Source organism: Mesoplodon mirus, assembly GCF_964341445.2.
Source record: "Mesoplodon mirus genome assembly, chromosome: 15".
NCBI lineage: Eukaryota > Metazoa > Chordata > Mammalia > Artiodactyla > Ziphiidae > Mesoplodon > Mesoplodon mirus.
The window spans coordinates 27601863-27672651 of NC_138991.1; the positions used below are offsets into that span (position 1 = coordinate 27601863).

The following is a 70789-nucleotide window of genomic DNA, read 5'->3' on the forward strand; positions in this document are numbered from 1 at the left end:
ATGTTTCCCAAATATGGAAACTGCATCAGTGGGGTGATGTTGGGAGTGGACCAAAGATGATGTGGGTGAACAGCAACAAGGTATTAAATAAAAAATTCACCATGAGAAACTCATTCACTGTCTCCCAGATTTTCCAATAGGCCAAGGAGAAGTTCTCCAAGGATGCTGGTACCACCTTTCTAACACCTGTGGATCACTTGTGTGCTCTCACTCTCTCTTTCTCTCTCTCTCTCTCATCTGGACATAGCTGGACCCAGAACTTCTACAGGCAATGGTATTCAGCTAGAATTTGAGAACATTGTTTTGTTTCCATTTTACTCATTTTTGTCACTTTTTATTTGTGGTAAGGGATTCTGATTTTTTATTTATGTTTAGATAATGCTGGTGGGAATGCTAACTGGCCCTGGAGAAACTTTGGAGAAGTGTTGGCATTTTCTGATAAAGTGATTTTCTGGGACCAGGCTGGTGCTGGGGGCCTGGTGTCACAAGGGAACTTGTGACAGTGATGGAAACATTCTCTGTTTTGATTGAGGTGGTGGTTACATGGGTGTGTATATTTGTCAAAATGTGTTGCACTGTACACTTTAAATGGATGCATTTTATTGTGTGTAAATTATACCTCAATAAAGTTGATTTAAAAACACATATATTGAATATATTTAAATTTCAGTCGGCCTCCCAAGGCTGACTGAAGATATTATGTACATAATATATATATTTAAGATATTAAGCACAGAAGCCCTGTGGGCGTGGCCAAGTCATGAAAGTTGTCCATCACACAGCACAGTTTGGGAAACATGGAGTCAGTGAATAAATGGATAGATAGAAGACAGAATAGTGAATGAATGGGTAAATGAGCAAGTGAATGAATATCTACCCCATTTATGATAATGAGCCCATTCTCCACAGCCCCAACATGTCAGGTGGTCTTGATCAGGGGTTGTCCTTTCTCAGCTTGCCTAGCCCCCGTGATGGAGAGCTCACTGCCTGATGACATAGCCCTTTCCAATGTCTTAACATTAGGACTATGTGAAAGACCTTTCCTCATATTCAGTTGGTCTTCCTGGTAACCCCCTGCTCTCTGTGGCTCCACAGACACATCTGCTCTCCTATCTGGGGACCACCCAAATGCCCCCTACCCCAGTCTGCTCTTCTCTCAGCTCTACACCCCAGATGCTTAGCTGCTCTGCCCACTAGGTTCCGCTTGCACAGAGCTTACATCATAGAAGGGCAGTAGGACAAAGAACATGTACACAGGCAAATAAAATAATTACAAACTATGAAGGAAAAAAGCAGGGTGAGAATATTGGGGAAACTCTGGGGGAGATGAGGGAGCAAGGGAAGGCCCTGTAAGGATTTGATATTTGAGCTGAGTCCTAAAGGATGTGAAGAAGCCAGAAGAACCAGAGGAAGGGCATTCCGGGCAGAGGCAAGAGCAAGTGCAAATGCCCTGAGGTCAGAAAGCAATTGGAAACTGTGAGGCAGCCAGCCTGGCTGGAGTGGGATAGGGGGTGGGTGGCGGGGTGGGAAGGGCAGGTCATTCAGGGCATTGATGGTGAGAGCCTGGAATTGTTTTCTAAATTTGATCCTAAAATACTTTTAAGCAAAGGATGTTATAATATGACTTACATTTTAGTAGACAATAAATACATACTGAATCAGAAGTAACTGAAGACCCTTCCAGTTCCAGCAGTTCGGTACTTCCATAGTGATAATGATATGCCTTCAAAGGACAATGAGTGGCCTCCAGAATGGGTCTGGCTAGGTTTGAATCTTGGTTCTGCCTCATCCTTGCTGTGTGACTGTGGGCAAGGGGCCTCATCCCTCTGAGCCTCAGTTTCCTCATCTGCAAAGTGGGGATAATAGGTGTACCCACCTCATGTGGTTGTTGTGAGGATGAAATGCCTTTACATTTGGGAAGCATTTAAATAACATCGTAAGTGCTCTCATTTGTTAAATAAAACAAAAAAAGGTGAGGACACAGAGAGCACGATGATTAATCCTTTTTCAATCTCTTCTGGTCCTGGAGAGAGTCCTGGATTGGTGGAGGTGGGGTGGGTCTCTCAAACAGTTGCTACTGAGAGCTAGAGGAAGAGAGAGAGGGAGAGAGAGAGAGAGGGAGAGAGATTGCACAGCCTCAGTCAGATATGGACAAAGTTAGTAACAGTGTTATATTTACACTGTTTACATTGACAGTCACATTTATTTATGTCACGGGCTACTGATTTTCCATTTAGTCCAGCTATCTCAAGTTTCCTTAAAAAATATTTGTTTGTTTAAGTAAAACAAAAGCAAATAGATTTAACGGTTCAAAAACAGTGGTCCCTGAAGGTGATACTAAGCACTCCTGTCCCAAGTGGCCCAAATTGTGAAGGAGGCTCTTGACAGAATTTTAAGAAACATTTTTCTAACTTCATCTCCTCTTTGTGCCCTTGAGGAACTGGAGGCCCTACTGTGTGTCCTGTGCTTGGCCGAGTCCCCCAGGACACCAGCAGCAGAGTGGGATTCACCCCGGGGACTGTGTCTACATTCTGGCCTGCAGTGAAGTTTCTGGAAAGGGCTGGTGGACATTCAAATCTGGGGGTCACCAGAGTCCTCCCTCTCACTCTCATCCCTCAGATCCAGTTCCATCCGTTGGAAAATTCTGGGGCTCCATCTTCAAATTACATCCAGATTCTGATCACTTCTCTCCACCCTGATCCGATCCACCAACCATCACCTGGGGCCCTGGTGACAGAGCAGCCTCCGCTTCACCCCCTTCCCATCCCTGCTCCACTCAGCAGCCAGAGCCACCCGGTCCCTCCTCTGCTCCAAGCCTTACATGGCTCCCAGCCAAAGTCCCAGGCTGACAGTGCCCACCTCTCCCACCTCATCAGCTGCCCAGCCCAGCCTTGTCCCATCCAGGCTGCCCCCACCACACTGGCTGCCTTGCTGTTTCTTGGATCCTCCAAGCAGGCTCCCACCTCAGGGCTTTTGCACGTGCTGTTCCTCCTGCTTGAAACACGCTTCCCTCTGACATCCACAGGGCTTCTTTCCTCTCTGTTCAGGTCGATGCCCCCTCCTCAGAGAGGTCCCATACCTTAATGATGTTGATGTTTCCCATCTCATTCTTTCTTCTTCCCCTGCTTTTCCCTCACAGCCCTTATCACTATCGGATACTGCAGTTTACACTTTACGTATATTTCGTGTGTTTTTCTTGCTCTTCTCCCCTGAGTGGACTTCAAGAGAATGAGAGTTTCCATCTGTTTTGTACTCTGATGTTCCCAGCACCTGGAGCAGTGACTGGTGCCCAGTAGGTGCATATGGGAGAATGAACGTCCAGGGAGTGTGTGAAGGGTGGGGGGCAGCCACTCCCAGCCCCCTCCGTGGCCCCTTGGTCCCCTCTCTGGGCATGGCGTCCCTCTCTCCCTGCTCTCACCCCTTCAACCCTCAAGGGCAGCACAGGACAGCGAAGCTTCTCTGTCAGGGGAAAGGTTTTCAGATGCAGGCAGACCCTCCTTCAACTCCTCCTCCCCCTACAAGCCCAACAGGAGCCAGCAGTTGCGGTGCCCTCCACGGAGAGTCCTCAAAAGACGGGGGGGACTTGGGGCGGACACATACTGGGTGCTCCTGGGCAAGCCAGGGACCGGCTCCCAGCCCTGTGTCCTCAGCTGGAAGGAGGTAAGACCAATGAGCAGTGAACAGCTCTTGGGGAGCCTATTTTACAGACAAGGAAACTGAGGCTCAAGAGGTGAATTTGTCTCCAGGACAACTGGAGCCAGCGTTCCCTTCTCTGTAAAAGGGGTATGATAACTCCTCCCTCCTAAGTTTGCTGTGAGGATCAAACGAGTTCAATAAAGCCTTTAAGCCTTTAGTAGGGTCTGGCACACAGTAGGTGCTCAAGAAATGTTGGCTACTATTGCTGTCGTTCTGTGAGGTGAACGTGCTCACCAAGGTCCCATGGCCAGCAGGTGGCAAAGCCAAGATTCCAACGGAGGTCTGTCGAAAGTGATTCCCCCTCACAACCACAAAATAATAACAATAATAGTAACGCCATCACCAGCATTTTCCACCCCATGCTGTAGCTCTAAGATCGTCAGGTGGCGCACCTGCCCCGCGCCCACACCCGGGGCCACTGGCGCCGGTGCCTCCTGCCCCCCATCCCCCGCTGCCTCCCGGGGGACAGGTCGGCGGCCCGCACAACCTCCCGCTGGGGGCGCCCCCAGATCCCGCCGTCCGGGGAGCCCCCGCGGGGGAGGAGAGCCCAGCTCCGGGGCTCTGGAAGGAGCCGCGCGGCCTGGAAGACATTACACGGCTGTCGGCCGGGGGGCGTCGCGCGGAGTTCCGGAGGGGGTCCCGGCGGCAGCGCGCCGGGGGAGGGGACGGCCCCACCACAAAGCGCGCTTTGTTCTGCGCTCCCCCTGGGAGCTGGAACCAATGGATTGGCGGCAGCTGAGGTCATCTGTCAGGCAGCGCCGGGGGGTCAGGCCCGGGGAAGGGGCCGCCGGGGAGGGCGGGGCGGATGGGCCGGCGGGGGGTCCGTGTGTGCGGCCGATTAACCCGGCTGCGCTCGCCAGGCCTCCGTGGCAGGTCGCTGCTACGCTTCGGGCCTCAGTTTACCCATCTGTCCAACAGGGAAGATAATTTCCTCCCCGTCCACCTGTCGGGACGACTGCATCCGGTATGGAAGTGGTGATGACGGTATGACGATGATGGTGGTGGTGGTGGCCTTTCTGTAATGAGCACTCCCTATGTTCCTGCTCGACAGAAGATCTGGAGTCGGGATGCGAACCCCAGAGGCTGCCTGGGAACATGGAAGCAAATGTGGCTTGTCTTGGAGGCAGGGAGAGACGCCTTGCAGCCCCTATCCGGACCAAGGCTGTCACGGCCTCTCCCTGGTTCCCAGCTTTGACCCTGGATGCCAGACTTGGCCTACCTTTTGCCAGGGCTGACAGGTGGAGCTGCCCAGACCTAGCCCAGGGAGCCTCTGGAGCTCATCCTTGGGGGCCCCCTGGTCGAGGGTAGAGTAGGGCTGCACGCCCCCACCCTCTCCAAGACAGGTGTTTTTTCTGACTGGAGACAGATCAGGGTCTGACCACTTTACCCTCCTAAAACTAGATCCCATTTATTAATTCATTCACATCCCCATCTGCGTGTGCCTCAGCATTCCTGTCCATACAATGAGACAATTAGGATTCTAACCATTTGACACAGGGCCCCCTGGGGGATGAGGCCATCGAATCCCCATAAATTGCCCGAAAGACTTGTGTGTGTGTGTCTTTCTGGAGAAAGGGCTCACAGATTTCTTTCAGATTCTCAACTGTGTTCATGACCCAAAACAGGTTAAGAAGCACCGGCTGGAGTGCAGGGATGGAAAGCTGCCCCCCAAACTCTGGGAAAGGCACTTGGAACAGCCAATCTGGAGAGCAATTTGCCAGCACCTATGCACCGGCTAGGTGGTCCCACTCCTATGTACACGATTGAGTGAGCACAGAGTTGATGGCAGAAGGTGTTCACAGCAGCAAATAACAGTAACCCCCCAAATGGCCGTTAACAGGAGAATGAATAGTACATGGTTATATACAGACCCTGGCATGCCATGCAGCAATTCAAAGAATGAGCTACACCTATGTGGAATTTATTCATTTCACATAGTTATTGAATAACTGCTATGTGTCAGGTGGTTCTTGGCACTGGGCCTACGGTCATAAGACAGATCAAGTCCTGCCTCAAGAACTTACGTTCTAGTGGACGAGACAGTCATAAACAGAAACAGAAGATAATTGCAGGGAGTGCGATAAATGCCATGAAAAAAATAAAACAGTGCATGATAAAATGATGGGGGAGGGGGCTGTTTTAGACAGTATGGTCAGGAAGGCCCCTCTGAGGAAGCAACCAGAAGGAGGGATACTCTGGGAGAAGAGCAAAGGCACTAATGGGGTGGATGGCTAAGGTGCATCGCCAGGGAAGAAATGTGATCTGCAAAAGAAAGTAAAAAAAGAAAACATTCCTTACTTATACGCACACACACACAGCTACTAAGTTAGAAAAAGGTCTGGAAGGGTATACGCCAAATTCATGAAGATAATTGCCAAGAGTAGGGAGGCACTAGGACTCATGGTGGGCTTCTGCTTGCTTCTCATATTTTATTTTGTTAATATTTATTTAGCAGTTTGCTATCTTAATGTTTAAAAGGTGAATATATGCACATATAACTTGTGAAAATGAAACATTAAAAAAGTCTACCATGGTGAAACGGTTGGTCCCAGGGCAGTAAGGGAAATAAGGGGTCCCTACACACTGCCTTTCACTGGATGCAAGTTCCCTGGGGCAGTAGTTTGTTTTGGGAGGGGACACACTTTTGGATCGGGGGACCGCAGAAGAGGCATGTAGCTCAGCCTGGAGGATCTGGGAGCTTCTTGGAGGAGGTGCCGCCTTTGCTGAGCTTGAGACCATTTGACATAGCACACCCAGTGTAGAGACCCTAGTCTCCTAAGACAGGCCTGGAGAGGCCATGATGTGGACAAGGCCACAGAGCAAGATCGCACAGGTAAGTAAACCTGAAACTGCAAACTCCCAGCCGGGTCTCCTTCTCCTACCTGAACCCCTGGCTCCTCTGGGCCGCTGATGGGCATCCCTCACAGCCAGACACCCTCCATCCATCCCCTTCCCACAGCAGTTGCTCTGCGGGCTGGAGGCCCAGCCTAGCTCGGGCAGGCCAGAAAGCAGCACCACCTGCTGGCCTAAGTGGGAAATGCAGCTCTCAGCCTCCACGGAGAGCAACCAGCAGGTTTCACCCTTCAAAACCCAGCTCCTCTTCCTTAAGAACGACAATCCCTCCCGCTCCAAGTCTGTTGTGCAGCCTCCTCCCAGTGCCTAGCAGTATGCCTAGCACTGCCTGCTTGGGCCTTATCTGTATGAAGGGAAAGTCCTTTCAAGAAGGGGTAACCACTGTGCTACTCTACCTCAGTGGGTGCAGGTGTCTTACATGAAACAGTGGCACCTCATGACAGAGGCTTATAAAGCATGCCCTCAGCTTCCTCACCCTTACTACAAACCTCAGGGGTAAAGTCCATTAGACAGCTTGGAAAAAGCGCCAGGGAAGGGCCTGTCCAATTTCATATGGAATTGGTGCACAAGCTGGTTCCAGAACATGGATCTCCTGGGAGCCAGCTCTTTCTTCTCCATTGGAGGTGAAGGGAATGTCACCATATTCGAAACTAATTGATGCCATCCAGGTCAGTGGTTCTCACCTTGTGGTCCCTGAACAGCAGCATCAGCATCACCTGGGAATTTGGCAGGAAAGCACATTCTCAGGCTCCATCCCAGACCTTCTGAATCAGCAACTCTGGGGGTGGGGCCCAGCCATCTGTGCTTAGCAAACCCGTCTGAGAACCTGAGCCATTGGTCTAAAGCAATTATGCCTCCCTTTTTATTAAATAAACTTTTATTTGCGAATGATTTTCAATGTACAGAAAAGTTGCAAATATATAGTACAGATAGTTCCCATATACTCTGCACTCAGCCTACCCCAATGTCAACATTCGTAAAATTATCTAAAATCCAGACCTCATTCAGATTTCCAGTTTTCCCATTAAGGTCCTTTTGTTGTTGTTTTTCCAAGATCCAATCCAGGATATCACACAGCATTTATGACTACATACATTTTAAATTCCATTGGTCACCTCAGTCATCTTTCCCTGGGACAGAGAATGGGTGGGAAAGCTGTTGTCTTCATTACTGAGCAGGAGAAACTGAAGCTTGAAAACAGCAAGTGACCTAGTTCCCTTAGCAGGGCAGTGAGAGCAAGGCCCGCCTCACTCTGCACCCTTCCTCTATCTCTTCCCTTCCCCCCAGGACTCTAGGATTTCAGAAGTCCCTTTGGAACGTCCCACCTGGCCTACCCATTCCCCCTAACCCACCAATACAGGTGATGAGAGATGCCCCTCCTAGAGTGGGCCCAGCCCTGGGAGAGACCACCCACTGCCCCAGCACTTCCTTCCCTCTGCAGGGCCAAGACAGTGTCTAGTGTCTTAGTGACCTCAGCCTGGATAGAGCAAGGCTCCGTACAAGAGAGAGAGGAACAGTGAGAAAGAAACGCTGTTATTTGCTTATCCAAAGTCATCTGTGATAGGTGGAAAAAAACGCCACGAATCCTTTGTAGCTTCTCCAAGAGGTATAGGCTGTTTCCCCAGCCCTTGAATCTAAGCCAAACTTTTGATTTGCTCTGACCAGAAGGACTTAGCAGAAGTGACGTTGTACCAATTCTGACCTAAAACTCAAAAAACCCTTGGAGCTTCTCCTCTCTCTCCCCCTTCCTCTTCCCCTCCCTCCACACACACACACCTCCCTCCCTCTCCCTCTCTCTTTGAGCCCTGATGATATCATGAAAATAAGCCTGAACTAGCCTGCTGGAGAGGATACATGGAGGAGAACCAAGTCACCCAGCCAATAGCCTACCTACTGCCAGACAAGTGAGTCAGGCTATCCGAGACCATCCAGCCCCATCTGGGGTGACAGCTGATTGCATACAACCCCATGAGTGACCCTAAGCAAGATCAGCAGAACTGCCCAGATGAGCCCAGCCCAAATTGCCAATCCAAAGAATTTTAGGTAAATATACAACTTGTTTTTAGCTGCCAAGTTCTGGAATGGTTTGTTGCACAGCAACGGCTAACTGATACACAATTCCTCACTTCTCTCTTGTTAATGGGATTCCAATATTATTTAGGAGGCAGTGTGCCAGTTCTAGGAGATGGTATATGATTGATTTACTAAACTGTTTGACAGCTGTGTTCCTGCCGTATTAGCTTTCTTTGCAGCTAGGGGTGGCGACTGTACCTGGTTTGGGCCAAGGAGACCTAAGTAGAAATACACAGGGGAAGACAGCAGGAAACAGGCCTCTGAAAAAGGCCTGACTTTATGATAGAAGTTGACAGGTCCAGCTGGCTGGGCCCTTCTTCCTCCCCAACTCCGTTCTTCCTTGAACACAGTCATGATTGCTGGAGGTACAGCAGCCATCCTGTGACCAAGAAGTGACATGCAACGTGGGAAAGGCTGAAAGGATCACAGAGACGTGTGCCATAACTTTGCTGAGTTATTAAACCAATACCATTAGCCAACTGTCTCCAGAATTCATGCTATGTGGAAAAACAAACTCCTCTGTGTTTAAGCCACTGGAACCTAGGCTTTCCTTTACTTGCAGATGAATGTATTCACATGATATGATATATAGAGACAGAAATGCAAAAGGATCCTTGTCCTTGGGAATCTGGAGCCAGCAGCATGTGGCTCTCCAAACCCATCTCCTTTCTCATTTCACCCTCTCAATAATCCCTCAAGAGCAAACACACGACCCATTTTCCCTGAGGTGGGAAGTGGGGCTCCCACACTGTTCAGTCATGAGTCCAAGGTCTCGCAGCTAAGAAAGAGGGTGCTTCGAGTTAGACCTGCCCCCCAGGCACAAAGAGAATGCATCCCTGCTACACCTTTGCATGGCTCAGTCCACTGGAGGCCAGGTGTGTCTTCTGGGTTCGTGGCAGTGGTGGTTGGCGCCAAGGAGGCTGTTACTGCAAGTCCGGCGTGGAAGCGCCCAGGTACACCCTTAGGTCTGAGAGGGTGGACTGCACAAGCTTGGCAGGGATGGTCTCTCGCTGCAGCTGCTGGTAGGCCGCATAGCGGTGGCAGCCCCCAAAGGAGTAGAAGTAGTCACCACCCTGAGCCCCTTTGATCCAGAGGACGTCGATGGGGGGCACGCTGTCTGGATCCTCCTGGAGAGAAGAGGGCGCAAGGTGAATAAGCGTGGCACAGTGCTGGACAGTTTGCAAAGCAGACTTTATTAACCTGGGCTGAGCTCCTCCAGGTGCTCAAGCTGGCTCGTGCTGGCTTGTGAGAGGCAACTGTTACAGAGGCAACTGTCAGTTGGTTGACATCACCTTGGTAGCTGGTACTCTCAGCCACGGTGAGAGTATTTACACCAGGGGAATGGGCAGATGCTACAAATCAGGGCTCCCCCACCCAGGCTGTTAACCATTTATCAGACCACATGTATATTACCTGTCACTGTTCTAGACTCTGGGAATAAGGTACAGACACAGCCCCTGCCTTCATGGGACTTTGGTCTAGTGGGGCTGATGGAATGGAGAAGTGAATGTTAGAGTGATAAATGCTATGAAGACAATAATGCAGGTTGACATGACAGGGATGGGGATCCACAAGGCCTCTCAGAGGTGACAGTGGAGCAGAGACCTGAACACAGAGAAGTCCCCTGGGGAAGACAGAGAGGTGGAGTCATTTAAAGAAAGAGCCTGACTGCCAGGTTCAAATCTCAGGTCTGCCACTTAAATGCTCTGTGACCTTTGGCAATTCATATTTGTGCCTCAGTTGCCCGATCTATCAAATGGGGATGAAGATGACACACCCACCTCATAGAACTGTTGGGTTGAGTTAATAGACATAAACTGCTTCAGACAACACTTGGCACATGGAACGTGCTCAGTAATACACACTGTGTATTACCCATGGGAAGGGCATTCCAGGCAGAGTGAACAGCAAATGCAAAAGGTCTGAGGCCAGAACAAGCTCACTGTATTGCAGGCATGGCAAGGAGGCCAGTGTGATCAGAGTGGACTCGGGGGATTGAGAAGTAGAAGAGGTCAGAAAGGTAGCAGGGGGTAGGCCCTGGAGCGTTTTATTTATCTTATTTTTTTCTTCTAGTTTTATTGAGATATAGTCAACATACAGCACTGTGTAAGCTTCAGGTGTACAACATAATGATTTGACTTACAAACATCATGAAGTGATGACTACAGTAAGTTTAGTGAACACCCATCATCTCATATAGACACAAAATTAAAGAAATGGAAAAAAAATGTTTTCCTTGTGATGAAAATGCTTAGGATTTTACTCTCTCAGCAACTTTCATATATAATGTACAGCGGTGTTCATTATGTCTGTCATGTTGTACATTACATCCCTAATACTTATAACAGAAGTTAGTACCTTTTGACCACCTTCATACACTTCTCCCTCTCCTTACCCCCCTCCCCACCCAGTCAATCACAAAGCTGGTCTCTTTTCCTAAGAGTTTGTTTATTTGTTTTTGAAATATAATTGACCTACAATACTATGTTAGTTCCTGGTACACAACACAGTGATTGGATATTTCTATACATTTCAAAACAATCACCATGATTCAGTCTCGTTAATCCTCTGTCACTACAAAAAGATACTACATAGTTATTGATATATTCCCCACACTGTACATTTCATACCCATGACTCATTTACTTTATAACTGAACGTTTATACCTCTTAGGCCCTGGAGTGTTTTTTGGGGGTTTTTTTTGCGTTACTCGGGACTCTCACTGTTGTGGCCTCTCCCGTTGCGGAGCACAGGCTCTGGACCCGCAGGCTCAGCGGCCATGGCTCACGGGCCCAGCCGCTCCGTGGCATGTGGGATCCTCCCGGACCGGGGCACGAACCTGTGTCCCCTGCATCGGTAGGCAGACTCTCAACCACTGCGCCACCAGGGAAGCCCCCTGGAGTGTTTTAAACAGGGGAGGGTGACATGATCTGAAGAACAAAGTTGTTCTGGGAAAGCAGGCTTGGTGAAGTGGACAAAGGCAAAAGCAGGGAAGATAGAGGCGAGGCCTCAGCAGGTATTCACCAGAAGTGGCTGTCCTGGGTGAGGGCATGGAGGGGTCACGGAGAGGTAGACAGGTTTGGGACATGTTTAGGGGGAAGATCCCGGGGGAGGGGTGAAGGTGAGGAGAAGAGAAAGAGGAGAATATAAGTTGACTTCCTGTTACGGGCCTGAGCATCTAGATGGAGAATGGGTAGTCCTCTACATAGGGAAAGCCTGGGGCAGGGAGGGATGGGGTAGCGGGGAGACCGAATTAAGTGTGAGCTGCTAGAAGACCTCCCACCACTGGCTCTCGGGTGGTCTCTTATTAGGCTGCTTTGATGGATTCATTCTTCCATTGATCCTAGAAATGATTATTAAGCAGTAAGACCCAGCAGTTATAAGCTGGGGCCCTTGAACCAGGCACACCTGAATTTGAATCTCAGCTCCTACAAAGAGCAGTGGGGCGGGGGGGTGGGGGGAGTGTGGGCGGGGGTGGTAAGCAAGTGGCCTTGACACTGGGCATTGTTCCTCATCTGCAAAATGGGAACAGACACCCTACAGGCTGCTGATGAAGTCAGGGAGCTGATGCAAGTGAGGCACGGAGCACAGCTTGCCCGGCAGTGGAGCAGCAAAGAGAGGCAGCTGTGCCAGGCAGGCCTTGTGCTGGGCACCAGGGGTGTGACGATGGGTGGGCAGAATAATGGCCCCCAAAGATGTCCATGTCCTAATCCCTGGAGCCTGTGAATATGTTACTCACGTGGCATAGGAACTTTGCAGATGGAATTAAGTTAAGGATCTTGAGATGGGGAGGTTATCCTGGGTTATCCAGACAGGCCAAATGTAATCACCAGAGACCTTAAAGGTGGAAGAGAGAGGAACAAGAGGAGGTCTGATGTTGCTGGCTTTGAAGACGGAGGAGAGAGGTCATGAGCCAAAAATGTGGGTGGCCTCTAGAAGCTGGGAAAGACAAGGAAATGGATTCTCCCCTAGAGCCTCTGGAAAAGAATGCAGCCCCGCTGATACCTTGATTTTAGCCTAGCAAGACCCATTTTGGACTTCTGAACTACAGAACTATAAAATAATAAAATCTGTCTTTGTTTTACGCCACTAAGTTTCTGGTGTTTGTTACAGTAGCCACTGAAAACTAACACATATGGTAACCAAAGAGAGGCCTGGTTTTTGCCTCACAGAGCATATCGTTCTGGCTTGGAAGACAGGTGACTGAGGCCATTACAAGCCAGTAGGATCAGAGGTATGCTGGTGGGCATGCAGGTGGCTGGGGGCCCACAGGAGGCCCCTAACCCAGCAGGGGCTGTCAGGGAAGACACTGACACTGACAGGAAGAGCAAGAAGGAGTTAGAAACAGTAAAGAGATGAAAGAGTTTTATTGGCAGGGGAAAAGTTTGTGCAAAGGCCCAAGAGTGGGAGAGTGCATCCCTGGCCAGATCCATCACAAACAGCCAGGCACCATGCTAGTGTTATGGAAACAGTCAAGACAGGACAAAATCCCTGCTCCTGTGGAGTTCACATGAGAGGGAGAGGAGAGATAATAAAACACAAACAAATGTATAACGTAACTCAGGTGGACATAAGTGCTTCAAGGAGAAATACCTCAGGTTAGGGGGAGAGCTATAGAGGCCTGGGCTGACGGGAGGCAGGCACCTGACCCAAACGAGGGAGCAAGCCCTGTGGCTACCTGGGAAGCAGTTCCAGGCAGTGGGAACAGCAGTGTAAACTCTATAGGACTGAAAGACAATCGGGCTAGCAGTAGAGGTGTTTGGTAGGTCACACATGGCCACCTTCCAAGGGTCTGGGGGAGGGGGACAAGATGCCATGCAGGCCTAACCTGACACACACATCCCCTCCTTCCCCCGAATTTTCTGCCAGGATCACCCCAGCCTTCTTGAGCACTTCTGTGATGCAGCTGACTCCGTCCTCCCCAGTTCCAGTTCAAACAAGGCCCTCCCAGCAGACAGGACACCCCCAATCCCACTGCCACTGCCTGAAGTGACCACATAGGTTATCTCAGGATAAGGTGGTGGCCATGCATCTGGGCACTGGGGACAGGCTGTGCCACTTTCTAAAGTGCCTGACCTTGGACAAGTTGCTTGAATCCTCTTGTGTCTCATTTCCTCGTCTGTAAGAAGAACAACAGAAGTAGTATCTACCTCATAGGGTTGGCATGAAGAAGCTCAGTTACTTAAAACAGCTCCTGGCCACTTCAAGTACTATATAGGAATCAGGATCGTTGTTTTAATCATCTCCTCCAATCTCCCTGCTCAATGACTAAATAGAGGCCCAGAGAGGCCCAGCCACTTGCTCAAGGTCACACAGCAAATACCGTGCTCCGGCTGAGACTGAACCAGTCCCGTCTCGCGTCCAGCGCGACCTCCCTCCTTTGAAGCCCTCCCAGCGGCCGGCTTCCCCGGGGCCTCACCCGAATCGTGTCCACGAGGCTCTGCACCTTGGCTGGGTCCAGCACAGACGGCAGCGGCCGGATGAGCACGCTGAGAGGCACGTTGTGCACCGCAGTGATACAGCCCGAGTGGATGCTGCCGCCCGGCGCGCCGCCGCTCTGCCCAGCTCCCTCGGGCGCCCCCCGGCCAGCTCCGGCTCTGCCCAGGGCTCCTCCCGCGCGAAGACCCATCACGCAGCGGCCGCCGCCTGCGCGGTCTCGGGACGCGCCGCCTCCTCTCAGGTCTTTAACCCCGGCCGGGCCGTACCATTCCGCGCGGGCGGCGAGGGGTGCAGCCGCACAGCGCCTCTCTCCCCTGGCCCCACAGTGGTCTGGCCCACCCCCGAGCGCCCCTGCGGGACCTTCGCTCGGCTCTCCCGGCGTTGCGGGACGCGTGCGGAACTCCGGCTCTCCGCTGGGGGGCGCCTCGCCGTCTCCCCTCTGCCGCGCGGCGTCCCGGGAGTGGAAGCGCCGGGGGAGGCTGACTCAGGGTGAGTCTGCAGGTCGTGGGGCGGGAGGGGCGCGGGTGGCGCACAGTTCGGGGTTGACTCAGGGTCACGGGTGGCGGGGGCGGGGACACGGGTTGGAGGGGAATGGACCTGCCCAGCGAGGGTGAGTCGGCAAAACCTGGCTCTTGGCTGCCCAGCCTTTGGATCCCTAGTGGTAATTGTCGTGGAGGTGGTGGTAATACCAATGACATTTGAAATACTACGAATCTGCTGAACCTGGTGCTGTGTCAGACACTGTTCTAAACACTTTGCATGTACATTAACTTATTTAAACCTCAAAACAACCCTACAAGCTAGGTATGATTATTATTCCCATTTTACAGATGAGGAAACTGAGGCACAATGAGTTTTTTTTTTTTAAGTGATTTGCCCAAGGTCATGGAGCTAGTAAGTGGCTGAACCAGGGTTCAAATCCAGGCAGTCAGGCTCCAGAGTGCTCTCTCAACCCACCGCTGGTTGCCTCGGTTCAACAAAAGTAACTGTAACAAGGAGCCTTTTGGAATCATGTTGACAGTGTGTGGGCCCTGCCCTGGAGTTCCACAATAATAGTCTCGTTGCATCCTCACAGCGCCACTAGGAAGTAGGTGTGATTGTTGAAGCGCTTGTCCAAGATAGGGCCGCTGAAAATGAAAGTCAGATTATCTGAGCTCAGAGTCCCAGGCCACTAAACACCTGCTTACAGATGAGGACACCAAAGCTGCAAGGGGTGGTGGTGATGACTTAGGTCCAAACATGCTGATTGCCATCCCCACTCTTCTGTTTAAAACTCTCCATCCCCTTGAGCCCAGGTTCAGCACCCAGTGTCCTCTGGAGCCAGAGGGAGGTAGGCTCCTGGTTTAAATCTCAGGTGTTTATCAGCATCTATGGCAACATTACAGCTTTGGCACAGATTGACCTGGGTTCAGATCCCATCTGGCCACTCACTAGCTGTGTGGTCTCAGGCAAGTTCCTTAACCTCTCTGAGCATCAGCCTTCTGTAAAATGGTTGTGAGGAGATTGTGAGGACACTCAGAGATAATGGCTGATAGAGGGCAGGGTTGGGGGTAAATCAGTGCTTACATAGTGGTAATCAAGGAAGGTGACTGGGGTACTTCCCTGGCCTTCCAGTGGTAAAGACTCTGCGGTTCCAATGCAAGGGGCGTGCGTTCGATCCCTGGTCAGGGAACTAAGATCCTACATGCTGCGCGGTGAGGCCAAAAAAAAAAAAAAAAGGAAGGTGACTGGTTTCATGACAGACACCCAGAGTGCTGAAGAAGAGGCCGTGTTGACTGAGAGCACCAGGAAAGTTTCCCTGGAGGGGTGGTATTCACACTGGAAAATGGCTTGGTCCTGGAGAGTGAGAGGGAAGAAGCAGGTGTTGGTTTAGGGTGTAGGATATGGAATCACTTGAATGGCATGGATTTAAATCCTGGCTGCATCACCAACTAGCTGGGTGACGTGTGTGTGTGTGTGTGTGTGTGTGTGTGTGTGGTGGGGTACGCAATTTCTTTGTGCCTCGGTTTCTTCTCTCAATTGCCAGGGAGAGTAAATGAGAATAACGCATAAAGTGTTTAGAAAGGTACCTGGCATATAAAACATGCTGAATAAAAGGTAGATAGGAGGGATATTCCAGCTAAACAGCTTGAGCAAAAGCGTGGAGGTGGCACAGCCCCAGACCTGGCTGAAGACAGGCAAGTCTGGTTTGGTGGTTCTTCTCACCCTGGTTGTCACATGCATGGGGAATGCATACTCGCCTTCTCAGCTGGAGAAAAACCAGAGAAGTTATCCCTGGGGGCGGGCTGGGTGGCTGTTGCACTGGCCAGTTGTGGACACTTTCTGAAGCCTCTGCAAAATAGGGTAATGCTGCCCATCACTCAAAGTTGTTGAGTGTGGTTTGGGAAGAAGCACATAATAAGTGCTCTGTGCATTGTGCAATACTCCATTTTGCTGTTGAAGATCATTCACGTTGGGTTTTTGTTTTGTTTTGTTTTTTTGCGGTACGTGGGCCTCTCACTGTTGTGGCCTCTCCCGTTGTGGAGCACAGGCTCCGGACGCGCAGGCTCAGCGGCCATGGCTCACGGGCCCAGCTGCTCCGCAGCATGTGGGATCTTCCCGGACCAGGGCACGAACCCATGTCCCCTGCATCGGCAGGCGGACTCTCAACCACTGCGCCACCAGGGAAGCCCCATGTTGGGTTTTTAATCTCTTGCAAACCTTGGAATGCTGAGGCCATTATGAATTTGACTTGAACCTTTCTCTTTCTGCAGTTCCACGATATAATCCCTCTGAGCATCTAAACCATACTTTGTTTCAGGATATAGAGCTAACACCCACACCTCAGTCCCAGAATTATTGAGAATTAGAGAATTTCATGAAGAGGGAAATTGTCCCTCTTAGAACCACTTCCTAATTTCAGAAAGCAAGAAGAGGCAGGGGGAACAGCTTCTAGGATGGAAAAATGGAGATTTGTCCTGAATCTCTCATCATGGTATGCCCAGTGAGACCCCCACTCCTGGCAACAAATTCTGTATGTTGAGAGACCGATGATTCAACTCAAAATGGCTTAAGCATTAAGAAGACTTGTATTTTCACATAATTAAGATGTCTGGAGGTAGACATATCCAAGATTGGCGAAGAGGTAGTTGAACAATGTCAGGTTCTTTCCAGCTTTTTGTACCATTATCCTTCATATTCTGGTTTTTATCCTCAGCCTTACCCCTCATGGTCCCAAGATGGTAGCTGTAGCTCCAAGCATCACATACAACAGCTTTCAAAGGTGGAAGTTAGGACATCGACATCACTTTGTGCCTCTTTTAAAGAGTGAAGAAAGCTTTAGTAACCATCCCCTACATCCCCATCCCCCTGCCCAGGAGCCTTTTCCTCATGTCTCATTGGCAAGATTATATCACATTTCCATGCTTAAACCAATCCCTGGCAAGGGGAGTGGAATTACCCTGATTGGCTTAGCTTAATTGGCATTCACCTCTGTGCTCAAGAGGGTTTACCCTCCCCTGAAGTTCATGGCCTCTGATCCCTGAACAGAACTGGCAAGGCCTGGTGCTACAACCTAGTTTTCCTGTATGGTTCTTGGGCAGACCCCATGGAGGGGGAGAATTGAGGGGAAAGAGGACCTGCCCAATCAGCGGTTCTATTATATCAGCCCATTTGTCCCTAAACCAATGAGATGGAGACTTAAGCCTCGTGTTGGGATTAAGATGAGGTACCTTCCACTGGGACTAATGTAAGCCTGGGACTGGAAGCTGGAGAAATTCTGGGATCTACACAATATCCTTTTGTTTTAGTTTGGATTCTCCTAAAGGTAGACCCTGAGACTAGGACTTGTGTGCAGGTAGTTATATTTGGGAGCTGCTCTAGTTATTATCACTGTAACATAAACTGATCCAAAATGTAGTGACATAAAACAACCATTTTATTATCCTCACAGATTCTGTGGGTCAGTTATTCAGACAGGGCACAGTGGGGACTGGTTGTCTCTTCTCTGAAATGTCTGGGCCATCAGCTGGGAGGTGACTCAAAAGCTGGGGGTGACTTGATGGCTGGGGCTGGAATCATCTGGGGGTGTGTTCACTTATACATGCATTGGACCATCCTGCCTATCAGCCAGAACACCTCCATGGGGCCTTTCCATGTGCCGTGGGCTTGCTCATAGCATGGCAGCTGGCTTCCAAGAATGAGTGTCACAAGAGAACCTGGCAGAAGCTTCATGGCCTTTTCCAGTCTAGTCTTGGAAGTCATATTGGCATCATTTCTGTGGCATTCTGTTTGTGGGAGCTGTCACAACACCACCACTCCCCCCCACCAGGCTCAAGGGAAGGTACAGAGATTCCATCTCTTGATGGGAGGGGTAGCACGGTTCTAAAAGAGCTTGTTTCCACAAGGGAGATATTGTTGTAACCATCTTTGGAAGACAGTCTGCTGTAGGGGGTGATCCCAGGAAGGACTGGGGAAGCGAGAAATGCCAATACAGGGGATTCTGATGAGCAGGTTAACATGGTGGTTAAGTGGGGCTTACTCTTGCTGGAGACTCTGAGAGGAAGCATCATGCATCACAATCATCCCTCTGACCGACAGGGGGGCTGTGTATCTTTATCCACTGACTCCTGTCCCTCACTGGTTGAGGGTGGCCTCAGGATGTTAAGCCTTTGCCATTTATGGGCTGCTCTATACTCGGACTGAGCAAGCACCTGAGGACCCGGAGGAAGCTTCCTGCTTCAGAGATGGCCCAAGGGAATAAGGGACAGGACATCGATAAATGCCTTTTCTGTCCAAACCAGCCAGAGTCCATGTTTGTGGTTTGCAACCAAAGGCCCTAGTTACCTGCTCTCCCCGTTCTGCTCCTGGGCTCCCTACTCTTCCCCTTCCCTTTCATTTTTGACAAAGAATCTTATACATCAGGTAATCAGGTATGCAGAGGACTTTCCTGAGTGTTTGGAAAGAGGAAAGGATTTCTGTGCCACAAAAGGAACATTAAATCTTATATTTCTCTACCCCTAAAATGCTCTTGTCCATTTCTATGGCTTGGCTTACAGAATTCTGCCATGTTGCTTGGTCCCATTCTCACTTTCTGTTTTCTCCTCCATCTCCTCTTTGTCCCCTCTACCAATCACTAAGTTCCTGTTCTTATTTTATGCAGAAAGTTTGCCTTTTTCTTCTGCAGCTTTGGTACCTGCTGAGCATCTCCTTGGGGCCTTGAGGTGGCTTCACACTTTAACTGCTTCTCCTCATAATCACAAGATGACTGCCAGTGCCAACTGGGGCAGCCTCCTTCTTTGTTCCTGTCAGTCAGCTCAGGCTGCTATAACAAAATACCTTAGACTGGCTGGCTTAAACAACAAACATTTATTTATCACAATTCTACAGGCTGGAAGTCTGAGATCAAGGTGCTGGCAGATTTGGTATCTGGAGAGAGCCCACTTCATGGTTCATAGATGGCCATCTTCTTGCTGTGTTCTCACACAGTGAAAGGGGTGAGAGAGCTCTCTGGGGTCTCTTCTTATAAGGGCACTGATCCTATTCATGAGAGCTCCATCCTTATGACCTAATCACCTCCCCAAAGTCCTACCTCCAAATGCCATCACGTTGGATATTAGTCTTCAACCTATGAATTTTAGGGGGACATAAACATTCAGTCTATAGCAGTTCACATCCAGGAGAAGAGAGAGAGAACCTCTCCCATAGCGAGATGCTTTTCTCTTTGGTCTGATTGAGCTAGCTCGAATCACATGACTACCCGGGATTAATAATATTCTCCAGGAACATATCATGTTCCGAGCTGCTTAAGTATGGGTGCTGGAACCTGTCTCCCACTGGGATGACTGTGATTGGTTTGGAGGAGACCAATCAGCCACACCCCTGGGGTCAGCCTCCTTTGAGGCCCCAGATGGGTTAAGTGATGGGTGGATGTCTGAACAAATGTGAGCTTTGTCAATGAGGAAAGGGCAGAGCAAAGACCTGGGTGTCAGTGGCACAACCCCTTGGCCCACCTTTGATTTCAACTGAAGTTGTGGTGGGAAGGTCCATGCAAACCCAGACTCACCTAGCACTGCTGGCTTCCCAGCTCAAACTTGCAGTGTCTTCCATATTTTCCATCCCTGTGGGAGTCTCCCAGAGGTGTTGGCTGTTGGGGACAGGAGCTGGTGAATAAAAGCCAGTCTTCCATTGTCATAGGTGGAGAATTGTGAGAAGCATGCCAGACCATTTGGACCTTTCTGGACCCTTCTCAGAGAATAACAGTACCCAGCCCCATTGCTGCAGCAACAACCCCCCTGACACACCCTCTGTCTCATTCTTCTTGCCCCCTCACTCCTGCTTCTTGGAATCACCTCCGAAATAAACCACTTGCACTCAAGCCGTTGCTTCTGGGGAGCCAAAACTAAGGCAAAAGGGGAATTTCATGGGTCATCCCCAATAGTTCTGCACCTTGCCTGGGTTAAAATTATGGGCTTCCCTGGTGGCGCAGTGGTTGAGAGTCCACCTGCTGATGCAGGGGACACAGGTTCGTGCCCTGGTCCGCGAAGATCCCACATGCCGCGGAGTGGCTAGGCCCGTGAGCCATGGCTGCTGAGCCTGCGTGTCGGGAGCCTGTGCTCCGCAATGTGAGAGGCCGCAACAGTGAGAGGCCCGCATACCACAAAAAAAATAAATAAATACACACATCTTATTAGACATGTGACCTTGGGCCAGGCACCTGTCTGTGCCTTGGTTTCTTAACCTTCAAGATGGCCATCATAATGGCACCTAATTTGTGGAGTTGTTGAGAGAATGAAAAGAGGTGATGTAGGTAAAGTCCTTAGAACAGTGCCCAACACACTGTAAGTGCTCAATAAATATGAGCTGTTGGATTACATTTTAAATTAATAATAGATCTCGAAGGTCTCTCTGTGTTTGCACTTCTAGACTAGTCTCAATATATTTGCCCAGACCCTTGCTTGCAGGTGAAGAAAGCCAACGTGAATTAGCTTAATGAAAATGGAACACTTGGTTATGCCCTTGACTGTGGGGTGAAGCTGGGCCTCAGGGAAAAGTGGGTTCAGAGACTTTTTTCTGTCTCTTGGTGGAGGGACTACTTCCACATAACAGGAACGAGGCTGTCAACAGGGATTATATTTGACTTTTAGTAAGAGAAGCCTGACAAGAGAGGCTTAAAACGCCCTAATGTGTTTCCTCTCATGAAAGAGAAGCTGGAAGTAGGAAGTCCAGGGCTGGGGTGACTGCTCCACCACCACTAGGGGCACAGGCCCTTTCTGTCAACTCCATCATTTTAGAGTAAGGTGTTATTCTCAGCGTCACCTCCTGGTTCAAGACTGCTGCTGAAGTGCCAGCCTGGAAGAAGGTGGAGAAATGGAAAGGCAAAGATATGACCCCCTCCTTTTTAGGGTGCTGTCTCAGAAGTTCCACATAACACTTTTCCTTGAATGTCATTGACCAGAATTTGGTCACATGGCCACCACTGGCTGCAAGGTCAGCTGGGATATGTAGTCTTCATTCAATGTGGCAATGTGCTTAGCTAACAATGGAGTTCTCTTACTAAGGAGGGAGAGAATGTATGCTGATAAGTAGCTAGCAATCTGAGCCACAGCTCTCAAGTTACAGGTCTTATGACTCAGAGAGGGAGAGAGGAAATTTCCAAGTTCTAGTCAGATGCTCACATCTGAACCAATCATCTGTGGCTATGAGGGACAAAGACTGTTTTTTTTAGGCATAAGCCACCGTTATTGATTATGACTTAAATGTGTGTAGTTCATTAAAAGATAATTACTGGTTATCTGCTATTGGCTAGGTACTGCACTAGACCCAGGAAATTTAATGATAAGCAAAAAGACACTGTCAGTCCCTTTCTCATGAAGCTTTAATCTAATGGGGGAGACAGAGAATAACCAAATAATCACACTGATTAAAGGGAAAGTGTGCATTGATGGTAAGTGCTGTGAACCAAGATCATGTGGTCCTTGGGGAAGTGATCATCCAGCTGAGAGATGAAGGATGAAAAGGCAATAACTAGTCAACAGTGGTGGTAATGGCAGTGCAAATGGAGTATGTTACTGGTGGTGAGAACAGCTCATGCAAAGCCCCTGTGGTAGGAGGGAGCAAAATTGCTAAACAGAGGTGGCTGGAACTCAAAGAGCAAAGGGGCTCATGGCTGAAGGTTCAGCTGGAGTGACAGAAAGAGTCAGATCAGGTAGGTCTTTGAAAGCTGGTTCCTCTCCCCCCTCCCCCCCCACACAGTGGGAAGTCATTGAAGCATTCAGACAGGGAAGAGGAATGGGAGTGACATGATCAGATCTGCATTTTTAAAAAGATCCCTGTGGCCACTGTGGAGAGAGGGAGGGAGGTGGTGGAGGTAGAATGGATCCAGAGAGATCAGTGAGAAGGCTGGTCCAGTTGTCCAGGTAAGAGATGATGGTAGCTATGGACTAGGGTGGAGACTGAGAAGACAAAGAGGAAAAACAAACAGAACCTGATGGATTGGATGGAAGGGTAGGGGAGACAGACGCAGGAGAGAACCAAATCATGGCTTCATACTTGGGCTGGCCTGTGGTACTTTTGGGATATCCATGTGGCAGTGGTTTGCAGGCAGATTTGCAGCTCAGAGAGGAGGTCTGAAATGAAAATGTAAATGTAAATTACATTACATTTATCACAAATGTAAATTTGCGAGTCATCTGCATGTGGGTGAAAACTGGAGCCATGGGTGTCATGAGATTGCCTCATGAGAATACACAGTGAGAAGAGGAGTCTGGGAGAGAACCCTGAGGAGCACAAACCACGACAGAAGGAGGAACAGGAAGTGGGTTCCTTCCTTGGGCATAGGAAGGTGAGGCTGCAAAGATGCTGGATGGAGCAGCCAGACAGGGCAGAGGAGAGCTGGAGTTGCATCCTGGAGGGCTTCCTTTGAGAGGACTGTGAAAAGCAGACTGGACGATATGCTAATTGAGGTGCTCTGGGCTGCAGGTAACAGGGACATGGGCTTTCGCATCTCCGCTCTGCTGTCTAGGCTGTGTGGGCTTCGTGCTAGGGCTGGTTCCCTTTAAGGTCACAAGATGACATATTAGATGTTTATAAAATGTTGATCTAGAGTGGGTTCTGTTCCCTGGACCTGAAACAAATGTAATTGATACAACGGCCAATCAGGGGCAGTGTGTAGCTACGGAGAACTGCGGGTGGATGGCTAGGGAAGGCATCAGGTGCCTGGGCCCCTCAAACCTGCTTTGGAAACTTTGTAGGGGGTTTCCACACTGCTGTCATTGCTGGAGACACCTGGCACATAGCTCAGGATGCAGCCAGCCTGTCCAGAGGTGTGTGAAAGGAAAGATGGACAGGTTCTAAAAGTGCAAGGAATTCCCTGGCCGTCCAGTGGTTAGGACTCTGTGCTCTCGCTGTCGAGGGTCTGGGTTCGATCCCTGGTCTGGAACTAAGATCCCACAAGCCGTGCCGCTTGGCCAAAAAAAAAAAAAAAAAAAGCTGAGTGCACTGCCTACAAAAGGAAGAAAACCGAAAGGTGGCCCAAGGGGAGATGGAGTTCCAGCCTACACCCCCAAGCCCCCAGCCTGGCATCAGGCCCTCAAAGCACACAGCCCCCTACCCCCACCCCGTGAGTCTGTGCTGCGGGTTGGAGTTAAGTGGCATGGTGCTAGTAGTCCCCAGGGAAGTTTTTAGTAAGGCAAAGGCAGAATTTGTATTTTGGAAGATCACCAAGCCAGCTGGCAGGGAGGATGGACTGACTGTCCGCTGTCTTCCTGAACAGTTTTGGTGGCAGGTAGCTCACAGGCTCTAGGGGCAGCTCGTTGTTTTGGGACAGTGTTGCCTGCTGAGCCAAAGTCAACCTTTTTGCAGGCATGTACTTGCTGCTTGTATGACCACTAGGGCTGGCCAGAACCCCCACACCCAGAGCAGCAGAGGGTGAAGTGGGGAAGGATATAGGGGTTGTAAACTGGCTGTCAAGGGACAAATCTGACCCACGGTTGTATTTGTTTGGCAGGTGCAGTTAATTTGAATTGCATTTCTTTAAGGTGAGACATGCTGTTTCCTGTCAGTCACAGGCACAACCATCCCCTAATGTCTTAGGGCAACCTGCTTCATTCCCTTATGTTATTAATCTGGGTCTTGAACCCTTTCAGTTTGCAACCCCAGTATTTGAGGACTGTTTAGGACTGAGGATGCCTGGGACCTTGTGGATGTCAAGGGACCCCTGGAACTGTGTGACTGCTGGTGGCAGCTACAGGCTGGTCAGACTACAGGGAGGGAAACTGAGTGGAAAAAAATCTGGCTGCCTCTCAGATGCCCCCCACCCCAAACCCGTCCCCATCACAAGGTCTAGAGGCACTGGTGAGTGGCCAAAGTCCCTTTAATATCCCTGAATTGCCTTACAAGTAATACTGCTGGAGGTGAGGAAGGGATGGGGGTCTGGGGTAGGAGATGAGGGAGGAAGAGCGCCAAGCGCTCATACAAAATATGGCCAAAAGGCTTAGCATGCATGGAAAATTATTGCTGTCGGAAGTTCCTATTTACAGGATCAACACCCTCCGTAATTGATTCTGCAACCCCTCTCCCTTTCCGCATCCCTGCCGCCTCGCTTCCCCGGGTGGGCCTGGAGAGGAGAAGCCCTAGAGAAGTGCCCCTGCTCCAGGGGCCCCTCCAGCCTCCACCCTCCACCCTCCTTTGCGGCTCAGGGGAGAGGGGGAGGGTCCGAGAGTCCGGGACTCCTGCCCCGAGCTGAGCGCCTAGAGATGGGGCAGAGGCGTGTGCTTAAAGCAGAGGGGGCCAGGGTCCGCAAGCGTGGAGGTGTGTGCTTCGGTCCTCGCCCGGGCATGCAGAAGCGCGGCGGGGGAGGTAGTGGCGGCCAATGGGGGGCAGCTGGCAGCCCCGGCCCCTCTGCCCGGGAGAGTTGCATAGACGTGGCCGGGAGGGAGCGCTCCTCCCGTGGAGCGGAGCGGGCCGGAGGCCCCAGCGGGTCCGGGGCTCAGTCGGTCCCTGGAACCTGGGGTCCCTCGAGAAGAGGAATAAATAGGAAACATATCGAGGAGGCTCCTCCCTCCGGTCTCCCTGGAGTGGGAATAGAAGGCTCAGGAGGATGGGGACCTGCCCCATGACTGGGCCTCCTGATGTCCCCCATCCCTCAGTTGAGGGTCATCAGGCTATCCCTCCCATTCTCGCGCCCCCTTCCCCAGCAAGTTCAGGCTCTGATGAGGGTGGGGCTTCTCCCTCACTCCCTGAAATGGGGTGTGTTGGGGTGGCGGACAGCCCTCTATGGCCTTTGCTGTCCCTCTCCTTGCTTGGCTCCCTGACCTCCCAGTCCAGCTGGGAAAGCCAGACCATCCCTGGTGAGGCCAAGAGATTAAATAGAATAATAAATAGATAAATCAATAAATACACAAATAAATAAACTGGAGAGGCCCAGCCGGATGGGGAGAAGGGCATTTGTGAGGTGCCCCAGACCTCACCCCAACGATTAAGGGGGGGTACCTGTAGTCCTGTGGGTGGGGAAAGTGCTCAGAGAATCTGGGGAGAGGCTGTCCTGGGGTGAGAGAGGGGCTACATTAGGGGGCAGGGCCCTGAACTGCCCCTCAAGTCTGCCCCAGGTCAGGTGAACTCAGAGGGGTGAGAGCTGCTAGTGGAATGAGGGGTCTGGAGAGAGTAGGGGTGGGAATGGGTGAGAAGGCCCCCCGAGGATGAAGAAGGTGGGGTGGTGGTGGTGTGTGAATGGCTGGACCTAAGGCCAAGGTGAGGAGGGGATCAGGGACAGAGTGGGGACTCCAAGAGGAGTGAAGATTAGATCCCTCAGGCCTGTGTCCTGTTGTGGATGGGGCATCCATTGCAGGCGTGAGAGTCAAAGGGGGGTTTAGGCCTTACACTGGGGGCTCCAGTAGAGAACCGGTCTGAGACTCAGCTCAGAAATGAGAGGAAAGGTCTGCAAGTTAGAAGGGGAGAGGTGCAGAGTCTGGGGGGTGGGGGAGAAAATTCCGGCTCTAGGGCCCGGGAAAGTTGCAGACCTGGTGCCTGAGTTGGGAGCCTTGAGGGCGTGGACAAGGGGTCAAGGTCCGAATCTCGGTAGCCGGTAAGGAGGATGTGGGTCGGGATGTACTGGGGAAGGCAGTGCCGGAAGCGAGTTCTGGGTTAGGGGCTGGAGAGAAAAGTTCCGATCTGGGAGCAGGGTCCCCACGAGGGGCGTGGGCAGGGGAACACAGCTGGGGGACGCTGAGGGCGCAGGTGGGGGGCCCCGGGAACAGCGGGAGGCTCAGCTGGCGAGGCCGGCGGGGGGCGGCGGGGGCGGCTCGGCCCCCTTGACGCAGGCGGCCTCGCAGTGCTTGTGGAGGTAGGACTTGAGCGCGAAGGTCTTGTCGCACTGGCGGCAGCGGTAGTGCTTGAAGGCCGAGTGCGTCTGCATGTGCGCGCGCAGGTTGGAGCGGTCGGCGAAGGCCTTGCCGCAGTGCGCGCAGCCGAACGGCTTCTCGCCCGTGTGAGAGCGCATGTGGCCCTGCAGCAGCCAGGGCCGCGAGAAGGCCTTGCCGCACACGCCGCACTTGTGGCGCAGGTTGTGCGTGAGCACGTGCATGGCCAGCGCAGGCATGGACACGTACGCCTTGCCGCACGTCGGGCACTTGCGCGCCAGCTGGCTGTCCAGGCTGCGGTGCGTCTGCTTGTGGCGGCTCAGGTTCGACGACGTAGCGTACGTCTTGCCGCACTCGGCGCACGCGTGCCGGTGCCCGCCGCCCGCCGGCGCCCCCGCGCGTCCCGCGCGTACCCCGGCGCTTCCGGGATCCCCCGCGCCCGCGGCATCCCCGCCGCCCCCGCCGCCCCCGCCGCGCCGCCGCCGCGAGCGCCCGTCCGAGATAAAGAAGGCGTCCATGGAGTAGCTGTCGGTCACGGCCGCCTCCCCGCGGAAGTAGCGCGCCGACAGGCTGGACTGCGGGCTCTCGGGGTCGCTGTACTCCTCCGGCGCCGCCGGCGGGTACGCGGGCTCGGCCGGCGCCAGGTCCAGGCCCGGCTTCTGGTCCGCATCGTAGCTGCTGGGGGGCAGGCAGTGCGGGGCGTAACCTGGAGGGGGCGAGACGGAAGCGGGGAAGGTGAGGCGCCCGGGAGGCGTCCCCGTGGCCGCTGTAGGGAAGTGACGGCTGCTTGTACAATAGCAGTCGCTGTCCTGCACCTGTGCTCTGGGGGTCAGGCTGCCCGAGTTCGGATCCTTCCTCCGTGGGCCGCAATAAAAATCACCCCACCCCACCCTCGTGGAGCGCGGTGAGGTCAGGTTCTACTGGCTTTGTGTTGACTGTGAAGTGCTCACAGCCACGCAAGGAAGGTATTATTATTGCACCCACTTTACAGGTAGAGAAACTGAGGCGTATAGTCTAAGCCCACAGCTAGTAATTGATGGAGCCAGGATCCAAACCTTGGCAGCCTGACGCTAAAGTCCAGGCTTTCTTTATTCCAGCAACATTCTGCCAGTTCCAGTCCTAGGACTTAACTGAATCACAGTTTCCTCATCTGCAAAATGGAGCTTATGATCGGACACTCCTTCTCAGGGTCTTTGGAAGGACTGAGTAAAGTGATGAGAAGAATGATGCATTAAGCACTTCCTGTGCGCCAAGCTCTGCCGCCATGCTTTACACATGTTAACTCATTTAATCATCACAGACCCTATGAAGTAGATCCTGTCATAATCTCCATTTTACATATAAGGAAATTGAGAGAGAACACACAGTAATTGCTATATAAATGTTAGCTATTATAATTATGCTTTTTACTTGCTTGAAAAAGCGACTTCACTGAAGATTATTTAATTGTCTGCCTCCCCCACCAGGCTGTGAGCTTCCCGGGTGGGATCTGTGTGCCTGGCTCAAAGGAGGCGTGCAAGGAATGTGTGTTGTATGAAAGAATCATAATCCTGTTAGACCCACCTCCCAGAGTTGCTGGGGGCTTTAAAAGAGGTCACGTATGTGGCATGTAATAGATGATCCAAGAAGGGAACTTCCTTGTACTTGCTCCCAAGCCTGTTTTGCTCCCTGCTCCACTAGAAGCCTTCTGGAGTCCCTCTGTGAGATTCATTCCCCCCACCCCCGCCTCGCTCCTCTCTAGAGTTGGACCAGAAATCCTTTCCATTTTGGGATCCAGTGACTGGTGGTGGGTGGGCCAGGGCTCTCCCAGGGCATTCAACAGGGGCTTTCCAAGGGCAGGGGCCACCCTGATTTGTCTCTGCTTCCCTGGGCCTTGTGTGGTCCCAGCACCCTCCTTGAAGGCCCTGGGGCCTGGGCTCCCAGGAGAGTTTCTGTTATAAGCAGGGAACTGGATTCAGAGCTTTCGTCCCCTTAAACAGCCTGCCTGATTCAGCCTTCGTGCTTTTGCCTCTCATATGGCATTTTGGGATGGTCACAGGGTGAAGTCTGTGTGCAGACTGTCCCCCAACCTGGAAAGCAATGGTGTACCCGTTCTTTCCCTCTTGTCCCTTCAGCTGCCCACACAGGGTCCTCTGAACACAGAAATGATTGGGGATTGCGGGGGTGGAGGACTCAGTGGGGAGGGGCACTGTAGTCAGATACAGAGAGGGCACCGGTGGTGGCAGTTTTATAATGGGGGGTGCTCAGCCTCTCAGCACCCCATCTTCCCCTCCTTTGGTCTGGAGGTACCCCTACCTCCCACTCCAGGAATCAGGCCTGGTACTAAAGCCCCAAAATGTTCAGGGAGTATTGTTTCAGACTGAGTTGAATACCTGTTGGGCATACCCAGACTCCCTCTTTCTCCTTCTGTATTTCTTCCTGTTGTAATTACTGATGATAATGATAGTACTAGCTGATATTTACTGAGCACTTACTAAGTGCCAGGCTCTGTGCTAAGTGCTTCACTCCCATCACCTCGTTGAATCATCGCAAAAATACCTGCGTTACAGATAAGGAAACCAAGGTTCAGAGTGGTAGTGGTACTTGCTCAAGTGGTAGTGGCGGAACAAGAGTTGGAACCCACTGCAGTGCTCCCCTTGTTTTCCACATGCTGGGAGGTCCCTGAGGAAGGGGCCATGGCTGGGTTGTTCACCTCCTATCCCCAGTGGCCCAGCTAGTGGACACTTGATAAGTATTTGTGAAATGGGTGGTGAATGAGAGAGAAAGATTTGCCAGGCCAGCCTCAATCCCCGGCCCAGCAGGGTCTGCCACAGACCGTTCTGTCTACTTGGTCTTGGGACAGCTTGATTCCCGACACTGATTGTAGCTGGGTGACCTGGAGCAAGTCGTGCATCTTTCTGCATCTCTGCTCCTTTCTCTGAGTATGGGGATAGTATAGAATGCATTTGGAGGGGGTCACTGATCATGTGGCCAGTGCCTTGCATGTGCTGTTATTAAGGAAGGATGGCATATTGGTTAAGAGCACAATTTTGGCACCAGACTACCTGGATTGAGTTCCAGTTTACTATTCCCAGTTGTGTGATCTTGGACAAACTGACCTCTCTGTGCCTCTGTTTCCTCAGCTGTGAAATGGGGGAAAATAAAAGCACCTAACTCATACAGTTTGCAGTACAGAGTCCGTGAATAAGCAAACGATAAGTGAAAAGTGAACAAATAATAACGAACACTCCTGGAGCACTTATATGTCAGATACTATTTAAAAGCTCTACACACGAATGCATCCCACCCTCATGACTCTGAGGTTGGTACCATCTTACAGATGAGGAAACTGAGGCATAAGGTAGTTAGGTAACATGCCCAAGGTTGCACAGCTAGTAACTTAGAGACAGGATTCCAACCCAGTGCCTGGCACATGTTGGCTGTTATTACGAATAATAATAGTAACAATCTCCCCAGATGGGTTTCTGTGCTGCAGTTTTCTTGGCATCTGCACAGACACATTTTGCAGCTCCAACCTGGGCCACTGTTTCCTCACCCAAGATGTGTAATTTCTGGCTCATGGTCTGGTGAGAAAAATTCTGGTGACCCACGTTGGTAGGAGCTCAGTGGACCGGGCAGTCCTCGCTGCAGCAGGGCCCTCTTTCCGTGGTGCCCTCTGGTGGTGGCCTGCAGTACTGCAGCACCTTTCTCTTGTCGCTTGGGATCTCTATATATTGTAGAACTAGGGGCGCCTCAAACAAAGGCTCCTCCTCAGCTTAGGGACAGATGTGGAATTGCCTTCCAGACAGGAGCTGTGGGGCCAGACATGATGGCCAGCAGCTGCGGAGTTTGGCATGGGTTGTGGGGTGGGAGTGGAGGGTTGTATGAGAATTTATGTGGTCATGTTGGCAGAGGTGGTTCTAACTTTGTGACCTTGGTCAGGTTGCTTAACCTTCCTGGACTCTGCCTCTACCAGAAGAAGGTTGACTGGGATGCTCTAAAAACACTCTTTGTGTCGTGGCTGAATAGACCCCTCAATGATGCCCATTGTCTTGTCCCCCATCCCCCAACCCCCGTCAACTCCACCTCATTCTCAGATCCACAGACCTTTCCCTACCTATGTGACCTTGGGCAAGTTATTTAACCTTTTTGTGCCACATCTGTATAAAGGAACTCATAATAGGATTGAATGAATTAATGGTGTAAAATACTTTGTACAATGCCTGGCAGACAGTAGCCTCTCAAGCTGTTATTTTATTGTCATTATTATTGTCCCTACATCTCCTAGTGATATCCTTCTAATCTGCTAGAGAGTGAAGGGGACACACATGGGTATCTTAGGCTGCTGTGTGACCTTGGGCAAACCACCTCACCTCTCTGGGCCTCAGCCCTGGAGAATCCTTTAGGACACTATAGGCAATGCTCTTCTGACTCTGTGCATGGAACTCAGACAAGTTTTGGGTGCCTTCCTCTGCCTTACAGGTGACTGTAGAAGGCTGAGCTGCCTGTCCCCCAGCCAACAGGGTGAGAGAGGCCTCTCTTGTTTGGGTCCAGATAGAGGCAGGGAGGGCCAGGGACTCAGAGAGAAGAGACTTGGCTCTCATCCTGGCTCTTTTACTCATACTCCAGCTGTGTGACCATGGGCAAGTCACAAGGCCTCTCTGGGCTCCAGTGCCCCATTTGAGGGATAGGGAACAGAGCCACTCCTGTGACGTGGGGCTATAGGGAAGGCTCAGAAACACTTTGGAGATGTAGAGATGTCATGTACATGTCACCTGAGAATGACTTTTGGTTTTCTCTGCTCAAAGAATCTTGATATTTTAGACTGAAGGTCCAGAATACATTTTTTTAAAATTCTGCAAGGGAAAAAAAATTCTGCAAGGGAATTTTATGAGAAATCAGGTGCTGGGTGCTTTGCAGACATTGTCTCTTCCAATTGTCTGACCCCTTGGGATGAGGGTGGGGGCATCTCTGAGAAGAACTTCTGCTCCTACTGCTTCCAGCCACCCCTGCGCCCTCTCCGTGTGCCAGGCACTGCACCAAGCCCAGAGGCCTGGAGAGGGGAGAGGAGTTGCCAAGGTCACTGGAGGAGGAGTAAGGCTCAAAACCCTCCAGAGTCTGTGTTTTTTTCCAAAACCCCTGAGCAGGCATGGAGACCTGCTAGGGGAGGGGAGATTTTCAATTGGTGGGAGGAAGGGGTGGTGGGTTTCTTCAAATACTACCACCCAGCTGGCCTGTGTCTGATGGGATAATGGGGAATTGGGGGTGGGGAGAAGCTATTCTTCTAGAAAATGCACCAGCCCTTTGTAAATCTTTGTAAATGATCAATAAAAGTAATGACTAACACTTATTGAGCACTTACTGTGTACAAGGCACCCTGCTTGGTGCTTTATGCACATTAGCTTGTGTCTAAGGGAATGTGGTGGTCACTTGCTCCGGTGCCCTAGTTCTACAGAAGCTGAAGCCCAGAGAGGAGCCTTGACCAGATCACAAACAAGTTCACACCAGAGCTAGGCTGGCCTCCTGACTCCCAGGCCAGTGTTCTTTTTCCCAGTCTCTCTCAGATTCCCAGTGTTGCAAACTTCCTCCAGGGAATTTCCAGCCCAAATCCCACTTCCCTGTCTCAAGATGAGCAGAAGAAGAGAGGGGCCTAGTAATGGGCCAGCTTCCCAGGTGGCCCACTTTCCTGAGGAGGGCCAGGCCCTGCTAGGTGGGGGTGGGGCTGGAGGGGCTGCTGCATGAGTTTATTTAGAGCTGTGTCTTGCTGTGCCAGGGCCTCGGGCCTCGAGAATCAGCTCCAGCCAGCTGAGCAGAAAGCCAGGTCTGTCAGCAGCAAAGCAGGATAAAAATAGTTTCTCCTGTCTGCTCACAGAGCTGGGCAAAGGGGCTGGTACCTCCCCCTCCCCTTATTATAGCATCTTTGTTAGCGGTTCCCTGGGCACTGGACCAGAAATGACACCCACCTCCTCCAAGGGCCTGGCAGCTGGTACACCTGCCCACCGGGGAGGGGGGGTCCTTGAGTCCAGCTGAGTGGTGGGTCGAGTGAGGTCTGGCCCAACATAACCAGGGCTGGAGGGTGCGGGGCTCGTGCCCACTGACTCAGACCCAGGGAGTGTTGAGAGGATTCCAGGGCCCCTCCCCACCATCCCTCCCTCCTGAAATCCCCCATATTCTGGTTTTTCCTGACTGTGACCCAATTCCCGTGGCCCACAGGGAGGTCCACAGCTCTGCAGGAATCAATAGGAAAGATTTTTCAAGGGGTTGTGGAGATAGGCATGGTGGCTAAGGGTCTGGAGTTGCCCAGCACTGGTTGGTGGAGCAGCCTCTTGCTCCCTGCAGGGTGTCTCTGGGGCCCTTTCTGGGCCTCCTCGAGACTGGCTGTCATGCATAATGCACATTGTCTCTCCAGGCCCCCTGTTTTTCTGCCCTACCCTCTCTGCGCCCCATAAGGTGCCCATGCCAACTTCCCTTCCTAGTCAAAAGCTGGCAATGGACACTCCATCCCAGGGGAGACCACAGCTGGAAGGAGGCCAAGAGTTCTGGGGGGCTCATCTCTCTCAGCAGTGTCTCGCATGACCCCCAGAGGGCCTCCAGGCTGCGGGGATCCCTGGAACATGTAGATGAAGCACCCACCAGGGAGGGGTGATGCGGTCTGCCATTTATGCCCTTGTAATCTCGGGCAAGTAATCTCTCTGGCCTCAGGTTTGCCTCTGGCAGTTGAAGCTAACCTTCCTCGGCACTCTGCTCTTACTGCCATTTGCCCACTGTGTGTGTGTGTGTGTGTGTAAGAGAGAGAGAGAGAGAGAGAGAGATGGGGATGTATAAATTGCTGTGCTGCCATAGGGACTTGATGTACTCTCCCGTCCACTCTCAGAAGCCACAAACTGAGACTGTCTGAAGAGTGGACACTAAGTCTGGGCCCCTCATATCCCCCTTGTGACCCCAGGCTTTAAGGGAGACCAGGGGCCCCAGATTCAGTATCCCACATGGACCCTGTTGTTCCACATTCCCAGTGACTAATTCTTAGGAAAATCAGATTTTTTGGGTCCCTAGAATGTCAGAGCTGAAAGAGATCAAGTTTGACTGCTTTTTTTCATAAGAGAGAAACTGAGGCTCGGGTAAGGGAAGATTAGTTCAGAGCCACAGAGAAAGCTGATGGTGGCTCTAAGACTTGAACCAGCCAGCCTTGAGAATAGACCTGGACATGACCTTGGACTAGAAATTGGATCTGGATCCTGATCCTGGAGCCTGAACATTGACCCGGACGTGGATTGAAACTTGAACTTGGACATGGATTTGTTCTGAATTTTGGAGTGGACCTGTAACCTGGGACATTGACCTTGGACCTAGACTTCAGACCTTGTCCTAGACCTAAGGTTGGACATGGACATTGGACTGGACGTTGGACATGGACTTTGAACCTGGACCTCTGACATGTCTCTGATCTTGACCTTGGACCTGGACCAAGACCAAGATGCCCGGGGCAGAACAGTCATATGGGCCTGCTGTGTGTCCTTGGGCACCTCCTCAGCCATCTCTGGGCTCCCTCTGCCAAGGGATTGGGGCTACCCTTTTGCATCCCTGCTCCCCAAATGGGCTTTCTGAAGTGTGGGGTAGATGTGTGGCATTTGGGGACTTTCAGCCAGGTTCCCAGGCCTGGCCTGGAGCGACTCCCTGGCGCCATCAGAGTGGGTGAGCAGAAGCGGGTGCTGGTATAATGTGGTCAACTAGATAAGCCTATGGGCAGAAGTAGGAGCGCTTCCTCAGCTGCTGGGGAGGCTTAATGTAGCTGCAGAGGGCAGACAAGTGCGTTATTGGATTGGCATTGATCCCTCATCTGCCTGGGTCAGATGCACTCTGAAGGAGTGTGGGGGCAGGATGGGGTGGGGGTGCAGAGGAAGGAGGACCTGGCATCCAGCTGGACTTCAGACTTAGGGTGTGAGGAGAGGTAGACGTGCCAGGGGCAGTGAAGATGTCCACCGGTCCCTGGAGACCACTGCTATGCAGAGGGATGGACAGCAGCCTGCCCTGAGATGCCTGAATCCCTAGCACTCCCCAGGATGGGGGCCTAGGCCTGTGAAGGGGCGGGCTTGCTAGAGCTGGAGGGCGAGGTTCTGAGAGGGTTAGGAGGATGTGAGTTGGCATCTCACCGAGAGACTGAATCTGTGCTCGGAATCACCCAGGGGACAGGAGGGGAAGGGAAGGCTCCGTGGAGGCAGAGAGCAGTGGAGGGCGCAGGAGGAGGGAAGGAGGCCTCGCACTGGAGAGGACGGCGGGATGAGATCTGCTCTCCCTTCTTCGGGGAGCTCCGCAGAGAGACCTGGAACCTTCCGCATTTGTGGGGCTTCTCCTTCCCTAGTTAGGGGTTCTGTGCATTCAGGGGGAGCCTGGAGCCCAGATGCACCTGCCACACCCTCTGGCCAGCCCACGGAGGCTGAGAAGGAAGGGAGTAAGGAAGCAAAGAAGAGCGTTGCTGGTGTGTGTGTGTGTGTGTGTGTGTGTGTGTGTGTTTGTGTGTGTGTGTAGGAGGAGTCCTCCAGGAATTCTCCAGCACTCCCAGCCTTTCCCTGAGCCGGGGATACACTCTTTAATTTGGGGTCCTGCATCTTCATCAGTTAGGAGCCTGTGGTTCCCCTGACCTCCACATTCATAGGCTCCCTTCCCCAGATTCCCCTCCCACCAGTCTCATCCTGACCCTGCAGGAATGGCTTGTAAGAGGATCTTTCTAATAACTGGAACTATCTCCAGCCCCAGGCCCTCCCCCTTCCCTCCCTCCTTTCTCCTCCCCCTCCTTCTCTCCCTCACTCTCCTCACCTCCCCCCCTCCTCTCTTTCTCCTTGTTTACCCAGCACACTTACACACGCTGAGAGAGAAAAACGTCAGCTCAGCAATTTTTCACACTTCCCTCAAACGCTCAGCAAGGTTATTTCCGGCAGAACGGAGACAACGGACCACTAGGAGCCGGCAGGCTCTCTGAGGACCCCCAGCACCCCTACCCACCCGTGCAGTGAGGGAGCCTTCACTTCCCAAACTGGCCACACCCCAGGGGTGGAAGAGGCCCCCGATAACAGAACAAGGCAGACCCTGTGTTCCCTGGCCATACCAGAGCTTGAAGGGTCACCCCCTGGTCTCTGACACTAACCATTTACTGCAGACATTGCCAGGGCACCCTGGTCAGGGTGCCTGTCCTCAGCATGGGGCAGCCTGCAGAGACTGAAGCCAAGAAAAACGCCTGGCCTCAGAAACTCTGCCACCCTCAGCCAGACATCAGATGGTAAATGGAGCCCTACAGAAACCCTGACAATGGCCCCCTGCATTCTTTTAGCCCCTCATCCAGTCATCTCTACTGCCTCCCAACCCAAACTTGACCTTCACAGAAGCTGAGCTTGTCAAAGTTGGAAGAATACTTAGATCATGCCATCCAAACTCTTTCACTGCTGAGGAGGCGGAGGACCAGAGAAGGGAAGGCACTTGTGCAAGGTCACAGAGCAAGTCAGAGATCTAAAGCCCAGGCCTCCCAGAGTTCCAGACCAGATATCACACTATCAGGACAGCTTCAGGATTCCCCAGAGGGAGCTGGTCTGGAGCCCTTTGGGGAAAGGGCCAAGGACAGGGATGGTTCTAGGGTATCAAAGCTGGTAGAACATCCCTGCTGATGGCTTCGCCCTTACCCTGCTTCCCACCATTCACTCAGGGGCTCCTTTCAAAGCTTTTTTGAACTGAATTCAAGGCAAGGTGTTCCTGCCTCCCTCCTGAGGAACAGTCTGCAGTCTTGGCTGTGCATGAGAAATTCTCTGGGCTTCTCTAGGTTTTTTCAGCTGGCCTGGGACAGGACCAAGGGGGACTCAGCAGGCAGAAGCCCAGGGCTTTGTGTTAGTTCCCCAAGGGATCCACATCCCAGGGTTGCAGGCATTTCCATTTCTACCCAGGTCCCCAGCCCTGGCATGGCCCCAGGTCCACCCTCTGTCCTGCAAGCACTCAGATAAGCCCACCCATATTCCTGGGCTTCAGTCCTCAACCCCAAGAGGTCCTGGGGTCAAGAAAAGAGGACAGTAGAATATGAGACATGTGGGCAAAGAAAAAGGGAGGTTGATTCTCTTGGGGATCTGGGGGAGGCCAGGAGATGAGGGGCTGTAGCTGTATCCCTGATCACTCCCTAATTTCTTTGACCTTGATGAGGTCACAGAGCCTTTTACTCAGCGCTCTCTTGCTACCTGGCTTGGCAGAGTGATGGAATGTGGGTGAAGTGCTTGGAAATCCCTGAGGCAGAAGCTCCCACCCTCCTGCCTTTGCCATCTCAGCTTCCCCCCTCTTCTTCAGTCCTTTCTTCTCTCCTTTTTCTCTCCTCTCCTCTCCCCTTCTCTCTCTCTCTCTCTCACACACACACACACCCCAAAGCTGATGCCACATGTGATGTCAGATTTCTTACTGCCAAAGGGATGCCCTCGCTCCAGACACCTGTCCTGGTGGGGACCGTCAGAGGAGAACCCCTTTGTGATCCCCTTCATGGGGGATGGGGTCCACAGAATCAGTCTCTGATTCTTCTCCACACCCTCCAGAGATCACCCCCTTCTGGGCCTGAATGACCTCTCGTCCCCCAAACCCTTGTCCCTACAGGCACTTGCTCTGAAAAGAAATAGAGTGTGTGTGGGGGTAGGGGACTGACGAAAAACAGCAGGGCTGACTCTGGAGGGGAGTGAGAAACTGGAGGGGGAGGGAGTGCAGCCCAGGAGACCAGGAGCCACTTTGGGGGAACCCCTCCTAGAAATTCCCTCTTCCTCTCAGTCCCCAGGACTGGCCCAGCCTTTGGCAGGCATGCGGCTGAGGGTAACAAAAGAGTTGCTGAGAGAGGGGGCCGAGAACACTTGTCTGGCATCGCCAGGGGGAGTAGGCTTGAAGGGAAAGAGGGTGCCCCCAGCTACCCCCAGGGAACCAACCCTATTTCCCCAGGGATTGGTAGTCCAGGCCGGTTTACCTTCCCCATAAAGGAGCACTTTCGGGCAACCAGCCTCCTTCCCTCAACCACGGAGAGGGGACCCTCAGATTGCCTTATGCATTAGCCCCCCAGCACTAGCCCTTCATGGGCACCTCTCTCTCTCCATTCTCTCACCACCCCTCACTCTGGCACCAATCTAGGGCCACAACTTTCAAAGTCCGGGCTGGCGCTTGATGGCGGGATGGGCCGACCCTGCGACTTTCCCTTTGTACGGACCTGGCCCTTGCCCCGCCCGCCCAGCCCTTGGGAAGCCCGGGGGGCGCACACAGCCAGGGTCATCTCCTCCCGGGGTTCCCTACCGCGCGCACCCCTCCTCGTGGCCCGAGTTGGGGAGGGCCCGAACTCCCCTCCCCTCTTCTCCCCCACCCCCCCGCCGGGTCCCACTCACCGTTGTCCTCGGGTGGCCCCCGGGCGCCAGGCAGCACGTAGGCGGTCTCCAAGGGGTGATAGGTGGGGGCCGGCACCCCGCTGCACTGGAAGCCGTCCCCTTTGATCTTCTTTACCAGGAAGGAGCGGGGCATGGTGCGACTGGCGGGGGGCTCGGCGGGGGCACTAGCGAGGGGCCCCGGTGGGGGGAGGCGGCCAGCCGGGCGCGATTGGCTGGCTGTGCGGGGTTTCAGCACTGGACAGCTCCCAGCGGGCGGGCGGGCGGGCGGGCGGCCGAGCGGAGCCGGCACCGGTGGCGGCGGCCCCGGCTCTGGCTCTGGCTCCCGCTCGGGCTTGGCGGCGGCGGCGCGCAGACAGGCGATCGCTGGAGCTGTGCTCAGCACTCCGGCTGCCGGCTTTATATGGGACGCAGGCTGGAGGAGATCAGGTGGTCCCCTAGCAATGGAACTGTTCAGCGCTCTAATCCATCAAATGTCCCCCAGGACAATCGCTCCGCACACGTTCCCCTGAACCGGCGGCGGTGGGGGCAGGCCAGGCTCAGGGAGCAGCGGGCAGGCAGGAGGGGAGAAAGTGAGGGTGAGAAAGGCGCAGAGATATAGAGAGACGGAGAAGGGGGGGGAGGGAGACAAGGGGGAGAGAGAGAGAAGAGATACATAGAGAAAGACAGAGACATATAGAGAAAGAGAGACACACACACTGAAAGAGGTAGAAATAGGAGCAGAGAGACCAAGATAAGGACAAAAAGACACAAGAGAGAAAAAGAGAGAGAAGAAAGGCAGAGATGGAGAGAAGTAGCAACACACACGCCCACGGGAGAAAAAGAGAGCTCCAGATACACAAAAACAAAGCACCCCAGGGATGCAAAGAAAGGGAAAGAAAAGTGCAAGACAGAGAGAGAAAGAGAGGGGAGAGGAGGTAGAGTGGTCTGAGCAGGCGGCGTTCAGGCACATGGGGACAGGGAAGGGAATGCAAAGAAAAGAGTGTGAGCTCGCCAGCGGCGATCCTCCTGCCGCCAGCCCTCTCCCTGTCCCCCAATTTTGAAGGAGCTAGTTTGGACACTCAGCTTTAACTAGGGGAAGTCATCCCCCCACCCCAGCTTGGCCTCCCACTGAAGCCCCCTGTTGGGTTTGGGGTTTAACTTTCTTCTTCCAGAACTGATGGGGGGAGCAAGTCCCCGATGCCGATGCCCAGCCCCGCTCAGCCAGTCCTGTTCCGGTGCCTAGCTCAGGCGCGCGCTGCAAGAGGAAGTGAAAATCGTCCAGTAATTAATTTCCCTGCTGCCGGGGGGGTGGTGGTTTTGACACATCCGAGGCTGTGTCTTTCCCTGAAGCGGGGAGCAGACAATAGAGACACGTGGACTGGGAAGGGAGAGGGGGGAAGGGAGGGGGAGTGGGGCTCCCGCTGGAACTCTTCGCAGGTCAGCTCCTTTGTCTCCAGGAGGATCTGAGCAGACCCCCCCACACCCCCACCCCAATCCAGCCAAAACCTAGGGGAGCTCCCATATCTGGGCAGGACGAAGGAGCAGTAGAATGCAACCCCCTGACCAGAGAGGCTGCTTGGCAAAGTGCCATGGTGGTGGGCCAGCCTCAGCAAGTATGGGATGTCCAGAGCACAACAGTCCCGGAATCAGACTCTAGGAATGCCAAGATCTCATTGGTTAACAGCATTCTGCTTATGGGATGCCAGGCTGATGCAGTGCGTATGTGCTTTTGGGACTGGGTCATCCAATACCAGTTGGGAGACTAAGACCCATGGAGGCTAAGAGAGGCCATGGAGGTGCCCAAGGTCCCATAGTGAGTCAGCAAAAATTTCCAGAGACCACCCCCCCCCCCGGCTTTTGGGCCCTCACACAGTCTTTCAGGTGTCGCTTAGAAACCTCGGAATGAAATTTGGGCCCCTGATCTTGCCAAGGCCCTGAATGATCTGGGGGGCCCTGCCCATCTTCTCAGCCATATTGCCCCATATTTTGCCCTCTGGGACGTTTTTTAACCTCAGTCACAGAGGGCTGAGGTGCCCACACCCCCTGATTCATGGCACACCTAGTATTCCCCACTCCAGCCACACAAGCTGACTTCTAGTCTTGCAGGCTTCCTGCTCTCTCTTGGCCTCCACACTGGTTCCTCTGTTCACAGGAACCCTCCATTTCACTGTAGTTCACCCCTACTTGTCCTCAAGGCATAGCTGAGGCATCACTTGCTCTGTGAAGTGCCCCTGACTTCCTACATGGTGGGGCCAGCTTGCCCATTGGCCTCTGAGCTTTGTGACTCTGTCCTGTGTTTGGCTCAGCATACTCTTACAGGGTGCAGTAGGGTATCCCAGCTCCCCTACTTACTAGCCATGAGATATTGAGCAAGTTATTCAACTTCTCTGTGCCTCAGTTTCCCATTTTATAAAATGGGAATAATAATTGTTTGTTCAGGGGTTGTTGGGAGTATTACAAGGGCTGCTGTTTGCAAAAGGGCTTGGAATGGTGCCTGACATACAGTACATGCTCATTCCATGTGGATTCTATATGTACAGTTGCACCCGGAGCACCCAGGATTCATCTAACACATGTTTGTGGGGTTCTGTGGAGTAAGTGGTGACCTAGACAGTCCTAGTCCCTCATCTCCTTGGAGGTGACATTCAAGGGACATAAAACTGGGTGGGGATGGAGAGTCCTGGTACCTAGACAGCGTGGCCAGCAAGGGTCACCTGGAAGAGGTGACATCTAAGCAGAGACGTGAGTGGTGAGATGGAGCCAGCCATGGGAGGAGCCAGGGAAAGAGTGCTTCAAGCAGAGGCTTCACAAGTTCAAAGGCTCTGAGGCAAAAATGAGCTTGGGCCAGTTCAGGAACAGCAAGGAGTGGAAGGAGATGAGGTCAGGAAGTTGGCAGGGCCAGAACCCAGAAGGTGCTCAATAAATCATGAGTGAATGACTGTGGGGTGAGAGTCAGCCTTAAGGGTGGACATATTGGTTGGAGAATTAACTTTTCACTGCTCACATAGAGGAAGTTGTTGATAGTTATTTGTGGTGTAGTCATATTTTTGAGCTTGTTCTGGGTACTGGGATCTCTGTCCCCTAGGGGTGCCTAGTCCAGTGGGGTAAATAAGACAAGTTGGTGCCCATGAGCTTAACTCCTCTACCTGCTCGATGATTCTGTCATTCCTACCTCTTCCATAAGAGATGGTAAAACTGAGCCCAGAGAGCTTCACAGGACACTGAGGGTCCACAGTGACTTAGGGACAGAACTGGGGCTGGACTCTCCCTCACCAGGTGGGCAGGGTGGAGAGGTAATCCCCCCTTGAATTGACAGATGGAGGTGATGTATCCAAGGTCCCATAGCTCACTAGTGTCAGGTTGAAGATCAGATCCCAAGTCTCTGACCTCCAGCTGGTAGGTGGTATCAGCACCTTTAGCAGATAAGAAGAAACCCTCAGCCCAGAAGGTGAAGTTCAAAAATACCTACGGGGTCGGGTGTCCTTAAGCATGGATGAAATACACAACTTCTGGCATGGTTTCAGCACTAGGACACCATGGAGGGCCTTCTGTCTCCCAAACCTCCCCCAACACCGGCTTACTCGTTTCAGAAAGTCCACTGTTAGGAATTCATTTTTCCAAGTCACATAAAATAAGGAAAGAATTTTTTTCCCAGGGATGCTTGCTGTACCATCATAGACTGGAATAAAACCCCCAAGTTGGAGACAATGAGGAGGGGTGTGAAGAAGACATCCCCTGGATGGAATATTCTGCAGCCATTAAAAATTATCATATGGGGGGCTTCCCTGGTGGCGCAGTGGTTGAGAGTCCACCTACCGATGCAGGGGACACGGGTTCGTGCTCTGGTCCGGGAGGATCCCACATGCTGCGGAGTGGCTGGGCCCGTGAGCCATGGCCGCTGAGCCTGCGCGTCCGGAGCCTGTGCTCCGCAAAGGGAGAGGCCACAACAGTGAGAGGCCCGCGTACAGAAAAAAATATATATATATATATCATATGGGGGAAGACCTCATGGAATTATATTCAGTGAAAGATGCAGAATCTTGAAATCTCTCACAGCATGTTTACAACTATGGACCAAAGTAAAAACAAACATGCACAGAAAAGTGAAAGAAGGGTGGTGGAACTACGGATGTTTCTCCACCTTCTTTTTGTGTTTTCCTAAAGACCATAAAATGTTTCAGTTCAAGAACATTTATCTTGGGCCTCCCTGGTGGCGCAGTGGTTGAGAGTCCGCCTGCCGATGCAGGGGACACAGGTTCGTGCCCCGGTCTGGGAGGATCCCATATGCCGCGGAGCGGCTGGGCCCGTGAGCCATGGCCGCTAAGCCTGTGCGTCCGGAGCCTGTGCTCCGCAACGGGAGAGGCCACAACAGTGAGAGGCCCGCGTACAGCAAAAAAAAAAAAAAAAAAAAAAAAAAAAAAAGAACATTTATCTTGAGTACTTGCTAACGACTCCCTTACTTCTGAAGAGAAGAAATGATAAAGTTTCATAAAACGTGTCAGGATATTCATTCTTCTGACTTCTGGGAAGATAGCATTGTGGATGGCAAATTTCCCCAATGACAATAATAATTATTATTATATCAACAGTGGCTCCGCATGCCTGGCACTGTTCTAAAGACCTATCCTTCACAGAAGCTGGCCTTGCCTGGGGCTTTCGATAGAGGGATTTGGAATCAGCCTGTTTTCAGTTCAAATCCATGCTCTGCCATTTCCCAGCTCTGTGATTCTCTGTGCCTCCCTTTCCTCGTCTGTAACATGGAGATTTTAATAGGAACTATCTCCAATGTTGCCGTGATGATTAAATGATAATGTACCTGTAAAGTGTTTAGAGCAGTGCCTGGCACGGAGTAACTTGACTTGATAATTGTTGACTATTTTTTGTTTACATTTCGTCACTCACCTAAGCCTCCCCATGACCTCATGGGAGAAAGCTCTGTTATCAGCCCGATCGACAGACGGGGGGTGGGGGGTGGGGTGGGGGGTGGGGGGGGTGGGGGTGTGTGTGAAATGACTGGCTCAAGGCCATATGGTTACTGTGCAGAGGAGCTGGGGAGGGTCTGACATCTATGTGGCCCACTTGCCGGCCTCCCCAGGAGTCCCAGTCTTGGCATAATGGGTTTAGCTGGTGAGGGCTGCAGGCTCGGCCCTCCCTAGTCTGCTCTGATATCCCTCAGATTTCAACCCTGCCCTGCCCATCACTAAGGAGGGCAGCTACTAGTGTCTGGGTGTGAATCTCAGTGCTGTGTAACCCCAGGTCGTTGGCAGAGCCTGCCTGAACCTCACTCTGCATATCTGTAAAGAGGGGACCAGACATCACATTTGCAGGCTTTGCTCCATAGTGTTAGGAAGAAGCACTGCTCTGGGAGTCAGGAGACTGATTCTAGGCTCGCCTCTGCTATCTCTGCTCCCTCTTCTGGGCTCCAGCTTTCTGGTCTGTTGAATGGGCATGGGACAAGATGGTCCCTGAGCTGCTGTCCAGAGCCGATAATGGATTCTGTATGAATTCCAAGGAGGAGAGTGGCCATAAATGCATCCACTCCACGCTGATGGGGCTCTTTCTCTGGTAAGCCTCACTTACTCTGCCTGTTTCTCCAGTGTATTTCCCCAGGCTCTCCTCTTCTGAGCCAAAGGAAAGAGGGTAGGAAAGGTCTGAAACTGACTCTTCACGGCTCTGTACACCACGACTCAGAGACGACTTGCCCAAGGCCATGTGGGGGGGCCTCTGGAATCTGACAGCTGCTGTGTTCTCTCTCTGGTCATTTTGGTGCTCGGAAGCAGATTTGAAAACAGAGATGGAAGTGCAGGAGATTTATTGGGGACAACATCTGCCAGAAAAAGAGGTGTGCCTTCAGACCTGGGTGCAGGTCTGACACCTGTGAAAGGAGAGGTGGGAGACAGGGAGATTGGGGAAGAGGAGCCCCAGGCCGTGGTGCAGCTTGAAGGAGGACTGGCCAACCCCACAGGGAGCTCCAGCCCCAAGATTTCCTGCAGAGGAGTCTCATGCTGGGCAGAATGTCCAGGCCCTGGTCCCCCACCGTGCCCAGTCATCAGCGGGGCGTCCTGGAAGGGGGTGGCCTCAGCTCAGACACTGTGGCCGATTGAGAGGGCGCTGCAGTGGGAGGCTGTCAGGGACTGCAGTCCAAGTGGCAGGCACCTCCCCACAGCCACCACATGTTTTTCTTTATTCATTTAATAAACACTTACAGCTCTGGGCTGCATGCCAGGTACTCATCTACACACCTTACAAATATCGCCTTAGTTGATCCTCACCTCGCCTTCTGACTCGTCAGTGTTGTCAGCCCCATTTTCAGGAGAGGAAACTGATCCCAGAGAGGTTAAGAAACCTGTTCAAGGTTTTACAGCCAGTAGGTGGTGAGCCGTGGGTCCAACCCAGACAGTCTGCGCCAGAGGCTGTGCTCTCACCACTCTGCCACCCTGCCTCCTCTCCAGCTGCAAGGGTCCTGGCCACGATTTCTGGGAACCGTTCCATGTTCATTCCTCATTGGCTCAGGAGCTTAGAGCCTCGACAGACTTCAGGAAGGGGCCAGTTGTGGGTGTGTCAGAGTTCCAGACCCTGCCGGAGCTTCTACTCTGTTCCCTCAAAGCCTCCCACCTCAAGGCCTTTGCATATACTGTTTCTGCTGCCAAGAGCACGCTTTCCTTCCCTCTTTGCCTAGTTAACCCCTCCTCCCATCCCTCCCCTGCTTGACTCCAAGATCTAGCCCAGAACAGAGATGATATGTGGTGGGAAGGAGCATGTTCTGAAGTCTCAGATGAGGGACTTCCCTGGTGGTCCCATGGTAAAGAATCCGCCTTCCAATGCAGGGGATGCAGGTTCCATATCTGGTCAGGGAACTAAGATCCCACAGGCCGCGGGGCAACTAAGCCTGTGCGCCACAACTACTGAGTTCGCGCGCCTCAACGAGAGAGCCTGCGTGCCACAGACTACAGAGCCCATGTGCTCTGGAGCCCGTGCCACAACTAGAGAGAGGCCCAGGCGCCGCACAGAAAAGATCCCGTGTGCCGCGACTAAGACCGACACAGCCAAAAATAAAAACTAATTAATTAATTAATTAAAGTCCCAGATGATAATAATACTAGCTGACATTTATTGAGCACTTACTATGTGCCAGGGGCCAAATCCAACCCTTTTTGTGGATTACCTCGTTTAACCATCACAACAACCTTCGAGGTGGGGCCTGCTGCTATCCGCATTTTACAGATGAAACCAAAGCTCAGAGAGGTAAGGTGACTTGCCCAAGGAGACCCAGCTAGCTGTCAGGATTCAAACCATGATCTTAAACCATATAATCCCTCTTTCTAAGAGGGGCAAAGGTGCCAAAGGGGGTCGCCCTCCCCCTCTCCCCCAGGGCTGAATGCCCCTTAAGTGGGGTGTGGGGACCCATATCTGCTCCATTCACTGCCATACCTTAGCACCTACACAGCGCTGGGCAAATAATAAGTGCTCAATAATAAATGTATATCTTGAATGAATGAATAAACTAATGAGTGTAAAACCTCCTTGTGACACCCCCCCCCACTCACCTTGGTCCCCTTTGGCCTGAGCTTAGGTTAATTTGTCAACCCTCAAGGTTTTCCTCTGCTTTGGGGGATAACTGAGTCCCTTCCCTGACTACCACAGTCCTTGACCTTCCCGCATAAAAGTGTCTTTCCTGGGCCTCCCTGGTGGCGCAGTGGTTGAGAGTCCGCCTGCCGATGCAGGGGATACGGGTTCGTGCCCCGGTCTGGGAGGATCCCATATGCCGCGGAGCGGCTGGGCCCGTGAGCCGTGGCCGCTGGGCCTGCGCATCCGGAGCCTGTGCTCCGCAACGGGAGAGGCCACAACAGTGAGAGGCCCGCATACAGCAAAAAAAAAAAACAAACAAAAAAGTGTCTTTCCTTCCAAGTTCCTGAACCCTGACAAGGTCACCCCTTAAGCAGCTCCCTGAAACCTCTAGAAAGGATTGGTTGCAGGAATCTGATCACTGGGCTCCCTGCTGGGTCAGGGGGACTTGGGACAAGCCCCCAGCATGGGTCAGGGATGGAGTGGCTAAACAGCCTTTCACATTCAAGCAAGTGAGGTAGGTCAGAGTTTGGGCCTCAGTCACCCTGAGCCAAGTTTTAATCCCAGCTGTGCCTCTTCAAGCTGTATAACTTCAGGCAAGTCACTTCACCTCTCTGTGCCTCTGTGTCACCTCTATAAACTGAGGCCAATGATAGCACCTACTAAATGGGGCTCTATGAGGCCTGGAGCATAATCAGCCCTCCATAAATAGCAGCTGTACTTGAATAGCCTTCAGGGTATCAGCATCATTCCCTGCCCATCCCTGTTTGTCAGTTGGGGAAACTGAGGCACAGAACAGGCAAGTGCCTTCTTTGGAATTTTCAGGCTCCTGCCTGCCAGATCAAGGCTGGCTCCCTCACCCCGCCGTGGCCTCTCCTGCCTCCCTCTCCTACCCACCAGCCAAGCTGAGAACCATCCCTGACAGATGCTGAGGTGGCTGTGGAAGCTGCAGAGTTGGCATTTCCTGGCTCCCAGGGCTCCTGGCGCAGAGGAATCAACCCCCCTCTGCACCCCCAGCTCTGCCCCCTGCTCTTGCCTCTGCTCATATACCAGCTGGGACCCATCAGATTCAGGAAAAAGCCAAGAGGTGGCCCAGGTGCATGGAAGTAGGAGGTTGTCAGTATTGACCTGTGCCTGACCCCAGACGAGTGGACAAACTCCTGAGGAGTCAGAACACCCACGTGCCCCCAGTGCACACCTTCCCAGCCTCCCCTCTTTCTCACCCCAGCTGTAGAGGGGTAGGGGAGCAGAGAGTTTAAAAGCATGGATGGCCTGGGTTCAGACCCCTCCTCTGCTACTTACTGATGAGTTATCTACCCTCACAGAGCAGGTGGGAATTGAGAGAGGTGTTTAGGACACCAGTTCACACACAGTTGGTGCTCAGTAATGTCACCCATTTTTGTTTGTTTGTTTGTTTTGCGGTACACGGGCCTCTCACTGTTGTGGCCTCTCCCATTGTGGAGCACAGGCTCCGGACATGCAGGCTCAGCGGCCATGGCTCACGGGCCCAGCCGCTCCGCAGCATGTGGGATCCTCCCGGACTGGGGCACGAACCTGTGTCCCCTGCATCGGCAGGCGGACTCTCAACCACTGCGCCACCAGGGAAGCCCAACGTCAGCCATTTTGAGCTTGGAGTCCACTCTCTTCACATTGACCTCTTGGACCTTTCAGCCCAAAGGAGCGTCTCCTCTCTGATTCCTATTGCTCTAACGGTCAAGGCTCTGCAGTGAAATCCCACTGGCCTGGCGTACAGTAGGGGCTCATTAAAAGGTCTGCTCGTCTGTGATACGGCATGAACTCATGGAATCTTCATGACCACTTTTGGAGGTAGACAGTATGATGATACCCATTTTATAAAGGACCACATGGGCGCAGAGAAGTTAAGAAATTGCCCCAAGGCTCACAACCAGTAAGTCTGCAGATACTTACTGAGCACCTACTCTGTGCCAGGCACTGTGCTCAAAGCTGGGGATGCAGCAGTGAACAGGACAAAGACCTGCTGTCATGCAGCTCACGTCCATCCTACGGTGCGGACAGATAATAACAAATACATAGACAGGCCAGCTTCCTGTCTACAAAATGCCAGGGAGACAAGTGACATGGGGCAGAGATAGAATGGGGTGGGGCTGTTTTAGTTGGGGTGGTTCAGGAAGACCTCTCTGAGGAGATGACGTTTGTATAGAGTCCAGGACGCAGCAGATGCTTGGTTGGGACACAGGGAATCCACGCTAGTGTTGCTGTGGCAGGTGCAGTCTGGAATCCTAGAGGTCCCAGGACTGGTGGAACTTAGAGCCCACCTGCCCAGGCCGGCTTCAGGGTAATAATGATTACCCCTGCCCCAGCTGGCCCACCTCTGTGAAGCAGTTAAAAGAACAGGGCAAATGACTCGGATTCTCTGAGGCTCACTTTTCTTATCTGTAAAATGGGCACTGACGAGCACAGCACACACTCAGGAGAGAGGAGATGCTTAACAGAGACAATCCAAGGAAAGGGCCAAGCATAGAGCCAGATGCAGAAGAAGCACCCAGTCCTTGGTGGCTGGAGTGGACAGGTGACCTTCCTTTCAACTGCCCAGAACCTTCCAACACCCTTGCCTGATGAGTCCCCTCCTCCCACTAGCAGGGTCCATACTGATCTCCCACTTCCTCTGCAGCTGGGGCAGTCATGTGGCCCAGCCTAGCCTCATGCCGTGCTGGCTAGAGTGTGGCAGCCTCTACACTGAGTGTCCAAAAGCAGCAGGGACAAAGGTCCAGGTGTCAGCATCCAGGGTTGGTGTCGGCAGCATGAGCTCTGGCCTTGGGGCCCCATTAGGAGGGATGGCTCCCTCTGGCCAGGCCTTTGACCTAATTTTTTCTTTTGTTTTGTTTTTGCATATGAAGCCTCCATCCTGATGTCTGAGCCTCTCGGAGATTCTTCAAGCATGTTTGCTGCCATGGATCCTTGATGACTCAGCAGCCCATGCCATTGTCTGGAAACTCCAGTAGTAATATTTTTCTCAGACTGAGTGGAATACCACAGATTCCAACCTTCTGGTGCAGGATGGCCCCTCGGGGGTATGCAGACACCCAGTTCTTTCCACTGTCCTCACTCCAAGGGCAGGGGCCTGGGGCTGCTCACACTGGTGTTCCCAACTCCTAGCACAGCGTGACTCAGAGGAAAGTCTCAGTTACATGTTCATATCTGAAGAGATAAGTGGTACAGGATATGGTTTCCACACATCTGCGCATTCGTGGTTACTTCCCCGAACCATGTTCCAGTTTTCTGATGTTTTTCTGAAAGTGTAGGGCCCAGAACTCCAGAAATATATGAGCAGAGCTGAGCAGAAAGGGACTGTCACCTCTTCACTCTAGATATTGGACTTCTAATAACTTGTCCAGACATTTCACAAGCTTTTTGGTGACTGTTTGCCCTGGTGACATACGTTAAGCTATGATCAGGTGTTGTTTTTATGCCGCTTCCCTGTACTGTTGCTAAACCTCATTTTACTACCCTTTCTCCCTTCATCTCATTCTGACGATGGCATTGTCCCCTTCCCTGCCCCCAGGAATGGCAAGTTGATTACAGCTCAAGAGCCCACTTTGGTTGGTAACCATAGCCCAAAGCATAGTGTTGAGATAGATTCTAGAACTGAGCTTGGGCTCAGTGTGAAAGACTGCTGTAATTGATTAATGATGTCTGCCAGGATAGGGGAAGGGAAGTGCTCATTTATTTGAGATGTACTTGTCATTCCCCATCACAGGTGCTTCTAACCTGGGGACCATAGAAAGAATTCAGGAGGCCCACCATTAACTTGGATAGGAAAAGGATTGTGCCTTTAATTTCACTAGGATCTTTCGGAAATTTATCACTCCTTCAATGATGAATGCAGGCCACAGACCATAGTGGCATTAGCAGGACCTGTAAATTGTCACTAATAGAAATCACAGATATTTTCTTGTCACATTACAGATGTTCCAGATATCTTGAAATACCGTATATGCTCATAATGACTCGAAAATTACAACAGTTATTTGCTAAATCTTGTGTTACAATATATAATAAAGAAGCACATATATTACTGTAATGAAGATTTGTTTTTTTTGTTTGTTTGTTTGTTTTTGTTTTTTTTTGTTTTTGCGGTATGCGGGCCTCTCACTGTTGTGGCCTCCCCCGTTGCGGAGCACAGGCTCCGGATGCGCAGGCCCAGCGGCCATGGCTCACGGGCCCAGCCGCTCCGCGGCATATGGGATCCTCCCAGACCGGGGCACGAACCCGTATCCCCTGCATCGGCAGGCGGACTCTCAACCACTGCGCCACCAGGGAGGCCCCGAAGATTTGTTTTTAATATTTTGATAATTATTTCAATATAATTGGTTTCCTTTGTAATACTATATATTTTATTTTATGAATTTAAAACATTATTCTGAGAAAGGGTCCATAGGCTTCATCAGATATCAAAGGGTTCTGTGAACTCTGGCCCATCAGGTTTTAGGAGCTGCCTGCCTGCCACCTTTCCAAGTTCCCTCCCGTATCCTGGGTCTGCGAGGGGAGCAGGAGGGTGAGACGAAGTCCTTCAGGCCAGGAGAAGCTGACCACACAGCCAGGGTCATCCACCCTCAGGTGCTGCAGGAGGTGAAGGGCCAGTGGTGGGAGGTGATGTAGGAAGTGAAGGAGAAAAGGTGGTGCCGTCGACTTCTGGGCCAAGGCTGGGCTACCTCGTGACAGAGTGGAGAAGTTGGTGTTTCCCACGGTGATGCGAGGGAAGGGGTCTGAGCCTGACCTCGTAGAGGTTGGAGGGAAGTTTTAGCCACAGAGAGGTCCCATATCATCCTCCCTTATGAGCTCAGAGGCCCTGGACTGCAGGAGCCAACAGCCTGGGAGGTAGGAGGCCTGTGGCACAGGGGAAAGGGGGCCCAAACCCCTTCATCCAGCACAGGCAGCTTACCAGTCGTCACCTCATTCATTCACTTATTCATTCATTCACTTATTCATTCATTCACTCACTCACGTTTACTTAGTGCCTAGTAAGTGGCCTGGTAATGTGCCAGGACCTGGGCTGGGCAGTAGGCAAAGGGATGTGTGTGAGGCTCAGTCCTCCCTTCACAAGACACAAGCAAGGACAATGACAACGTGAAGGCTTGATGCTTTGATGGGAGAAAGTCCATGAGGTCCCTCACCCAGCCCGGAGGGACCAGGGAAGTCTCTCCGGAGGAAGTGATCTCTCAGAGGAGTAGGAATTAACAAGGTCTGTGGGTGCTCAGGAAGGGGGGAGGCAGCATATGCAAAGGAGCTGGGGAAGAAAGGGGACACAGGGGACTTGCCAGGCGTTCAGTGTGGAGGTGGAAGTGGTGAGAGATGGCTGGAAGGTTCATGCAGGAAGCCTGGAAGCCGTGCTTGGACAGTTCCCTGGCTGTGGTGAGGAAGGGGTGAGGACCCCTGCTGCCCCATCTGTCAGTGGCACTGAGCCGTGACTTCAGTGGCCTGGAGAAGTTCAAGGTCACCGTCTGGGGCGGGGGAGGTGGAGGAGGTAGGGACCATCTCACCAGGGCTGGCAAAGGCCAACTGGGAAGCTGGGGCCGATGCCTTCCCCTCACGGCAGCCTCCACGAAGGTCCTTCTGCTGCGAAGGCCTGAGCGGGCCCTGTTCCTTTATTTATGGGCTGTGTGAGCAATTTGCTCCTTGCTGGCCGGCTGGCTGGGTGTGTGATGTGGGGATTACTCATGCCCCAGTTGTGGTCCGGCCTCTGCAGGCTGCGGGGTAATGAGTGAGGTAATTAAGTGTAAAAGACAGGAGCAGGCAGGGGAGGGCTGAGGGGGCCGAGCAGTCACTGGTTCTTTTCAGGAGCAGGGGAGTGAGATAATGTAGGATAATAGCTCAGCCAGGCCCTGCCCAGGCAGCCCGGCCTGTGCCGAGAGGTGCCCCCCAAATGGCCAAGATAATTCAGCTTTTTCAGGGAAAATGGGGGGGCTTGGGCAGGGCCTGGCTCCCGGGGACAGCTGTATGGAAATGACAGCGCCTCTCCTTGGTCCTGTCCTGTGTTGGCTGAGGGTGGGGAGCCAGCGCCTTTGGCTGGGGGTGAGGCTGAGAAGAAGAGGCTAGGACCAGGAAGGTAGATGAGTCAAGATGAAGGGGCCATGTGGCGCTGGAAGACTGAGTTGTGTGTGGGGAGAGAAGAGATGTACTGAGAGCAGCAGGTGAGGTTGTTGGTGGCTCCAGAGTCTGACTAACTCACTGGGTAGGAACTGTGGCTTTGTCATTGGCTAGCTGTGTGACCAGCCTAGTTGTGTTCCCTCTCTGGGCCACAAGGCTCTCATCTGTAAAGTGGGGGCGTCCAAACAGTCCCTACCTCACAGGGGAGTTTGGAGGATTGGCAAGATGACGTGCAGCACCTAGCACGCAGTGAGTGGTCCGTACATGCTTGAGACAGTCAAGTCCACAACCAGAGGGCATTGGTCATTCATTCATTTATTGAACACATATGTATTGAGTGCCTAACATAGTCTGATGGTTCCTGGTGCTGGGAAAATAGCAGTGAATAGAACAGAGTCCGTTTCCTCTTGGAGCTGCCATTCTAAGAGGGGAGATATACCATTAATCATTAAACACATAAACATATAAGGTCATACCAATGATCCCACTTCTGAAAACTTATTCTATGGATGTGTTTGGACACATATGAAATGAATACATTCAAGGTTATTTATTGCAGTCTTGTTCAGCCTAACAAAACCTCAGATGCAATCTAAATGTCTATTATACGTGAACTGATTAAATAAAGTATAGAATAGCCAGAGGAAGACTATATAGCCACAAAAAGGGTGAGGTTGCTTTTTATTTACCGATACAGAAAGATCTCCAAGATGTATTGACAAATAAGAAAAGGAATGTGAGGAATACTTTGAGTAAAAAGGGGGAAATAAAAATATTTTAATATTGGCTTGTGATAACAAACTAATAATACTTGTTACCTGTGGACAGGAGCAGGATTGGAATGAGAGGGGTGGGAGGGAGACTCCTCATTACGTACTTTTCTATAGTTTTAATTTCCGTACTGGTTCAAGAATTTTTTAAACATTCAGCTTTCTCTTTCCTCCTTCCTCCTTTCCTTTTCCAGTATTTGTTGGAGGTGGTGGGCAGGGCCTGGGACCAAGCAGGGAAGGCAGCTGAATGAGGATGGGTCAGAGTAGGGAATTACAAATATGAAAATGGGAAAGACTAGTGTGAACCCTGTGGTACTGTGATGGAGTTGGAAGAAACATTGTGAACTCATGGCTTTTGACATGTATAGACAGATAAGCATAGATGTAAGTGTGTGTGTGTGTGTGTGTGTGCACACGTGTGCACGTTATACAGGTGTTTCTCAGCTCTGTCCACAAAGAGAGGCTAGGACCCCTAATACTCATGTAGCAATGAGTACTCCTAACACAAAATCTTGATTTCTAAATGTAGCATCCTCCACCGAAAGGAACCAGGAGTCCTTGGGAAAATGACTGACTGGAGGGCTGCGCCAGGGAAAGTACACAATGAGCCTGGAACATCTACTTGTGCTATAAAATAAGTAGAAGTGTTTAAGTAATGCTGGGGACATGTCAAAAGAGTCTAGGAGCTACTGGCCAAATTTGGGACAATTTGAGCATCCGAATAAATGATGACAGTAACAGATTACAACACATTGAATAAAAATATGACTCTATGAGCCTACACTGATATACATATATATATATATATATATATATATATATATATATATATATATACATACACACATACATAGCATGCATGGAGGAAGAGAAAGCTCTTTCTTACAGTAGAACGTCCAATAATAAATATAGAAGGAAGGATAGAAATATTATGGTAATAATTGAGAGGTAACATTTTTACCAAACTCAGGTTCGGCTACTCCTCACTCAAGAATCCAATATTGAGACAAGTGTTGGGTAAATGGAAAGATAGCTTTACTGAGGAAGCCAGCAACTCTGGGGAGAATGTGGACTCATGTCCCAAAGAACCAACTTCTGGTTGCTGATCAAGAGCTTTTAAAGGGGAGTTTCAGGGGTGCACAGGAAGTTGGGGGTGGCTACATGCAGAACAGCACAGTCAGCTGCCACAGTCATCTTGAAATTGGTCACGCAGTGGTCTGATTAGGGTCATCTTGATTGTTTTAAGTACAGTTAATCTTCAGCTCCAGGGTTGGTTGTTCCCATTTCCTTGAAGCCAGTTCTTGGAGTTGTGCAAGATGGAGCAGCTTATGTTATGGCTGCAGTCTGGTCATCATGTAGTTAACTTCTTCCGCCTGGTGGGGGTTTCAGTATCTGCAAAATAGCTCAATGGATATGGCCCAGAATATTATCTATAGCCCTTGAGGAGGAACTAAGTGTCCTTGACTTTGTTTAATGGCTAAACTATCATTATTTTGTCTTGTTTGACTATTTCCTTTGGTTCTGCATTTTCTTATTTCTCTGACTAAATTTATTCTTTGGCTAAAGTTTTTCTACAGACAATAGGACACTGGTGGGAGGTGCTATCCTGGGAAGGCCCCTTAGTGTCCTGCTCTGTTACAACATCACCTGTCATGGGACAAACTGGTAGGATGCACAGAGCACAAACTCACTTCTGGGATGTTCTTGCCAAAGATGCAAAACCTAAATCTAATCATGAGGAGCCATTGGATAAACTCCAACTGGGGAACATTCTACAAAATAACTGGCCTGTAATCTTGGTAAATGTCAAGATAATGAAAGACAAGAAAAAACTGAGGGACTGTTCCAGATGAAAGGAGATGAAAGAGATAAGACAACTAAGTACAATAAGTATTTCTGGATGGATCTTTTTGTTTATTGTAAAAGATTATTATTGGGACAGTTGACAATATTTGACCTGGGTCTGAAGATGGATGGTAGTAGTGTATCAGTATCAGTATCCTGGTTTTGATGATTTTATTGTGATGATGTAGGAGAATTTCCTTGTTTGTAGGAAATACAGACTGAAATATTTGGGGGTAAAGGGGAATCGGGTCAACAACCGACTGTCAAATGGTTCAGAAAAAAATCTCTCTATATAAAGAGAGAATGCTAAAAGCAAACGTGTTTAAATGCCAACATTTGGGGATTCTGGGTGAAGGATGTATGGACATTCTTTGTACAATGTTTCCAACTCTTCCATAAGTTTAAAATTATTTCAAAATAAAAAGTTTTTTTTTTTAAAAAGTCATTCAGATGAAGTGGAAACCATATATCAGGTAGTGATAAGTGACCTATAGAAAAATTAAGTGGGCAGGGGAATAGCAAATGGGGAGGCGGTGCTATTCTAGATCCATGGTCAGTCAGGCCTCTCTAGGAAGGGACTTCTGAGCAGAGACCTGAGTGAAGGGAGGGAGAGAGCCCTGTGGATATGGGGGACAGCCTTCCGAGCTGAGGAACCCATCAGAGAAAAGGCACAGAGTGGAGCCAGTTTGGCATGTGTATTGGTTTCTGTTACCATCTAATGAATGTCCACAAACTTAGTGGCTTAAGACAGTTCAGTGAGTCACAAGTCTGGCACAGTCAAATATGCCATATAACCTAACTTAATCACAGGAGTGAACTCCATCATAGTCACAGTCCAGGGCGTTATCCTGGATATGCACACCTTGGGGGCCTAGAAATCTTGAGTGCCATCTTAGAATTCTTCCTACCATAGTGAGGGTTGGGGAGCAAGGAAGCCAGTGGGGCTGTACAAGAGTGAGCAAGGGGGGGAGGGGGAGGAGAGGGCAGAGTATCTCAGGCAGAGCGACATCAGTATACCATACAGCCCAATGGGAGACTGAGGTCCACAAACTGCCCTTGTGCATTTTTGCTCCTGAGTAAGGGGAGGGCTGTGCCAATTCCCCATGGAAATAAAGAGCAACTCTGGGGTGGAACCCAACAGATGATTTCAATCAAAGGAATATGCCTAGTGTAGCCCTTGGGGAATCAGTGTGCTTCTGGGTACGGGTGATAAAGAGCTCTTCTCCATGCCTTTGACCTGGCAGGCGCAATGCAAGGAGCCACAGGGTCCCAAAACCGAAAAAAGTTTGGAAAAGGCTGGAAAAATATTTTTTTTAACTTTCCAAAATTCAAAGCAATAAGGTTTAATTGTCTACAAAGTAGCATAATGTCAACTGGTGATCAACAACAGATTCAAATCACCTAACAGTTATATATGTGTTATATTTAACATGACTACATTTAGTTTCCATTTTTTAATTACTGTATTTATTTTCCCATAGGATCACATGCAGTGTACAAAATAAAAAGGTACAGAAGGGGATGGAGTGAAAAGGAAGTCTCTCTCCTACCCTTGACCCCCGGCCACCCCTCCTCTTCCCCCTGAGGCCAGTTTCCTGGGCTCAGAGGTATTTTCTGCACTCAAGTGAATATGCATACATATGCTTTACGAGGATAGCTGCTTTGCCTGCTTTCTTCCCCTTGGCAATGTGTCTTAGAGATGCTCCCAATGACCTCATATGGAGCTGCCCATTCTTTTGTACAGCAGCTGAGCAGTCTGCTATTTGGATGAACATTGGCTGTGAACTAGCTCTGCCTACAACCCTACCATTTCTTCTCCCAGCACCCTAAGCACTCTTGGCCTCTCCCTGGCCCCTGGGAGGGTCACTGAAACTCTAGCTCATCCCACTACTTCCACTCAGATGATGAGTGTGGGATCTGCTTGCCCAGTTGCTGCCCAACAAGGCTGGGTCACACCACCCAGAAGTGTGTAAGAGTTAAGGCCCCAGCCCCAGGGCAAATGTTGTCCAAAGAAAGTCAGAAGGCAGGGTGGAAGGGAGAAGAATTTATCAGGTGCCCAAGGGCAGGAGGCTGAGGGCTCAGTCCTGGCAATCTGAACATCATTGCCCACCTCTCCTGTGCACAAGTATAAGTTTCTCTAGAATATCTCCAGGAATGGGATTGCTGGGTTGTAGAATATGCAAAATAATGCCAAGTTTTTCTCCAAATTTGTTGTACAAATTGACCCCCCCTAAAACCAGTGTGAAGGAGTTTTCCTTATTCCACATAAGTGATCATATTTGGATTTGTCCAGCTTTTTAAGTTTTGCCGATCTAGTGGACATGAATTGAGCTTTTACTTTGGATTTCCCTAATTACTAAGAGGTTGAGTATCTTTTCATATGCTTACTGGCTGTTCGTGTTTTCTATTTTCTATGTCTGTTCAAATCTTCAGCCTACTTTTCTTTTTGACTGTCTTTGTCTTGTTGATTTGTAGGAACTCTTTATATATTTTGGATACTAATCTTTTTTTTATAAATTTATTTATTTATTTTTGGCTGGGTTGGGTCTTCGTTGCTGCACGTGGGATCTCTCTAGTTGCGGCGAGTGGGGGTTACTCTTCGTTGAGGTGTGCGGGCTTCTCATTGAGGTGGCTTCTCTTTGTTGTGGAGCATGGGCTCTAGGTGCACAGGCTTCACTAGTTGTGGCACATGGGCTCAGTAGTTGTGGTGCATGGCTTAGTTGCTCCATGACATGTGGGATCTTCCCAGACCAGGGCTCAAATCTGGGTCCCCTGCACTGGCAGGCGGATTCTTATCCACTGCACCACCAGGGAAGTCCCTTGGATACTAATCTTTGTCAGGTTGTTACAGACATTTCCCAGTTTGTGTCTTATCTTTACAGTTTTTTATGGTGAACTTTGAACAGAGGCTTAATTCTAATGTAGATTGGTTTATTAATATTTGCCTTTTATGGTTTGGACTTTTGTTTCTTGTTTAAGACACCTTTTTTTCCCCAGTATTTATTTATTTATTTATTTGGCTGCGTTGGATCTTAGTTGCGGCCCGCGGGATCTTTTAGTTGCGGCATGTGAATTCTTAGTTGAGGCATGTGGGATCTAGTTCCCTGACCAGGGATTGAACCGGGCCCCCTGCATTGGGTGCATGGAGTCTTAGCCACTGGACCACCAGGGAAGTCCCTGTTTAAGAAATCTTCTCTAACCTAAATCCATCCCAATCTTTCTACAATGCATATGTACATATATTAAAAATGAGACATATTGTATGTCCTATTTTGTAGCTACTTTTCTACTTAACAATATAGTGTGAACACTTTCTCATGTCTAAAATTCTACAACGGTTGTTGGTAAATGGTTGCATAGTTTTCTATTGTATGGGATATACTATGTTATTTACTGAATCCCCTATGCAGGAACATTTACATTTTCAACTTTTCATTATTATCAACACAGTTGCCAAGAACATCCTTCAGCTCTTGTGGTCCACATTCATGATGATTCCTTGTAGATACAGTCCTAGTAGAGAAATTGCCCATTCAATTAAGGGTTTCTGATCCATTGTACCAAATTTGACAGAGGTCTCACTTTTGATTCCCTTCCCAGAAACAATATGACATTGTATTAAATTGCCCTTCCCAAGAGCCTAGAAGCAGCCAAGTGGATGAATGGCACCGGGTAGGGGGTCCTGGAGACTGTGTTTTGAGCAGGAGCAGTTCGTAGGCGTGTTCAGTTGCGGGCATGGAGAGGGTCCCTCTGGGGGAATTTTACCCCCTCTCTTTCTTCCCACTCCCCCACAGTAAGACGCTTTTATTAGGTGGTGTTGAGCAAAAAGGACCAAGAAGTGCCTAGTGAGACCGGCTTGGGTGATGATTCTCTGCTAACTAATTGTATTTTTTTTTTTTTTGGCGGAGCTGCACTGCGTGTGGGATCTTAATTCTCCCACCAGGGATCGAACCCGCGCCCCCTGCAGTGGAAGCACGGAGTCTTAACCACTGGACTGCCAGGGAATCCCGTAGCTAACTGTATTTTGAACGGTGTGAGTGGCTGCCTCAACTAGCCCCTCTGTGTGTAGAGGACTGGAAACTGTCTCCTACAGCTGCTGCCACTGTGGCAGGGCAAGCAAGGTTCTCCTGAAACGTTTGTCCAGTGAACAAAGGAATCAAAAAATGTCCCCCAGAGAACTCTCAGCTTGAGAGCTTGAAAACCTTAGATCAGAACTCTAATCTTGCTGGGAGTATCAAACTTTTAATAGTTAACTATTTATTTGAGCAAATATTAACATATATTTTTTTAAAAACAGTAATCGATACTAATTTTTGTTTATGGCACTGGTGTAAAGTTTCCCATTAGCATGAATTGGCTTTATTTTTTAAAAAAATGAGGCAACTTACAGAAAAATATTAAGTAAATTGTATAAAACACGGGGACTTCCCTGGTGGTCCAGTGGTTGAGACTTCACCTTCCAATGCAGGGGGTGCAGGTTCGATCCCTGGTCGGGGAGCTAAGATCCCATGTGCCTGGCAGCCAACAAACCAAAAACCATAAAAGAGAAGCAATATTGTAACAAATTCAATAAAGGCTTTACAAAATTTTTTTTTAATTGTATGAAATACAGACAGAGTGCAAATGGGGAGGTGCAAAGGGAGGGAGGTGGTATGATTATGTCAAAACTTTGAGAAACTCTGCCTTAATGGAAACCCCTTCCTTCAAAGAAGTCTAAGACATGGCTGGGTTGCGTCAGCGAATAGCAGGACCTCAGGATTCTAGGGATGGCTCTGGGCAGCTCCAGGAGATGCAAACATCCCATTTGGGGGAGGGGCGAGCCGTTCTTCCAGGTATTGAAAGTGTATTTAGGGACTAAAAAGTGTCTTTCCCTCTTTATGTCAATTGACACTTGTAGCAACTTTGTGCAGTTTCAGGCTATGGAGGAGGTTACTCCATCACTTTACAGAGAGAAACTGAGGCCTGGAGCTTGTGCTCATGGGGTGAGTAAACAGGAGAGGAGGACTAGGCCCCAGTGGTGGGTTTGGAATTTGTGAAGAAGTGTGTCAGGACTTGGACCTCTGGGACCAGGACACCCACAGCCCTTTTATGATAACAGTCACAACACAACCATCAGCACTTATTGAGTGCCTGCTGTGTGCTGGCTCTCTGCTAAGCAACATTGGCCATCTCCATGAATTCTTTACATTCACCCTATGGCGTGGGATCTGTCATCTCCCAGAAAGTGTCGAGGGAGAAGTTATCGATTCATGGCGCCTGCTCTTGTAGGAACTTGAATTCCAATAAGGGAAAGGGAGACGGAAAATATCCACGGAAAGACATAAATGAATAACGATAAATGAGTAACGATAACTGCTATGAAGAAAATCAACAGGGCAATATGATATGGTCTCTGGAGGTAGGGAAGGCACTGTTCCATATGAGGCCATGAGGGGAGGCTTCTCTGAGGAGGTGACATTAAAGGTGGAGCCAGGAATGTACTGGATTTGAACCCGGGCCATTCGAGTGTCCTACTCATGACCTCAAACCTATGCCACCTCTGTCTCGTGTGGATCACAGATGCTTCTGCCATAGATGCCTTGCTCCCTTGTTAAATGTCCTGGAGTCATGGCTTATGGGTCGGAGTGTCTGGGACCTAGGAATGAAAGGATGATAAGACACCTGAGCCGAAAGAGCTCGTACCCATGGGGCTGCCCTGTCCAGTTCCAAGGGCTCTATGTTCTCAGACTCAGAGGAGTTGTACAACACCTGAAGGTCTCTCTAAGTGATCCTTCTGGCCAGAGGGGTGACCAAATCCCAAGGAGGAGATGGGCCCTGCTTACAGTTGTGCAACTGCTGGGCTCAGCGGTGCCCAGTTGGGAGCTAAGAGGCTGCCTTACACCAGAAAGAGGGGGTACCTGTTTCTAATTCACACAAAGGAATACTGTGGGTTAGTGGCAGCCCTGAGCCCTGTGAGTTATGATGGTAGACATTGGCCTCCATGTCGCCTGCCCTTCTCCTCTCTGCTTTGAGGCTTTGTCCCTGCCAACCCAGGAGGGCAGTGGGTAGAATATCATCACTATTTGAGGATTGCAGTCCTTGATTACAGTGAGGGGGGCCTTCACAGGCCCATCACAGGCCTTGTGGGGCAGTGAAGAGGAAGGGCTAAGACTCTCTGGGGTCTTCGTGGAGCTGATAGGCTGAGTGGGAAGGGCCTGGGGCGGGGGTAGCCCAGAAGGGCCTTATCTCCTCTGGGCCAGTGTCAGCTCATGTCCCCAGCCTGCAGTACAGGCTGGAGCTGCCAGCCTGAGACTAGGGGCCCCAGTGAATTTGCATTTATATTGGAGACTTCTGTTTCCAGGGCCTGGAGGGAGGAGGGTGGCTACCGTGGTCAGCTGAGCAAGAGGCGGAGAGGAGGGGCCTCCAGCCCTGTGTCCTGCCAGGGGCATGGGAAGTGGCTGGTGGTCTGGGCCTGCCTGGCCGAGGAACAGTGGCACAGAAGGTTCTCTGGGCACAAGGCCGGCCCCGACAGCCTGCCGGTCCACCCTCCCAGCCGCTTGCCAACGTCAGCTGGGAGTTGGCTCCGCCCCATGGGCCTGGGAGAAAGGTCAGAGGCCTGTGCCAGCAAGGGACTGGGCGAGGCAGAGGCACTCCTGGGACTGGGCGCAACTGTGTCGTCCTGTCCCACCCTCTTCTCAGCCTGTGAAGTGGTTTCAGCCAAGAAAACCAGGGCTCAGAGGCGCTGAACAATTAGTCCAAGGTGATCCAGCCTGTAATCCGGTGCCCCGTGAAGCTGCCTCCTGGTAACACTTGCGATACTCATGTGCTCTGGGAGACACCCTCTGACTTTGGGGCAGAGAGGAGTGGACACCCCTGTTGTATCTGATTTTTGGAGCGTCGAAGGAACTCATCACAGACTTAGGACAGCCTTAGGACTGGCTTTGTGATGGCTCGGGAGTCATGTTTCACTTTATGAAGAAGTCCATGGTCATGACCAGGCTCAGACCAGGTTGACCCCTGACTTTGGGGAATGTAGCTTCTCCCTGTGAGATTTCATAATGGGGAAGGAATGACAGGAAGGAGAGAAGGAGGGAGGGAAGAAGAGAGTAAGAGAGGGAAGCATGGAAGGAAGGCATGAAAGAAGGAAGAATGGAAGGAGGGCTAGATGGACATAAGGAGGGAAGGAGGGAAAGAAGAGTAGTTGAGGAGAAAAGTCAAGGCCAGAGGCCACCGGGGAGAGCCGTCTCAGCCCCGGCAGTGTGCTGCTGCCCTTATGGACCCAGAGCTGTGGCAAGTCCCCACCTGGCTGGTGTGTGGAGTGCTGTCCCCTCCCCATACTCCTGCTCCTGCTGCTACAGCTGAGGCCTCCTGACTTCCAGTGGCAGGCTGAGTCCTGCTCCAGGTGGGGGACCAGTGACCACCTGGTGGGTGCTCCAGGGAGCAGAGGTCAGGGCCCTGCTGTGATCTTGGGGCTCAGCTCTGGTGACCCAGGCTTTATCTTCATCCATTAGTGCTTTGCTGCCTCTGGACGGGGGTTCTGCCTTGCTCTTTGGGCTCTCTTCTCTCCCTCCCTCCCCCATCCCTCCAGACGGAGGTCTTGGCCCCATTCCCCCAGCCTGTGACTGTGGGCTTGCAGCTGACAAACCTCCTGGTCCTGGCTCTCCATCCAGCAGCACGAGCCCTCCCTGTCTGTCACCAAACAGTCAGGATGGCCTCTTCCACCTGGCAGGCTGGCTATTGCCCAGCTTCGTCTTGGAAAATGAGGACCAGCTCTGACAACCTGCTGCCTAGGTTCAAATCCTGGCTGTGCCTCTTTCTAGCTGTGTGGTCTTAGGCAAGACCCTTTGCTTTTCTGAGCCTCTGGCTGCTTGTCAATAAATGGGCGTAATGCTAGGAACTGCCTCTTAGACCACTGTGTGGATTATATAAGATCAGGCATGGAAAGTGCTTGGCTCTGTGCCTGGCATCTAGTAAGCACTCAATACCTATTAGCTCTTATTATCTAAACTCTATCTTTCAACCTAGTGGGGATGTTAGGTTCCAGGGGCCTCTTCCTGCGCCTACTCCATTAACCTTTTTTATGTTTAGTGTCACATGGCTGTTTCAACACATATAGGATTGAACCCTGCCACTTTTATACTACCGCTTTTCCTAGCTAACATTTAATGAGCGCTTATTATGCATTGTTCCAGCATTTTAAAATATAGCTCCCAATTCCTTGACACTCCTCCTGTCAAGTGGTGGGGTCTATGTGCCCTCCTGTGATAGTTTCTAGAAATAAAATGTGGCAGAAGTGGCACTGTGTGACTTCTGAGGATAGGTTAGATGTGGCCTATCACTTGTGCTTGGGTCTCAGGGCACACTCTCGGAACTCAGCTGCTATGCTGTGAGGAAGCCCTGGACCCAAGGAGAGGCCACACGTAGCTATTCTGGCCAATAGCCTCAGCTGAGCTAGGCTTGGCTGCCAGACATGTAAGGGAAGACACCTTTAGATGATTCCAGTGCCCGGCCTTCAGTTATTTCCAGCTGAGGCCCCAGATATTGTAGAATGGCAGGAAGCCATCTCTAATGTGCTCTGTCTGAATTCTTGAGCCATAATAATCTGTGAGCTTAAGAAACTGGTTAACAACACTGTGTTTGGGGTGGGTTGTTACTCAACAGTGGATAACTGGAATCCCTGCACTGACTCAGGAAACAGTTGGTATAATCATCTCCATTTCATAGAGGAGGAAACTAAGACCTGAGATGCTTTAGCGAGTTGCCCAAAGTCACAGAGCACATAAGAGAGGGAATTTGTCCTCATGAGTCTGACTCAAAGCTGCACAGGATGTGGGCCAGAGAGGGGACTGGATGTCAGTTTGAGGGCCCAGTGGGGCCGCAGGAGGGCACTGTGATAGAATTTGTGAGATCGGGAAAGGGCACTGAGAGGCTGTCTTGGGTGCCGCGTGGAGAGGGGTGAGAAGGGGCTGGAGGTGGCCATCAGGATGGGCGATGCCATCCTGCCATTGTCCACTGTCCGCTCCCTGCCCTGCCTCTCAGAGACGTGAAAACTGCAGTAGGAGCCCTGGTCTTAGGCCCTCATGAGCTCTGCACCTGTCAGAGCTTGGCCCAGCCAGAGATGCCCACTAATTGGGGTGACCTGGGCTGTGCCTTCGGACAGGCAGAGCTGGGCAGCAAAGACCAGGGGCTTCAGGGCCAGCATGAGCAGAAAAAAGACCCAGGTGAGTCCTCTGCCCTGTACACCTCAAGATGGGCTACAACGCTCCAAGATCACCTGTGCCAGCTGCATCCGTTTTGGAGCTGGCTGTGAGTGACAGAGAGCTCCAAAGAAGAGTGACTTAAAGAAGAAAAACACCAATTTCTCTTTCTTATAAACAGTCTGGAGGCAGGCACTCCTAAGCTAGCAAGATGGCACTTTGATCCCCAGGAACCCAGTCTCCTTCTGTCTTATTGTTCTACACTCCTCAACACCTCATGGCCCAGAATAGCTGCTCATTCACCAGCCATCATGTTTACATTCCAGCCAGAGGGAAGGGGGAAGAGGCAAAGAATGCTCCCCCTCTCTTTAAGGATCTCTCCCAGAAATTGCACGTGCTACTCTATTTAATTCCTCTTGGCCAGGTTGGAGACACACGGCCACACCTAGCTGCAAGAGGCTAGGAAGTATGGTCTCTATTCTGGTGTCCATGTGTCCAGCTATGTCTAGGTGTTCCAATACTAAGGGGAAGGGAGATAATGGACATGGGGAACCACCAGCAATGCCAGCCATACCTGGCAACCTGGCAGCTAGAGTGAGTGTTTTTAAAGTCAGAACAGATCATTTTATTTCCCTGCTTTAAACCATCCTGTAGCTCCCACTGCTCCCACTATAAAAGCTAACTTCTCATCCAGCCCTCAGGGCTGCCTGATCTCATCCTGACCCACCTGTGCTGCCTCACCCTCCCCAACCCACCCCCAACACTGAACTCAAACCACACCCACACCCACCCTCACTCTGAGTCTCCTTTGTGCTCTGATTATTTGGAAAAGTCCCTACTATGTGCCAGGTACATACATAACATTTTCTCATCTTAATCCTTGCAATTGCCCTGTGAGGTTGGTACTATTAGGACCCCCTTTTACAGATGAAAAATACAGAAACATGCTGGGTGGAGCTGTGTCGTGATCTCCTTGCTGCACTGCCTTGATGACGAGAAATGACATCATACCTGTGGGCAAGGCACACAACACTCTCCCTTCCATCGTCTTGTTCAGTCCTCACAGCTACTGTGTCCCTTTTGCAAATGAGGAAATGGGGGCTCAGAGAGGGACAGTGACTCCTCCAAGGTCACACAGCCAGGTAGTAGCCATGTCCTGATTGGAATCCAGGTTTGCCTGCCCCTTGCCTCCTGGCAGCTGCCCCATCTGCCTCCCTGGGGGAGGAGCGAGGACGGACCACACTCTGCCCGCCATGGTCCTGGTGAAAGTGGCAGGGATTCCGAAGTCCAGCCTTTGGATGAGGAAACTGAAGCCCCCAGAGGGAAGGAATTGCCCCGGGTCCTACACACCATCAAAGACATTGCTGGCAAGGGACCCAGGTCCCCTGACTTCCAGTGCAGGGATCTTACACACTTAGCTCATTCATGCACAAATATTTATTGAGCACCTACTGTGTGCCTGGTACTGTGCTAGCCTCTGGGAATCACAGCAAAGAAGAAAACAGGCATAAATCCCTGCCCCCCATGGAGCCGACATTCTAGGGCAGAGTTGGAGAGGGGGAGACTGAAAACAACCAAATAAATCTTCAGCGGCAACTGTCTTCCCTCTTTATTTCTTTCCTTCAACAAATGTTTATTGAGAACCATATTTCTATGAGACAGACACGGTCCTGACTCTCCTGGAGTGACAGGCTAGTGGTGGAGACAGGCACTAAATGAGGAGACACATAAATAAGCAAGATAAATTCAGATTGTAATAATGGTGGAGAAGACATCAAGGTTAAGTGCTAGGGAGTGAGTGGGGGTAGGTAGTGAGAGCTTTAGAGGGTGTGGTCAGAGAAGGCCTCTCCGAGGTAGCGAGGAAGCTACTGGAGCTGGGACCTGAAGGGTGTGAAGCAGCCAAGCAGGGTGTTCCAGGTGGAGGGAACAGCAAGTGCAGAGGTGCGGAGGTAGGACTGAGCTTGGGGGTGTGCGAGGAGCTGAGAGAAGGCCAGGGTGGCTGGAGCAAGGTGAGAGGAGACAGGTCAGACGGGGAGGTTGGCGGGAGGGAGGGCGCTTCAGAAGGGGCAGGGTGCCATCCAGGGGCCCTGAATAGAGAGGGGGATGACTAGATCCCCAGGGGGCACCGCTCAGGGAAGCCAGTCATCCCTACATCTGGGAGTTTCCCAGCCAGACCCCTGAGGGGTGGGGGCCGAGCACCTGCTGGCCTGGTACTGCCTGCCTCTGCAGAGATAAAGCCCCCCAGCCCCCTGCAGTGGAGCCCCCTGGGCGGTTCCTCCACCTGCACGGCCAGCCAGGGCACAGTGTGCTGGCTCTGATGGCCACACCTGGTGCTCTCACTAGCCTGCTGTCTGTTCTGATTTAGGGGCTCATTCTGGCTGGTTTTAGGTCCTGTTCCCTGAGGTCCACCAGCTGGGACGAGGCTGGCTGAGGAGGAGGAAGCAGGCTCTGGTAGTGGCCAGGGTAGGAAGCATGCCTCGACCTGGCAAGCCCATTCGACCAAGAGAGAAGGAGTCCTGAGCATCTTTTAAACCCCAGACCTCCCTTCTCTGTTCATCCTTCCCCAGATGGCAAAGAGCCTGGGGCTCGGGCAGGAAGCAAGGTTCAAGTGCCACTTCACCTGTGATGCTTAGAAATTCTTAATCTCCCTCTCTGGGCCTCAGTATCCTCATCTGTATAATGGAAGGGTTGGCTTGGCTAAATTCATGGTGTGGACTCTAGAGCCAGACTGTCTGAATCTTCACTTTACCATGTAGTTGCTGTTTGAACCTAGCTAAGTTACTTTCAGTACCTCAGTTTACCCATCTATAAAATGAGGGTATAATAATAGCACCTATTTCAAGGGTTGTTTGAAGATTGAGTTATGTGTGCCTGGTGCTTAGAATCGTGCTTGTCCCATGGTAAGTGCTATATTTAACTCTGATTGTTACTATTATTCAGATCTTTAGAGAACGTTGTAGTGGAAAGACTCAGTGGAGATAACTGAGTCCGTTTGTTTGCAAATTTTTGGTCTTTGTTTTTAACAAGAAGGTCTGCATTGCTCAAGAGAAATTTTACTCAGAGGCCCAGCTGTTCAAGGGGATAGTGGGGGGGGGGCGCCTGCCCCACCTGCTCCCCCCGTCTCTGTGTCTGCAGCCCCCAAGGGAACTACTGGAGCATAATATGAAAACTCCTGCTCAGTTTTTCTCCTTCAGCTCACAGGCAGGGAAACTTGAGACTCAGGAGAGGGACAGGGACCAGCCCAGGCCCCATAGGGAGTGAGTGGCTCAGCCTAGCCTAGAACCCAGATCTCCTGGTTTTCTCAATGCAAGACAAGGAACAGTGGCTGGGAGAAAAGCAAGGACCAGAAGCCACTTAAGGGACAGGGTGCATTGTGGCGTCAAGTTATTAGCATGCAAATGGATGCAAATGGATGCAAAACAGCATGTTTTATGCTAATATGTAGAGTCGAGAGCTACGACATTTTTGGTAATAGGGCAGCAGCCCTGGTCCCTGGGCATTGCCCAACACGCATCCCTTTTTTCTTTCTTTCTTTCATTATTATGATCAGGCCCATAAATCTTGGTTTGGCTGTAATCCCGCCCCTTCTCGCCTGCAAGCCTGGCTCTTGTCACCCTCAACGGCTTCCTCCCTAGTCCCCTGGCATAGACTGGGCCCAGAGACAGGCCTGGGCAGTGGGTCAGAGAACAAGAACTCAGGAGCCATCAGTCAGCTCCAGGGGGTGAGCCCGTCCTGGAAGCTGCTTCTTGAGGAGGGGGTCTTGGTAGGAGTCTGATGGGGCTTGGGGCCATGGCCGCCACTTCTCTGTGCCAACTGGCCTGTGGGGATCTGGGACATGTCTGCCAGGCCTTCCCACAGCCGGCCCTAACCCCAAGTTTGGCACTTCCCGTGAGCTCCCATGGCCACTGCAGCTTCCGTGCCATTGTCTGTTTGGGGCTGGCTGGCCTTGCAGGATGAGCCACTCCAGGAGGGCAGGGCCTGCTCCTTTTCTTGTCAGGATGCCCAGGTTCTGGATGTGTTTGGTGTTTGAGGACTGAAGCAATACACAGAGATCTGGCTGTGCACCTGGGTGAGCTCGTAGTTTCTGGAACCATGCAGCTTGAATTCAAATCCTGATACCTCTGCTTTCTGAGAAAATATTAGCACTCATGGCTAACAGTAATGATGCACCTACTATGTTCCAGGTGCTTTGCTTTGTGCTGTTTATGCTCTCACTGATAATCGTATCCTATAAGGTGGGTATTATTATGGCTCCCACTGTATGGAGGAGAGGTCAAATGACTTGCCCAAGGCCACAACCCCAGGGAAATGACTAAAGGGGCATTTCTACTTACTGAGGATGAGCGCCTCACAAGGCAGTGGCTCTAAGCCACTCAGCAAAGCTGCTGTTAAAGGAAACCAGAGTTTCTACCTGTGCCATCAGCCAACCTTTAGACAGTGTTAAACTTTACCTGCGCCCTGTGCTCTTAGAAAACATGAATGGTTAAGAAATCCTCCCTACCTTTTGTTTTTTTGCAATCCCTCTACCCTTTTGTGTTCCGGTAAATGACTCACCGCAAGCCACCACCTTCCCCATAAGACTTAGGTGAGACTCTGTCCATATTTCTCATGGCTCCCATAAGACTGGAGATGACTCCCTTGTTTGTCTGTGACCTTTCTTCCCCTTTTGCCTGAACCTGCTAAGGCCAGACAAAGACCCCCCACCTTCCCATTCTTTGTCTCATGGTTGATTAGCTGAGATTAGAACTGTTTGTGCCAACTGAAACTAGACACAAAGATAAACATTTCCTCTTCAGCTGATTGAGGCTACTTCCCCTGATTGTAAAACGATCTCAACTCTAAATCCCCCCACCTGAAACCTGTCTACTCCACCCTATAAAAGTCTAAGGCAGACCGGTCCTGCCCAGACACTGTGGTCTTGGGATTACAGGTGATCCCCCTACTGCAAGAGCTTGAAACAAATCACCTCTCCCATTGTCCGGTGTATTTTGTATTTGACACTTTCCACCGTGCCATTTTTCACCCAGGGCTCCGAGCCTTTTTAGGGCACTGTGGTGACCTTGGATCACTTCCCGAGCATCTCCATGCGGCTTCTCTGCTGCAAAACTGGGATGCTCACCGGCCCTATCTCCTCAGGTTGAGACAGGAGATCACGCCAGGAAACCTTGGCGCAGAGCCCGGCCCAGAGTGAACGCTCCAGAAATGTCAACCATTGTGCGTGCAGGAGAGGCGAGCGGCGCTTGGGAGACTGGACGGGACCTGCCTGGGGACACTCGGCGGGCGGAAGTGGTTGTCGAACGAACGTCTGAAGACCTCTAGCCCCCGCTTCCGCGCTGGGGGTGTCCTGTGTCCCCTCCCCCCGGCGCCCCCCAGATCGCAGGCAGGGCAGGCGGGCACATTCCCCACTCCCACCCTCCCCGCCGCCCGCCTTTGATTGTGGCGAGCAGCGAGTCGCGGAGCAAATTAACTTTTTGCACACTTCATTATGCGCCGCCCCGCGTCCCCCGGGGCCGCGGCCCCGCCCCCGCCCCGCGCCCACAACTTGATTGGGCAATTAATCTTCGAGCCCCCCGCACCCCCGCACCCCCGCACCCCCCGGCCCAGCCCGAGCCTTTGTGCGCCTGTACGCGGGCCGCGGGCGCCAGCCCGGCCGCCGGGTCTGCTCGCGCTGATAAGGCGCCCGCGCCGCCCGGCCCCCGCCTTTGTCAGGGCGCAGGGAGGCGCGGCCGCCGTTGCTGTCTCGCACCCCGTCAGCGCGCCCCCGCCCCCTCGGCTCGGTCCATCTGTTTGAGCTTCACAATCCTCCAGCGGCCGGGCGGGGGGAGGGGTCTCGGTCTCGGGCCGGGAGCCAGCACCCCCTCCACCCGGCCGCCCTATGTGTAGGAGTGAACCCCCACCCCAGCTCCGGAGACACACACACACACACACACACACACACACACACGCCCGCACGGGGCGCCCAATTAAGCAGCGCGGTAGTAATTAAGAAGGGGGGCGAGAGGCACATCAGCAGTCTAACTGTTGGGGGGGCTTCCAAGCAGTGTCCAAAAAAGAGGGAGCCCTGCCCCCCATCGTGTACCCCAAGTGTGTAACGTCTGGCTCCAGGCTTGGGGCTCTACAGGCTCCAGTGACCGCGGTTGGGGTAGGGGGAAAGAGGGAGAGTCCCTGGGAATTTGCCTGATAAATCGTGCTTCTTTGTGCATTTTTCTGGGGTTTTGCCAGCAGTTGACCCGCCTCAAAAACGCAGCCTGTGATTCAAGAATGTTGAGAACCCGGTTCCTAAATGGAGGCTAAATGCAGGGCTATTGTAGAGGCCAATAGCAAAGTGGTTCAGAAAGGGCTCCCCGCTCACTGTGGGAGGTTATGTCTGAGGTAGTGGCTTTGTGCCCAGGGGTGGTGGAGGCCACGGCCTGAGACCATGTGGGCACAGCGCTGGGCACCCAGCATGTGCTCACAGGTGTTGGTTCTTGGTACTTTCTCTGGTCTTCCCTGGACAGCACAGGACTGATGGGTGAAAGATGGTGCTGGAAACAGGCCCTTGAGTTTCATCCCACACCAGGGCCAGTGGGGTAGAGACTGGTGCCTGGGCATGGGTGCAAAAGTTGTCTGTGCAGAGCTTAGGGCTGGTGTGTGTGTCTGTGTGTGTGTGTTCCTTGTTAAGTGTCTGCACCAGCGTGTGAGGGGTGTGAGATTTGTTTGGATAGAGGATTCTCAGCCTTCACTAGTTCTCATAAGTGGGGTGTGACCCAATGTGCACAGAAGCCCTGTGTACAGGGCTGGCAAATCAGCTTCACCCATGCAATCCACCAGTAACACTGACTGAACATTCACTGTTTGCAGAGTCCACAAGAGCACCCCTAGGTGCTAGGACAGCATGAGCAAAGCAGAGCTGTTGGCTGCCTTCATGGACTCACAATCTAGTTTGGGAGATGGATGAGAAGGAAGATAAACACATGAGTCATGAGGTTCAGTGGGTGGTAAGAGCTGTAGATAAAAACAAAGCAGGACAACTGATTTAGTGTGTGGGCCCCACTTGCTGGAGACCCCCACCCCCACAAGGATGCCCCATTGCCAGGGCAGTGAAGGCTACACTCCTGGACCTAGAGACCTAGGCCACCCTGACTCCGTGCAGCCTGTCTCTCCACTGCCTAGGGCTCAGCCTCCCCAGCCAATTCTGTGGTGGGGGAGCAGGGTCCCTGGGATGATGGGCAGACCTCAGGCTTCTGTGGCCTCCCCCCTTATTCCTGTGCAGGTGGCGGTGGTGGTTCCCTCTGATAATGACAGCCTCTAGTCTTGCATGACCGAAAGGCCTCACGGGTTTATAGTCCAGAAGGGGCCCTGTGAGCAGGAGCTCTATTAAAATGGAGAAAGACAGCCTCCCTCTCCCCCTCACCACTCCCCTCATTCTACATCCCCTGAGGCCATGGGTGAATAGTTTCTCAGTCCCTTTGCCTTGCTAAGCTGAGTTAGTGAGCTGCAGATACACCTCCCTATGGGTACTAAAGTTAGGAGACACCCAGAACTAGCAAGTAGAATAAAAGAATGTACTGTTTGACTCTGAATGC

The 70789-nt window shown here is 51.5% G+C and overlaps 2 protein-coding genes across 2 annotated transcripts; both read right to left on the reverse strand.

Moving 5' to 3' along the window:
* Positions 1-7408: 7408 nt before the first annotated feature.
* SRXN1 (sulfiredoxin 1) lies at positions 7409-14481 on the reverse strand. The gene is made up of 2 exons (XM_082644344.1): positions 14042-14481; positions 7409-9749 (listed from the first exon to the last, which is right to left on the reverse strand). Exons 1-2 carry the CDS (start codon positions 14249-14251, stop codon positions 9546-9548), a joined length of 414 nt encoding a protein of 137 aa, XP_082500470.1. The 5' UTR covers positions 14252-14481; the 3' UTR covers positions 7409-9545.
* An 11821-nt stretch (positions 14482-26302) lies between these two features.
* On the reverse strand, positions 26303-37892 carry SCRT2 (scratch family transcriptional repressor 2; the record flags this gene model as incomplete). Its single annotated transcript, XM_082644773.1, has 2 exons — positions 26303-27102; positions 37760-37892. The coding sequence occupies 2 exons, from the start codon at positions 37890-37892 to the stop codon at positions 26303-26305; spliced, it is 933 nt and encodes a 310-aa protein (XP_082500899.1).
* Positions 37893-70789: the final 32897 nt, after the last annotated feature.

Bases quoted from the DNA above. Each gene is read 5' to 3' on its own strand.
- SRXN1 (XM_082644344.1), bottom strand. From the start codon at position 14,251: ATGGGTCTTCGCGCGGGAGGAGCCCTGGGCAGAGCCGGAGCTGGCCGG. The intron at 9,750-14,041 runs GTGAGGCCCCGG...TCTTCTCTCCAG, and splicing joins GCCTCGTGGACACGATTCGG to GAGGATCCAGACAGCGTGCC.